This window comes from Myodes glareolus, chromosome 20, assembly GCF_982192425.1.
Source record: "Myodes glareolus chromosome 20, mMyoGla1.1, whole genome shotgun sequence".
Classification (NCBI taxonomy): domain Eukaryota; kingdom Metazoa; phylum Chordata; class Mammalia; order Rodentia; family Cricetidae; genus Myodes; species Myodes glareolus.
The window spans coordinates 41,384,938-41,457,026 of record NC_142045.1 but is presented as its reverse complement, the minus strand read 5'-3'; the positions used below and the strand labels follow the sequence as shown (position 1 = coordinate 41,457,026).

General features: G+C 42.8%; 1 long non-coding RNA gene across 1 annotated transcript; it reads left to right on the top strand.

The window, feature by feature from the left end:
- Positions 1–12,289: 12,289 nt before the first annotated feature.
- On the top strand, positions 12,290–54,891 carry LOC125394012 (uncharacterized). Its single transcript, XR_007230051.3, has 3 exons — positions 12,290–12,469; positions 52,709–52,956; positions 54,016–54,891. It is a non-coding gene; the product is annotated as an uncharacterized LOC125394012 (long non-coding RNA).
- The last annotated feature ends 17,198 nt before the right edge of the window (positions 54,892–72,089 follow it).

The window sequence follows — 72,089 nt, the reverse complement described above, 5'->3', positions numbered from 1 at the left end:
GTTCAGCCCCTTGCAAGCATCTTAAAGGCGGCCGCACATCTCCCATGCTGTGTTAAAGGAGGTCTCATCTTCCCGGTCACAATTACGTCACCTTGGGCTGCTCTATCTGCAAGCTATGCTAGTCTGGCTGGAAAACTTGGTGCACACTGTTACTTGGGAGGTAGTTTCCTTGGGCGTGATTCCGTCTCACAGCCAAATGCAGTTTTCTGTCAGACATAGGCTTATCAGAAGCAGTCTAGGATAGCATTATCAGTCTGAGATGGGGTTGTTAATTAAGCTATGATGGCAGTGTGATTATGGCTCTTCTTACTAGAAGAAGTTCCAGGACACTGCTCATGCCTTCCTGTGCTCTACCTTCTAGTACGGGAATCTTGGTATCTCCATCACCTGACCCATTGAGATTGGGTAAGTTGAGGACAAAGTGACAAATGAGTCTCTAAGGCGTGGATTAGGTGCAGGGTAGGCAGCAGGGAGCATGTGATTCTCTTGTGGCTGCCGGTGATGGAGAGTACTGATTGTCCTCTTCAGAGGAATTAGAATCATTTATGAGGCAAACCCCTTGGCATGTCTGAGGGAGTCTCTAGATTGGTTTAACTGAAGTTGGTAGACCCACCCTAGGCACAGGCAGTACCACTCCATGGGCCAAACTCAGGCTGAATGAAAAAGAAGACAGCCATCAGCCTAAATACCAGCATTCCTGTCTCTGCATGAGGATGGAGTGTTGCCAGCCGCCTCATACTTCTCCTGTCAGGCCTTCCAGCCATGCCACAGTAAATTCTCCCTCTGTTAAGTTGTTCTTGTTAGGTATCTTGTCATAGCACAGAAAAAGTAGCTAACACACCATTCCTAGTCATAGTCATGAAGAAAGCAGAGTAGAGAGGCTGGACCTTAGCGAGACATATTGTGAGTACTGGTCATGAGGTGATCCAGCAGGCAGAGGATTAGGATTTGAATAATTATGGGAAGTTTGGGTTGTCGAAGGTCCAGAGCCTAATGACAACTTATCTTGAGCTATCTTTAGCTCCCTAAATAGCCATTTCTTGCCTACTTGTGTCAGACCTAACATTCTGTGACTAAGAGATTACAAACCTTTGGGAATGTATTAACAAAACTATGATTTCTACCAAATCAAAATGGCTCGAGTCATCAGACAGCATCTGAAGCACATAGCTGAGATTTCAAGCTGTGGTTGTCTCAGTCAGGCCCAGGGCGCTCTCAGCTTTGCTGTAGCTGCCTACTTAATATTTCCATCCGGATGTTTAAAAAGTGTCTCGATTTGTGATATTTTTTGTTACGATAAAAACTTCATGAAATTGCTTCTGCTTTGGAACAAGGGCTTTGGAGTAATGCTTACGTCTAAGATGAGATGCTGAGTAGGCTGGGTGTAGGACATTTATTTATTTTTTATTTTTGTGGTATATACATATAAAATTACATTTACTTAATATTTTGCAATGTGTCCACCTGGGCTCACAGGTGCACAGGCTTGTGCATGGAGGTCAGAGGTTAAATCTTGGGAGTCAGTTCTCTTCTTCCACCATGTAGGTTCTTGTACTGGCTGATTTTGTGTGTCAATTTGACATAAGCTACAGTCATCAGAAAGGAAGGAGCCTCGGTTGAGAAAATGCCTCCATGAGATCCAGCTGTAAGACATTTTCTCAATTAGTGATCACTGGGGGAGGGACCAGCCCATGGTGGGTGGTGCCATCCCTGAACTGGCGGTCCTTGGTTCTATAAGAAGGTGGACTGAGCAAACCAGTAAGTAGCATCTCTCCATGGCTTCTGCATCGACCTTCAGTATGCTGCCCTGTTTGAGTGTCTGTGCTGATTACCTTCAGTGATGTGGATTTTCTTCAGCAGCAATGTGGAAGCCAAATGAATCCTTGCCTCCCCAACTTGCTTTCTCGTCATGGTGTTTCATCGCAGCAAGAGAAACCCTAACTCTTAAGATAGTCCTGGGGATAAAACTCAGGTCATCTTGCTTGGGAGCAAATGCTTTTCTTTTGCCCACTGAACCACCAAGCTGAACAAACTCACGATATTTACAACTTACAGTGAATTGATGAGGCTGTAATCCAGAGTAAGTTGAAGAAGATGGGTACTTAAAACTCATTCTTCCCTTATCCAGATCGCTGTGGGTCCTCACCAGTTACAAACTTAAATAAAAACCAGATAAGTCTTCAATGTAAGCACTATCTCAGGGGTAGGGAGAGAAAGGAGAAAGGGGGGAGAGAGCAGAGAGAGGGAAGAGAGATGAGAGAGAGAGAAAGGGAGGGAGGGAAGGAGAGAGTAGAGAAAGGAGAGAGAGAGAAAAAGAAGAGAAAAAGAAGAGAGAGAGAAAGAGAGAGAGAGGAAGAGAGAGAGAGAGAGAGAGAGAGAGAGAGAGAGAGAGAGAGAGAGAGATATGGAGAGAGAGAGAGAGGAGCCGGTGGCGAATAGCCCTAGGGGCACTCAGAGACTCTCAAACCTACCTCAGAAGTTTCCTTTTCTTAGTCACCTCCCTCAGCTCCCATCCATCTTTCAAGCTTCCACACTTAAGCATGGCTGATTGTATCATCTCTTTACTGTCTCACCTTTAATGGCTCATGCCATAGAGCATGAATTCCAAGTTCTTTATCATGAAATTCAAGGTCATACAAATCTTCTTTCCAATTAACTTCAGAGACTTTTCCGACCACTTCCCTTACACCCCAATCTATTTCCTTAACCTGATAGCGTCCCAGCTTTTCTTCCTCCTCTCCTGTGTGTCCACTTTCTCCTCCTTATCTCAATTGCTCTCAGCATTGTTCCCGATAAACCCTTCCTTCTGTAAGGTTGCTCTCGAATATCACATTCCCATGAAGTACCTTGTGTTGTCCTACTTGGAAATAATACTCTGCAATAAATGCTCTAACACAGTCTGTCCTATGATTGATTGAGACATGTCTCCTGATAGATTACGGACTGTGTAAAACTCCATGGCTCTGGGTTTGATTAGAAAGAACCACTGTTCCTATAGATTTATTACTAAATCAGGAAGAGCATTTAGGTTGAGACATGACAGGAGCTGGGGATTCATACGTGCATTCAGAACTTGTCTGAGTAGTGTTATAGAAAGAAGGCCAAGGGATGCTGGTTTGTCTGAGAAATGGATAAATGAAAGTCCAGGGGGTAGGGGATAGAAAAGAGTTGGAAAAAGAAAGCCAGGAATAAATAGTTCTGCAAGTAGTTAGAACGATGTGGATAGGTGCCAAGGTTGTGTAGGAGTTCTGGTCATCCACAGCACTGTCATTTTGACTGAGCTGTTCTAGAAAGAACTGGGTCAGGTCAAGAACATAGTTCCTTCAAGGGTTGGAACCACTCTCAGTCGTCTTTGTGATTATATATCTCCCTTCCCTCCACGCCTCCTTAACATAGTGCTTGAATTTAACAGGTCCACTGAATATGTTTGTTGAAATGATTCAAAGTCAACAGATTTTATTTACATAAAAATACTGTATGAGATGTGAACAGATATGTGTGTGCATGATGATATTTTGAGAAAGTTAAAAGATAGTCTGTTTCAGCAGTTTTCAAAAATGAATCTTTTGTGTTTTCTGTGTAGACTCCACTCCAGGTAAACTTGTATTCAATAGTGTCTGTGTAGTTTGGGGGGGGGTCTTGGATATTTGATGTTAAGCCTATCAAGTATTTGTATGAAGTCTGAGTCACTGGTGTCGGAAAAATCAGGAAGAGCACTTAGCCACTGTAGTCTTTAGCATGCTGGTAATATAGAGAATTTTCACTTACCTTTCAGATTCTTTGACTCCATTACACTTTAGAAGGGCACAAGACACTAAGAATCCCATAATTTAATGTTCTGAAGTTCAAAATTTTCAGGGTGAGTTCTGATGACAGTGTTGGATTTTGGATCCCAAGATTGTTCCTAAGTCATATTTAAGATGATTTCTATGAGCTTGAAAACATGGACTTCTTTATTGCGAACCACTAGAAACATAGGGTCACTTGCAGGGTTGGGAAACATGTTGATATTTACATATCTCCGTTCTTTCTGGCATAAATATAATTTAAAGTCACTGGGTAGAATCTGTATTTCCAAGGGAAGCAAGGGAATAGGGTGGTAGCAGAACACCAGAGTCACCCACTATGGGGAAGGACCAGTTCATGTAGTAATTTAGAAAGTCTACAACAGTAGGCTTCTGTGTGCCTCTGTTTCCCTCTCAGGAGTAAAATAATATGTATTTCAGGGTGTTCAGGTAAGTTCCTATTAATAATATTAAGAAAGTACTTGACCATAGCCTGTTCTTTGTAGGGGGTCATGAACTGATTACCCTTGTCTTCACCATCAGTTAGAGAAGAACCACAATTTCCAGGTGTGGTGGGGAGACTCTGACATCACCAAAGCCTGTTCAAGCTGTCTGTGTGGTAGATAGAAATGGGAATAATGGGTAGTACTGTGGAGATTTTGATGAGATAAACCATGCAGAAGAACGTTTAGCAGATTGATCCCTTTAAAAACTATTTAATAAATAAATGCCCATCTAAAGCAGTGACTTCTCAGTCTCTGGATGGATTATAGAGCAAGCTGGTGTCCTGATTACTTGGAAGTAGAGGTAGAGGATGTAAAGGATGGTAGTGACTGGCCTATGAATACAACTGGTAAACTCTGAAAATGTTTTGTTCTACTCTAAAAAGAGCAAAGTCCAACTACCTATTGTTAGTACCATTAATATTTCTAAGATGTAGAGTCCACAACCTTGTGGTTTTAAACCAAATATTAAATCTAGTCTTGTGGGCTTTATCTAAGGAAATAATATTGGCGACCTGTATCTCAATCCTGTTGGAAGCAGCAAAATTCATTAAAGAAAGAGAGGAATCAGTGGCTGCAAACTTACCAATAACTGTGAAATCTAACCATAACTGGTTTTGTGGAGATTAGAAAGCATATCATAAGACATGGGATAAAGGCTGTTCATAAATTTTATCTCATGGAGACTAAATTCTTTGTTTAATAATATATTTTATATTGTATAATTTATTTTTTTGAAAAAGAAAAGAAACTATCTTTTAATTTTACATACCAATCCTAGTTCCCACTCCCTCCCCTCCTCCCATCCCCTCCACCTCCCCCGCTACTCCTCAGAAAGGGTAAGGCACATTGCTTTGAGGAAGGACCAAGGCCCCCCCTACTATATCTAGGCTGAGCAAGGTATACATCCAAAAAGAATTTTCAGGATTGAGATTTTGCCTTGATGGATTGTTCCTGTGATGAGTATAATGTGTCTTTCTCCATCTCTTCTGATCAAGTCTTCATGTTGTATGACCAACTTTGTTCTGATGTTACCATGTTGCTTTTTAGGTTGTTGAATGAATTTTTGCCTTGGTGCCTACCTGTCTCTTCCTCCAATTGGTGCTGTCAATGTCTTTGCCTTTTTGTCCAGTCCTTGCAGTGGCTACATGTGTCTTTGGGAACTGTTTTTGGTCTGCTTTGTACTGTCACTGTCTGTGTCTCAGGGAGTCACTGAGGTCTCTTTTGGTCTACTTTTGGTCGGCTCTCTTGGTTCTCTCTTTTGGTTCACTCTGTGCAGTCACAGCCTATGCTTCAGAGTTCCTCTCTTGTCCCCTTTGTGTAGTCACAACTAAGCTTCAGAGTTCTCTCTTGGATGTCTCTGTGTGGTTATAGCTTCTTGGTCGTTTCTGTGTAGTTGTAGCCTGTGTTTCAGAGTTCCTCTGGGGTTGTGGGGGTATAGGAGGGTTTGGGGGCAGAGTGGGACTTGTAGCTTACAGGGTCCGATCCTATTTTTAAGAATCTCAACAATGTATTTTTATTTTGATCATGTTCATCTCTGCTCCCCCAGATTCATCCCCACCTCTCTACTCATCCAACTTTATATTCTCTCACCCCATCTCTGCCCTCCCTCCCTGTCTTTCTCTCAAGACCATCCAGTCTCATTTTGTTGAACTCCCAAGTCTCTTATTCTCCACATAGTTCCCAGTTGTGGTTCCCTCTGTTAACTGCCATCTACTGCAATGACACGTGTCTCTGATGAGGGCCAAGAGATGCACTGATCTATTGGCCCAGCAGTAAGTCATCAATACTCACTTACTTGAGTCATAATAATTGAGAAATCAAATGTTATTGACACAGAAACTTCATCCCTCCTGGCTTTCACAGTGATAGAAGGTGATACGAGTAGTTCAGAAGAAAAAAAGTATCATCAGTTTCACCTAGCCATGACCTTTTCAGCCACAATAGCTATGGAACTGGCACTGGGGCAATACTGGCAAGAGTGTTACGGAAGAAACTCTTTAGTTTCTGATCGGATTTAAGTTCTGCTTTGAGAGCTGGAACCCATATCTGAAACTGCTAACAAGGCCAAGAACAAGTGGTTAAGGTCATGGGTCTTAGGGGAAAGCCTACTATTATTCTGCTAAATGAACATAGCATAAGGTTAAGTTATTTTTAATGTAATGCTATACTACTTAGAATATAATGCTGTATTATCCTTTGTAGATGTACTTTCAGTATGAAATTCAAAGAACAAAATTTACTTATGGCCAAAAGCCACTTTCTAAGTAATGTCTTTAACGTAACTCCCTTGAGGTACCATTGTTAGACACGGTTATAGTTATGCACCACAGTCTGTCTCAAATAGTAAGAACGAACAGAACATTGTTTGATCTCTGTTATATTTTGGTTTAAAAGAATGACTAGAGTAATATTAAAATTAAAAGGGAATGGAAATATGTGCATACAAATCTTTTTGAATGTATTATTATCTGGTTTGTAGATTGCACCACGGTTTATATTCATTTAAGAACTGTAAGTTAGCAGAACTTGCAGTCATGATCTTCACAGACTGAGGTGGGAGAATTGCAAGTTCAAGGCTCTTGTAGGCAGAATAGTGAACTCAAGGCCAACCTGGATAACTTGAGGAGACCTTCTCTCAAGATAATAATACCAAGAGTATAGGTCAGTAGTAGAATGCTTGCCTAGCAAACGTAATGCAAACAAAGGTTCAATCCACGGTGTCAGACAAAATAAAACAAAGCAAAGAAAAACAAAGCAAACCGAGACAAAGAAAACTCAGACTAAAACTAGAAATCAATCATAAGCAGCAGACATACTGCTGAAGGACTTAGCTACAGTGCTTTCTCTCTGCAAAGAAGGGTTCTCTAGGAAACCCAGAAGGTCAGAACTCTGTGATGCTAGGAGGATCTGGGTCTCTTTGGTCAACTAGCCTGGCCGACTTGGTACTCTCCAGGCCACTGAATGACCCTGGAAGAAAACAATCCCAAGGTGAGTGTCCTTCTCAAGAAAAGATAACCAAGGCTATCCTCTGACCTCCATATGTGTGTGTCTGTGTGTGACTGTGTGTGTGTGTGTGTGTGTACATCATATAAGTATAGTTGCATATACATGTGCACACAAGTAAGCAAAACCAAACATTTGGGCTCTCACTGTGCCTCTGTAGACTCAGTTCTTTCTTTTCATATTCCCATAGTAACTTTTTACTTTTGCTTAAGGTGCTTGCCTGCTATATTTTTATATTTGCTCATCTTTTCTATTTTCCAAGTTGGGCCGTGGAGACAGTTTTCTTGTAGTTCTAAGTCCCAACATGGTACCTGGCTTCTTCCTTGCTCACTTAAATATTTGCTGAATGGCGGATAAATTATTGAAATGGCGCAGCGAAAATTTTGCAAAGCATAAAATAAGAGATCAATAATACAGTGCAATTGAATCGACCCTAGAGCCAGAATCAGTTATGAGGCTTGAGAAATTGTAGGACGAAAAAGAAGGCCCAGGAAAGCGTTAAATGGGTTTAGCAATTTTCATGGTACAGAATACTCTCTGAGGGAGGGAGGGAGAGTCATTCATAAATTAAATAACCATCCTGATGAGCCAGGCAGTGGTGCCAACAAGATGAAAAGGACATCATAAAATAATGCTCCAGACTGGTAAGTGATTACAAGTTACAGAAAACCATATTTGAAGTGTAACTTTATCATGCTGAGACAGATTGGCATGAGATACACAGGTAAAATATAACAGCGAACTTGTAGATATTTGATATGCCCATTTGTTGTTGTTGTGTGTGTATGTGTGTCTTTCTCTATGTTTGTGCCACTGAAAAGACACACAGGAGATGATTATCGACAACCACACTGGTTTAGTCCATTAAAAGTTTTAGGTTCTTTTCACTGATGCTCATACCAAGAGTGAGCTTCTGGCTCTGAACTGTCTCTTTACACCCAAGCTGGTTCACACAGAGTTTTAATAACCCACAAAGACATATCAGAGTCAGATGAGAGTTAGAACAACCTTGAATTATCCATTCCTGCCAGGACATAGTAATTATTTTAGACTTAACTTGCCAGTTATTCTGGTTAGTATGTTCGACCCACAGTTAGGGAATCTCAAGTGTGTTGCCAAAGCAGACAAGACTGCTCTGGAGTGGGGCAGAGGGCAGACCCAAAGTGGAGTCAGAACAGGAAGGAAGGCATTGCCTTAGGCAGTTGTATCACAGGTGGGTAGGCAGGGAGGCCTGAGGAGGGTGCTGGAGTTAGAAGTGATTGTGAGCCACTGAGCCTGGCTCTTAACTGCTGACCTATCTTTCCAGCTCCAAGACACGCAGTTTTTAAAATGAGATTCCCATTTTTTTTTAATTTTTAAAATTTTTTGTATGTTTCATATCTGAGGACAGAGTGATAGTCTGAAATAAAGGTCCTGTAATGGAGACTCTAGCAGGCGCTGGTTTTGCCACCACCAATTAGTTTTATGTAGAGTTGCAGCCACCATTGGGATCCCAAAGGCAACCAGTGGTCTGGAGTCTTTATTTCTATCAAAAAGGTTTGGTCTCCTGTGTGACCGCTTCTCTTTGCCTGTGCTTTCTGTATCACAACCCGCACCAAGGCAGTTTGCTCGCTTCTTTTTACTGCTCCCCTTCCCTACCGTCACCGTGGAGATAAAAATCAAAGTTTAAAAAAGACGTAGGACTCGTAGCTCCTGGAAAACCAGCCTATGAAACCCTGGGAACCGAAGCTTTCATCGGGCCTGTCAGGAAAATACCCCAATTTCTAATGTGAATTAGGCCAGAGCTACGGAGAATCATTTGGGTAGCTGTTGGCTAATGAGCTGTGGTTTACAGGTTGGGCCACAGCTTGCCTCCCCTGGAGTACGTGGCAGGCTAAGTAATCCACTCTCATTATAACCTCGGCTCAAGAAGCTGCCCGTTTGGAGGCGGCGTAATGATGTGATGTTATGATGTTATATATCACAGAAATTAGAGTCCAGGAACAAGCGCTGGTAGGTCATCTTGTCTCTCCCCTGCCAGGGCAGACTTGCCCCCCACAACGTTTTCTTGAAAGCTTTTGTCCGGTCTGGTTTTAAATGGCCCAGGCAATGGAGCCCAAACATCTTCCCATGAGAGGCCATTTGGCAGTCTAATAGGCTCGCCGTTAGCAAACGCTTCCTCGTTGTGCGACCCAAGCTTTCCTTTGCTCAATTTCATCTCATCACTGCTGTTATTCCGCTTTTAAGCACCCCAAACAATCCCTCTCTCTCCTTCCTGTGTGCTCCTCCCCAGTTCCACAAATGTTTTCCGTTCGCTTTAGTCGTTGCCACCCCGTTTTCGAAGTTTTTTTTTTTTTCTCCTTCCTCCATCCACACTCTCCGCTCTGCTCTGGGTTCTTCCCCTTTGATAGGACTTTCCTGATTTGTTAGGGCCAGAGGAACACGCTGTATTTCACGCTAGATGATGCCTCCTAAGGGCAACATTGAGGCGTTCTTCCCTGGCGGTGACGGATGTGCATGTGTACACAGCCTCAGATTGCATTGCTCCTCTTCGCAGTCAAGCCACAGGAAGGAAGTTGAGGCCTGATGTACTATCGGGGCTCACAATCTGTTGAGCAAGCAAGTGGAGTTACTCACCTAGCAACTATGATTGTGTCTTTGAATTTGGCCATTTTTCTTTGGAAAACTCTGCTCTGGGCTCACAGTTTGATTAAAGTTTGATTAAGGACTGAAGAGGAAAACAAATTGCCCAAATAACAACATTAAAAATAATAACACCTTGTTCTCTGAAAGCAGAAATGCGTTTCTTTCCCCTGTAATTGCAGCGTGATGGTGGTTAAAGGGAATGAGCTCTGGTTTCCCCCGCTCTCCTAAAGGGTAGGAGGGAAGCACAGGGAATCAGGAACAATGGTCTTTTAAAATATGGCACAGTTTCCAAGCTTGCAGGGATTGGCAAATGAAAGAAAAGCAAAAGGAGAAATCATTGAAACTTACCTGCCTCATGCTCCCTTCTGATAAGTACCTGCGTGTGTTTACAGGAGGCTACTGTCTTAGGGGTTGTCTAAAATACTTTGCCAAACTTTAATTATGTTCTTTGGATTATAAATACGCCTTCAATGAAATAGTTATTGCATCATAATTTGACATTGTGTGGGTCTGTTAGTTATCTGTGCTCCTTTCTCCAGTTGATGGGGAAGCTCAGCCAATCACATTCTGTTTAGGGTGTGTCCCCCTGGGGCCAAAGAAAACAGATAAAACATCCTGGTCTGCTAGCCATAATTAAAGGTCTTGGAGCCTATAATTTGTGATCCTAGAGAAGCTAAACAGGAAGGTGAACCTGAAGAAAATCATTTAGTTATCCTCCTGGATATTGAAAGTAGACAAGATTGCCAGGCAAACTTGGGTACACTGGGGGTGGGGGGTGGAAGTAAGGGGAGATGGTTAGAGAGAAGGGAGAAGGGGAGGATTGGGGATAGCTTGGGGGAATGAGATGGGGGGGAGGGAGGAAGGATGGATATGGGAGCAGGGAAATATATATCTCAAATAAGGGAGCCATTTTAGGGTTTGCAAGAGACTTGATTCTAGAGGGGTTCCCAGGTCCAAGGAGAGGTCCCCAGATTGTTCCCTGGGCAGCAGAGGAGAGGGTGCCTGGACTGGCCTTGGCCCATAACCATACTGATGAAGATTTTGCATATCACCATAGAACCTTTCTCTGGCGATGGATGGAGATAGAGTCAGAGACCCACATTGGAACACTGGACTTAACTCCCTAGGTCCAAATGAGAAGCAGAAGGAGGGAGAACGTGAGCAAGAAAGGCAGGACCAGAGGGAACCTTCATCCGACGATGGTTGGAGATAGAGACAGAGACCCACATTGGAGCACTGGACTGAGCCCCCAAGGTCCAAATGAGGAGCAGAAGGAGGGAGAGCATGAACAAGGAAGTCAGGATTGCGAGGGGTGCGTTCACCTACTGATACAAGGGGACTGATCTAATGAGAGCTCACCAAGGCTAGCTGGACTGGGACTGAACGAGCATGTGATCAAACCGGATTCTCTGAATGTGGCTGACACGGGGGCTGACTGAGAAGCCATTGATAATGGCACTGGGACTTGTTTCGTCTGCATGTACTGGCTTTCTGGGATCCTAGTCTGTTTGGATGCTCACCTTCCTAGACCTGGAGGGAGGGGGGAGGAACTTGAACTTCCCACAGGGCAGGAAACCCTGACTGCTCTTAGGCCTGGAGAGGGAGGAGGAGAGGGAGTGGGGGGGAGTGGGGGGCATTGGGAGGAGGGGAGGAAGTGGAAATTTTTATAAATAAATAAATAAATAAATAAATAAAATAAAAAGAATTGATTGAGAAACAGATTATGTAGTGTTTAGACATCGACACTACAGTATGATTCTGAGTTCTGCTGCTATGTGACATTTTAGCCAATCGTATAACTGTGCTGTTCACTGGTGCTATGTTGTCACTCCTGGAGGTCAGGGGAGAAGGGTAAAATATAAAGAAGATAAGGTTTGTTGCTAGAGCCAAAACTAATATAAACAATCCAGATACTTCTGACACTAGTAAACTATTCTTCAAATCCATGGTTTTGTGTTTTAAGTGTTATAAGAAAGACCCAAAGTTTAAGCACAAGTGAGAAAAGGGAGAAATATTGGGACCTACATTTAAAAGCTGTGATTATTAGTAATTACTGTCTGCCAAGAATAGTGTTAAAGTCTGCATGTGGTTTATCTCTCTTGATATTCACTCAATACCCCTCCCCATTTCATACATGATTGCTCATAAAAGTTAACACATGTGATTAAACACACACAGATAATGAATGGTGCAGTTAAGATGTGGTGTTCACTACAGGGCTTATTCTGTTAAGTACCTGGAAGAAAGGCTCCAATAGAGGACTGAAGATGGATACGATTGGTCGTGTGAGCAGCGCAATTGTGACATCACTTGGCAGCTGACCAAGAATACTAGAGATTCTTGACTTCCCTGCTCACAGCTGCTCCTCCTTCCTGAGATCCCCAGGGAGAAATAAGCATCGGAAACAACAGCCCAGGGTGAGCAGGACCCTATGCTCTCGACAGTGCACAGGACCCAGCACCAATGAGGCTCTTCCTCCATTTCTCTCACGTCTTTCCTTACGCCACCTGACCGGATTCCTGGCAACAGTTGTGATGGAAAAGAGACAAGGTAGCTATAGGTCCTGACTCAACCTAATATTTGACAAATTTGTAGGACTCAAGAAGATTAGAGAGAGGGAAGCCATGCCTATGTGAATTATTTGTTCCATGTTATCCTATCTCAAGAGACATTTGTGGCCCAGTTATAGCTATGGAAGGTTCCATTCAGATTAATGTACAAAAGAAAGGAGTGGATACGGACATTTGCTTCCATTATATGCATGATAACAAAGTTGGGAAGGAATTCAGAATTTCGTGACCTGTCGGACTGAGTGGAGATGCTGTTCCAATGGCTGGCTCTCTGTAGATGAGGGATGAGGGATGGAGGAAGAGAATGTGTATGTCATTTTCATAGTGTTGTCAATTAAGAGCAGGGGGCTAAGAAACTGAGTCTGCAAGAGAGTCCACCGAGCCATTGTTAGCAAGACAGTCCACGAAGGGACTCCAAGGAAACGGGCATTGGATGGTGGGAGGTGAGAGAGGAAGGGACAGTAATTTTAAGAAAATCCCAGTTATTCAAAACCACATTGGAAACTACCATGAGGGCGGCCTACTCCCGCAGGACTGTAAGAATGACTATTGAGAGAACAGTCTTGGTAGAATGGAAATAATACAATTGAAATTTAGGGACTTGGAAGGAATGTTGATAAAAAACAAAGGATTGTTTATGAAGTACATACATCTCAAATGAGGCAGAGAAGTGGATAGCTTCCAGCTTGTTTTAACTGAGTGGGAGAGAGGTAGGGTAATCAAAGTGGTGGACAGATAACGAATTCAGTAGCACGTAGTAATAGTGTTATTTTTTTCTCATTTGTTTGCTAATTGCTTGAGAAATTTGTCATTGGTCACTTCCAACTAGAAAGGAAGGTAGAGTGGAAAGGGGCCTTGTCTACAATGCTCAAAGGGAAATCCTTCTTTAATGTGGCTTTCATGAAACCTTGTGTCTTTGGTTTTTGGGTGGATCCCCAATGGTCAAAACAGTGCCTGTCATACTACAAGTGATCAATTAATATTTCTGGGATAACTGAATTAGCGGATCTGCAATGGGTCTTAGTAAGTAGTGGGCGCTCGATCACATTCTCTATCTAATTAAATGGTGATTATCATGGTTAAATCAGACCACTGGAATATAAAAGGGTGAAGGAAATTAAATAAAGATTGAGAGTTAGTGGTGACACAGAGTTGGAGAGTACTCTTTATGAAGAATTAGTGTATAAATGTGGTTAATAGTGGTAGTGATAATGACGCATAATAATAAAAATAACAATGCAGTGGTATTTGGAGTTTTATTAAGTGCCTACTGTTCTGAGAAGTCCTTATATTTTAAACTTATCGAATATTTGCAAAGACTGTGTGATCTCTCCCATTACATTCTGACTTCAAAAGGAAAAAAAAACCTGAGTTAAATCAAAGGCGCTAGAATAGAAAAGGGGGTTCAGATCGATTAGAACTGGGGATTAACTGTTATTCTTAGGATGGAGCAGTGCTGTGGTTGCTTGCATGCATTTGGCCCCCATAGACTCATAGGGATTAGCTCTATTAGGAAGTGTGACCTTGCTGGAGTAGGTACGGTCTTGTTGGAGGAAATAATGTCACTGTGCTGACAAGGTTTGAGGTCTCCTAGGCTCAAGCTATGTCTAGTTCATTCACATGTCGTGGTCTGTTGGATTAAGATGTAGGACTCTCAGCTCCTTCTCCAGGACCATATCTGCCTGCAAACTGCCGTGTCCTGACATGACTTTAATAAACTGGACCTCTGAACTATAAGTCACCCCAATTAAATGTTTTCCTTTAGAATTGCCACGGTGGTCACGGTGTCTCTTCACAGCAATAGAAACCTAACTAGGAGAAGTGTCACTTGCCAATATTATTGGGGGGGGGCAGGGAATTGCTAACCAAGAACTTACAGGTAGCTCCTTTCAGCTCTGTTATTTTCTGTGGAATAAAGAATAATAAATTGACCATGGTGACTCGTGTCTATAACCTTAGCACTTTAGAAACCAAGGCAAGGAGATTATTATGAGTTTGGACCCAGCCTGGGAAACAGAGAGAGTTTCAGGCAATTTAGGACTAAAGATCTTGGAAGAAAGAAAGGTAAAAAAGAAGAAAGGAAGGAAGGAAGGAAGGAAAGAAAGAAGGAAGAAAACATTTGGAGAACAATATGACATTGCACAAAATGACTACCCTGTGTGGATGTGTGCTTCTTGGCAACGTAGATTGGTAAGTCTCCAAGAAAGAGGTATACAGAGGTAAGAGGTGGGCAAAAGTTTGTTACTTTTCCTTCAGGTGCCTGCCATTGACTGCTTCTATGTGTGAGATATGGATGTCTTTTGGATGACATTCCTGCATTATTATGACATAATAGAACAGCCCTCTAAACAGAATGCTAATAAAACACCAATGCAATACACCATCTTTGCTTCCAGAGATTTTTATTGTGTATCCTGCTAAGAGTGAACTTTGTTTGAACTGCAGTGAGGAAAGTATTTGGACATTTTCCTTTCTGGGTATTTTTTCTTCTGTTTCTAGTTTTTTATATATAATGCATAAGAATAAATTTTTCTTTCTGCAACTCGGAGTACCACATAAACCTAAGGAGAAGTTGTCTCATGGCTGGGGAAATCACGTGAAACCTCTGGACAGACAGCGGTCAAAAGAGAAAGGTGCATTCCGTAGATCCTGAGTACACAGGCTTGGCTAACCTCGGAAATATGAGACGTCTCAGATTTTTAGAGGATAAATACCTGTGTGTTATTTCTGCGAATGTGAACATTTTACAGTAGTTTTTTTCCTTATCTAACAAATTCGCAAACCAATAAGCAGACATATGCTCCAAGTCAGATGCTGATGTTTTTGTGTCTTATTCTGTATTAAGAAAGAAAATTTACTTAGTAAAACAGTAAAAACCAGAAATAGTACTTTTTATATTTTACCTTTGCTTTCCAATGAGGTTTGTAGAAATGAGGAAAATAGAAATGAATGTTGGAGAGTAAGAAGCATGGACAATGAATCAAATTAACGTCACCTTGGTCAGAAGTGCCTTGTAAATTCTTGTTGTTCATTCCTTTATTTTGACGCAGTGAACGCAAACAGTGTGAGTTGTGTACAGTGTCCCTAAACATTATGTGACAACTTTGAAACTGCCCGGCGACTTCCATATGTGTGTGTGTGTGTGTGTGTGTGTGCGTGTGCGCATGTGCATGGCCCTTCTTTCCTTCAAATACCATACAATGCAGTATTTTTTTCCCATTAGATAATTTGGATAAATTAAAATACCACCTGGGCTACAGTAAGGCATATTTTCCATGTTTATTTCTTATTAGATGAATATTTGACTCTCCTATCCATGAATCTTTCCATTATGTTTATGTATGTCAAATAACTTAAAGGTATATAAAAAGAGTATTTTCTGCTCTTTGTAATTTTTTTTTGGATGTCAGACTCTGCGAGAGTCCTGATGTAATAACGCCCCTGACTTTTCCCGTGTTTATCACAAATGTAAAGGAACAGTTTGTGGCGTAGCCTGTTTTCAGGGTTGATATGATGCTATGTTGCTATGGTAATGCTGGAGCAAACAGGTTCATGAGATGGTATTAGTAAGACGGCGGCTTGAAACTTAATCAGCACGCCGAGACTTCTTTCCTATATTTCAATATCACTTTGGCAAATTGAATTCCAGGCAGTTGTCAGTCCAATGTATTCCCTGTGGTTTCTCCTTTGCGAAATTGCCTCTTTATTCTATGCACTGATGAACATGGGGTAATTGAAATGTGAAGCTGTTTGTCACGCTATTTATACAACCCTGTCTGGTAGCCAGCAATCTTTGTGTGGTGTGCACTGCAGGTAACAATTAGATCTCGAAACCTTTTCTTGGTTGAACAAGTGAATGATTGTTTTCCCAAAATACTCCTGATTTTGTGGGTACTTTATGTGATACCATGTTTTGTGGGGGGAAAGTTCAGCCAAGGTTTAATCACAGCCGATTTTGCCGGCGCCGTGGGGTTTGCATTCTTTGCTCAGAGGACTGTGAGCCAGCCAGAGCCCTGAAAGAGCGCCACTCCTCAGGGCAGGTGCCCCCAGCTCTCCACCAACCGGCTCTCCAGCTGAGTCAGAAACTGGACTCTCTGGCTTCTGGTGGCCCCAGCCATTCGCAACAATAGATGTGAAAACACAGTTCTGCGTGGAACAGAAAGCACTGATTGGGGCGTGGGGCAAGGCCTGGGGGAGGGATAATGCTTTCCCTGTAGGCCGCTTTGTATGTAGAGGATTTAAGCCCCTTTGCTGTCTCCAAGTGAACTGATCAATTATGAAGCCTCCCTGTATCCCTTTTCGGGTTGTTTTGAGGGTCACTACATGTTTTCTCTCTCTCTCTCTTTTTTTTTCCTTCTGAAAGTCAGCTCTAAGGGAACATAAACCGAGCTTTATTTGAAGCCCAGCAGGCAGTAATGTCCTCCTCCCTCCTCTTCCCTGCACACATTTACTGAAATGAAAGGGAATTTCTACCCACCCCACTCCTATTGAAGGGAATGATTGCACTCTGTGTTTCTCCCGCTAAAACAGCTGAAATAGTGGCATGAGATTCGAACGGAGGGTATCCTGTTTTATAAGGTACAATTATGAAATCACTGGAGAAGAGCGGATCTCCAGAGCTCGGTGGGGAGGGGGGACGGACGGGACAGGGATGCAGTCTGCTCCTCTATCCTGGACCCTTCAGTACTTGTTTCCGCCATAGTCTGCTCTTTTCCCAGCATCCACTGCAAGGACCGGCTTGCCCTTAAGTCCTTCCTGCAGGGGGTGTCTCTTCTCTTTACTTCTGCCTCCCACACTCTCTCCTGGGCCTTCCTGTTGTGCTGTTCAGGCATTGACATCGTCTAGGGTTACTTTGTACACTGAAAGAGCTTAGAGGTGAAAATGTGACGAATCTCGTGGATGATATCATGGGATACCAGCTATTTTGTGGCAGCTGGAGAGACGGCAATGGAACGAACCGTGCAGCAAGACTCGTGTCTCTAGCACACTGCACAGCCGATGCGAATGTGAAAGAGACTGTATCAGTGTGAAGTGTTCAGGGTTCAGCTTTAACTTACAGAGAAAGTTGTCCAGGAACTTGTCAGGGCTCTTCTATAGCGGGTTAATGCTTTCTGGGCAGCTTGAGAGCATAGTGATCCTGACCTGTCTACCAGATGACTGTATATATTCACAGAGGAGCTAATGATACAGCTGAAACTAAATGGACCTTAGTGGACCGGTGGTAGCTGATGATACCACGAAGAGCTCTTCAGCTTGACGAAGATTTATTATTTATTTCCTGCAGGGCTTTATCCATCCCTTTCAGGGGTACTTTAGTTGAAATGCCCGTGAAGCCTCTTCCAAGGGCAGAGCTCTTACTAGTGCAGAGGGTAAGGGACTTTAGAGGCTACCCAAATTCAAAATAATGTTTTAAAAAGATTGCTACATTTACATGTTTACGGCAGATGCACGCCTCCCGCTTCTAGAAACAACTGATCTTAATACCTACTTAGCAGGAATGATTGGCTAAAACAGGAGGCGACCAGATGGCTCAGCATGGTTAATAACGCCCATCTGAGAGCTGCATCGTGAATTACAAAGTCGAGGGCAAAATTTAAGGCTCCAGGTGGCAAAATTAAAACAAAAGATGGTGTAATTTTTTATTTAAGAAGAAAAGGAACGAATGCCAAATTGCAAGGTGGAACTACTCTTTTATTACATGTGGAGAGTTTACTAAGTTGAACAGAATTGACTGTAACTTGACATACTCTTAAAAAGCTGACTTGTTTTAAAAAAGTGTAGCCTGAGCCAGGCTGTGGTGGTATACACCTTTAATCCCAGTACTTGGGAGGCAGAGGAAGGCCGGTTTCTCTGAGTTCCAGGCCAGCCTGGTCTACAGAGCAAGTTCCAGGACAGTCAGGGTTGCAAGGGAAAACCCTGTATCAAAAAAAAACAAAAAACTAAAAACAAAAAAAAAACCCCACAAAAAACAGACAAACAAACAAAAAAACCAAACCAACCAATCAACCAACAAGTGGCCTGGGTCATAGATAAGCTTTCTTTAGCTTTTCTTTTCTCTTTCTGGTGGGGGATGAGCTGTTAGAACCCAAACTGTAAACTGGTGACTAGGAAGTCTGTAAGGTTATCTTGGATGTGACGGGAGGGTAGGGGTCTGGTTTTGATAATCCTGGGTAAGTTTTGACCTCAGAAAAAGGCAATGTTAAACTTAATTGCAAGGAGTTTCTAGTTCAGGAACTTTCTAGGTTGCAGTCTGAGGAGAGTTGAGGATTTCCTTCTTTCTTAATCCTCGGGACACCTGGGAACCCACACAAACCACCTCTTGGAATTCTTAGAGGAGGGTCCAACATTCTTCCCCTTTCAGAGTTGACTAGACCAGGAGCCAATCAATCAACTGATTTCCGGCTCCTCCTGGATCCTGGACTGTCTGACTTGGATGAGGCCTGTCCCCGTATTTCTCAGGGTTGCTCTCAGGTTCCCTTTTGGGTTTACAGGAAAAGGTCGCCAGACTGCAGCTGCGCTTGGGTTTTAATTTACACATGTGCCCACATCGCCTTTCTCTGAGTTCTTGCTCATGCCGCATCCAAGGAACTTGCCTTCCTAAGTTTGGGAACCCATTTCAGGAGTCCCCAAACAGCCGTGCACAAATAAATCCAATCCAGTCTGTGTGCAAGATATAGGACCTTGGAGTTTCCATTGCAGCCACTACTATGAACACTCACATATTCAAGAGTTCTGGCCATGAATGGTCCCAGAGCTCTAGTCACCAAACTCTGGGACATAAACTACAACCTTGGAGCACCTTCCAAATCTTTCTATTACTGTTCCGTTGGGCAGGACTCCTTAGTCTCCACCCAGGTCCTCATGAAATTGCACTCTTGGTCATGGACTTCACGTCACAGGTCTCAGGGGACTCTTCTGTGTTCAGTCTGTCTCGGAAACAGACGATGTCTCTTGGTGTAAGGTACCTTGTTCCCCAAATGAACCAACTTTGTTTTCAAAATCTCTCTTCTCTGCTAACTTAGTATTTTCATTTTTGCTTGATGTTTTATACAATTAAAAGCATTGTAGGATCGGTTTTCCTACTTTTTTCTCCTCGAAAAGTGAATTTAAAGTGCTTTTTGGTTTTCAGTGTTGAGTTCGACCTTCCTTACCCGAGTCACAAACACCTTACATCTAAGTCATAACTTGATCTCTTGGCTCATGTGCTTTCTCATCTGTGAATGATGTCTGAAAGAATAGAGTGAGATCTTCATCTCTACGTGTAGGAAGACTGGAGTCTCCCTCTGATTTTTGATGCTTGACTTTCCAATCCTCTGTACCTGGAATGTGCATGACTTGCATTACCTGGATCTAAACTCCTCACGTTTGTTTGAGTCTCTTTCAAGGCCAAGAAGGAAGAAAAACTGTCACCACGGCTGGTTTTAGGACAGGCTAAGCCCCTGTGTTATGCATAGGTCTTTTAGTTTCCTAGGCTGCCATAACAAGGTAGTGCTAGCTATGATGGTTTATAGTAACAGAGATGCATTATATTATAGCCCTAAAAACCAGAAGACCAAAGTTGAAGCATTGTCAGAGTGGAATGCCCTCCTAGATGCTGCACAGAACCCTCTACTGATGTGGGACTCCCCTCTGTATGCTGTGAATACCATTGATTAATAAAGAAACTGGCTTGGCCTAAGCAAGGTAGAACTTAGTTAGGTGGGGAAACACTGAACTAAATGCTGGGAGAAAGGAGGCAGAGTCAGAGAGAAGCCATTTAGCCCCAGTGGACACAGATGCCAGAACTTTACCTGGTAAGCCATAGCCTCATGGCAATACACAGATAACTAGAAATGGGTTAAGATATAAGAGTTAGCCTATAAGAAGCTAGAGCTAATGGGCCAAGCAGTGATTTAATAATCCAGTTTCTGTGTGATTATTCCGGGCTGAGCAGCTGGGAACAAAACAAGCGGCCTCCTCCAACACTCTACTGTCCTTTCTAGCTAGTGGTGAGGGTCAGCAGCATTCCTCCTGTCTTGCTCTCTGAGAGCACAGAGCCTTCTCCCCACTTTTCCTGGCTCTTATCAAGGCTCCAGTCATTAGCAAATTCAGGCCTGAGTTCCCAGAATGTGTATAATCTTAAGTAACCACATTTGCTGTAAACTATTTTAAAATGTTCTTAGATTCTAAAGTCCTGCGGATCAGAACTCCAGTATAGGTTACTGGGGCCCTAACACAACTCAACACTGAGTGACTGAGAAGGCCAGGAGGGCGCAGGAAAGTATGCCCCGCAGAGGAGGACTGAGGGCTCCAATGGTTGGGTTGTTCTTGGCAGGATCTAGCTACCGTTGTTGTGAGGCGAGGCAGACAGAGTGTTGCAGATGTTGTTAATGAAGTCACAGGAAATAAATAAGAGGACCTTAAAGAACTTCCCTTCACAACCTACACAGTGTTTATTTCTACCATGTTATGAAGTGCACCTTCCTCTTCGGAGTGTCCAGCGTCTTGGTTGAGTCAAAAGCAGAGGGTAACATCCATGGAGAATCAGACAGAGGGCAAGGAGTGTTATGCAACACCCGGGTTGGTGGGCGGTGGCTGAGGAAGGGGGTGAGTAGAATTCAGCTCAGCTCACTGCTTCTGGCAATGGGCAGGAGGCTTGGAGGGACTGAGAGCAGGGGGGAGCCAGGAAGGAAATTGCTTTTCTACTAACCTTCTCTGCGAGCTCATCTCAGGGAAGATGTGTCTCTTGCATTTATAAATAATCATAAGCACCGTGCGCTTGTACATCTGTCCTGTAGATGCTGGGTTTGTCTTTCTCTCACAATAAACCTTGTGACAGACCCATAGGTATTATATAGTTAATGTGGAGGAATAAGGGGCCTGGCTTTTGTTCCTCATTGGTTTCTAAGAGACACTATTTTTATGTAAAAGAATCCAGACTTAAAGTCAGAGGAATAGTACATGTTTATGCTACATTGTTATTTTTAGATAAGCCTTTAAAGTGTTGAAAATGCTCACAGAAAAAAAGAAAGCAGAAATATATATATATACAATCTTATATATGTATATATTTGTATATATGTAGACATATGAAAACATACACAATTTATATGTATATGTGTTTGTGTGTATGTGTGCTTGTGTGCATATAGCAATCTTTCCTTCATTCTGGCTGTACATTTTCATTCTTATTTTGTCTCAGATGGTATTTCACGAATCATCTTATAAGTTTAAGACGTTTACTTAGGAAGTCTAAGACGTTCTTGCCTTTACTTAGGAAGTCGCCATGCTCCGTTACTGGTCATTATGATCGGGGTGATGGTGTTTTACAGGAATAAAATGATAGCATCACCAGTCTGACAATCCAGATCAAGAGCTGACAGAGCTGATCAGGTTTAGGAGCAGAATCTGAGCCACACGGAGGGGGAACCACTGGCTGGGATCCAATCACCAGGCAGGCTGCATGTTCCTCCACACTTGGAAAAAAAGATGCAAACATTGAAACTGGAATGGGAGCATCATCTGGCATATGAATTTTGTTTTCTTATCAGAAAAAAAGGGAAGAACTGGCCTGCAAGGTCGTCCTGGTTGATGGGGGCACACATAGTCCAGGATATAGATGGTCCTTATTAAAATGTTACCCTCGTGCCTCGGTCCGCCCAAGAACACTAACGCTGGAGGAGGGACAGGTCGGCTTCAGAAATCCCGAGCCACACGATGATTCCTCTCAGCCCTATAATCTAGTTTTTAAACCGGAGAAACTTCCCGATGGTTTCTGCTCCCGCCGTGCGGACCCCGGTGAAAAGGTGCCGTGAAAGGTTATTGTAGCCTGATCTGCGAGGAGCCCATCGAGCGAGAGGGGAGAAAACGCAAGCAGATGCTATAAAATGTGCCCGGTGCTGCTAATGATCAACTTTTGCTCTCAGTGTTCCTGAATGTTCAAGGGAAGAAAGAGAGCTCACAGGAAAGGGATTTGTCGCAAAGGAATAATTGCCCAGTACATTACACGGCGCAGTGGGGTTATAATGAGCACGTGGAAGGGCCCTATCTAACCAACCCTTAGAATTACTGGAACAGTCTGATCCAGCTCTCTCAGACAAAATGCTGAACAGCCAGATCATTTCGCCCAAAGGATTGGACTGCGATTGTTTGGAAAGTTTCTTGGGAGAAATGCAATTAGTGACAAGATTTAATAAAGCCAAAACAAGTGAATGCAATCAGACGAGCCTCTATTCTTTTCTGTTCTTTCTGTATAACGTAAGAAAATAGCAAGGAAACGATTACATTACTAAATGAATTAAACAAAGCTCCCAAACATAAATTAGAATTTAACTACACCATTAAAAGCTAATTTAATTTGCAAGCCATCATTACTAGATAATAAAGACCCATTGCAAAATGTACAAAACCTTGTGATCATGACAAAAAAAACAAGCAATAAATCTCATTGAGGAGATGAGTTTTGTTACATTAGCAGATGAAATGCTGAATGGGTGTTTAGCATGGAGTGGGAACTAGCTAGTAATGTAACAATCGGTTTGCTTTACTGTTTTGCCATAAATGGTTTTATAGTTTTATAAGGAAAGCACCGGGGGGAACCTAGTGAAACACACAAGGGTTTTCAGTGCAGGACAACCTGCTTCTAAGCCAGAGCAAAGAAAGCACACAGATCATTTCTTGTCAAAAGCACTCCTCCATTCAAGTGTAAATAAAGTCCTGTTTTATGTAATTGAGAATCTGATGGCAAATCCAACCTTTCTCCTGTTGCCTTTCTTATTAAATTGTGCTGGAAATCACAAGACATGCATTTAAAAAAATCAAGATGTGAATGAAAACGTTTAGTTCTGGGATATTTTAAAGCTTAATAAAATGTTAAAAAAACATTTCGATATCTGATTCGAATAAAATGTACTGTATTAGAAATGAACTTTAAATGTATGGTTACCCCCCCCCCCCACACACACACAACGTTGTTTTCCTTTACCTGACCTATTGGATGAGCCAAGAGTGAAGTGTGGGCTGCCAGCAGATGGCAGTATAACCCCACTTTTTTTTTCTTGTCACCCCGTGAACACAGGCATCTGAAAATATCGGCCCCCCTCCCACGGTATTAATGTAAGGCGGAGCTGAAAACCACTATATCTCACGGGGTTTGTCATTCTTCTCCATGGCATGCAACAGCTCCACGAAGTGATGGGGCTTCATCGTATCAACACAGCGGCTCTCCCATACAGATGTTCGCTAACAGCACAGGAACTCTTAGGAGAAGGCTTTCTGTGAAATCGCTTGCCTATCCGACACAGTTGAGCATACGCGTTTCTGTTTTATCCCTTGTCTTGAAATGCTAATGTCTGAAAGAGTTAACACTTAAAGTGTCATTTCATCTGCGCACCGTTCCCTGAACTCCCTCTGGAATTCGGTGTGCAAGTGTTTGTGTGCATGCCTAGGCTGGAGGACAAGCTTGGGGGTTCCTCCTCAGGAAGCCTTAGCAAGTTTCGAGATAGGATCTCTCGTTGGATTGGAATTAACTAAGTTCATTAGGCTGGTTGGTCAGCAAGGCCCCTGGGCCTGTTTCTGCCCCACCGATGCTGAGTTTACAAGTGGATACCACACATCTGTCCTATTTTCATTGTGGGTCTAGAGATCAAATTCAGACAAGCCCTTGACTGGCTGAGCCATCCTCCAAGCCTACTGGCAGATCTGTTCTCTTAACCTTCATATGGCGATGGATGGAGATAGAGACAGAGACACATATTGGAACACTGGACTTAACTCCCTAGGTCCAAATGAGAAGCAGAGGGAGGGAGATCGTGAGCAAGGAAAGCAAAATCAGAGGGGGCCTTCATCCGACGATGGATGGAGATACAGACGGAGACCCACATTGGAGCACTGGAAGTCAGGACCGCGAAGGGTGCGTTCACCCACTGATACAAGGGGACTGATCGAATGAGAGCTCACCAAGGCCAGCTGTACTGGGACTGAACTAGCACGTGATCAAACCGGATTCTCTGAATGTGGCTGACATGGGGGCTGACTGAGCCCCCAAGGTCCAAATGAAGACTGAGAAGCCATTGACAATGGCACTGGGTCTTGTTTTGTCTGCATGGACTGGCTTTTTGGGATCCTGGCCTGTTTGGATGCTCACCTTCCTGGACCTGGAAGAAGGGGGAAGGAACTTGAACTTCCCACAGGGCAGGAAACCCTGATTGCTCTTGGGATTGGAGAGGGAGGAGGAGACGGAGTCGGGGGGAGTGGGGGGAGCAGGAGGGTATTGGGAGGAGGGGAGGAAGTGGAAAGAGTGTTTTCGGATACTTGAATAAACAAGTCTAACGGAAAAAAAAAGAACGAAAGAAAAAAAGAACTAGATAATAACACTTCCTATTTTATGTTGAGATTTTCTCTTTGTCCATCTAGTGTCTCGCTAGGCTGCTAGCTCTGCAAAGGATGTGTAGCGCCAGGTTGCCTGATCCTGGATCCAGAGCACCCATCTAGCTCCTCGTCTGTCGTTTTCAGATGTAGTTACTTTTAGTTATGTGTATGTGTGTGTGCCTGTGTAAATTTATGCACACCACAAACATAGAAGTGCCTGTGGGGGGTCTGATGGCCTGGAACTGGAGGTGTTTGTGAGCCACCTGACTGATGTGGGTGCTGGGAAGTGAACCTCATTAGGTCCCCCCAAAAGAGCCGTGAGCACCTTTAATAGCTGAGCCGCCTCTCGAGTTCCTGTGATGTAGGTGGGTCTTGTTTCTATGTGTTGCTTTCATTAGTTAATTAATAAAGAAACTGCTTGGCCTGATAGGTCAGAACATAGGTGGGTGGAGTAGACAGAACAGAATGCTGGGAAGAAGGCAATGAGGCTGACGCTATGGCTCTCTTCTCCAAGATGGACGCAGGTTAAGATCCTTCCTGGTAAGCCACCACCTCATGGTGCTACACACGTTAATAGAAATGGGTTTATCAAGATGTGAGAGTTAGCCAATAAGAGGGTGGAATTAATGGGCCAAGCAGTGTTTAAAAGTATACAATTTATGTGTTGTTGTTTCGGGTGTAAAGCTAGCCGGGTGGTGGGAAGCGGCCCACTTGCTCCTCTTACTACATCCCTGCAGTTGCATTTAAGGATTTGTTGAACTAACTTATCAGAAGAATACTTTAGCATATGGCTCCATTTTACAGAGCAGCTAAGTGGTCCATTTGAGAAGAATCTTGGAATTATTGCCCTGGAAAATAAAGCCAAGAACTTTCAACTTTAATTTTGCTGAGTATATAAATCAGAAACTTCCCTGCCTTGTAATTAATAGAAAGTAATCTGCTGAGAGCTGCATCGCTTCCTTTGGGGCCACTTTCAAACACAGCAACCTTCTTACAGTTCATTACCAAGAATGAAAAATTTTAAATCTAATGAAGTAGCAGGAAAGACAGGATGTCAATACGAAGGTGAAATGAACCTTTAAATGGAGAATTATCAATAAATGTATTATTGATTTCAGGAGAGTAGTCATAGATACAGTCATTTATTTGTGCAGCTACTTACTTTGTGTCAATGATTGATTGCAGAAGGAAGCAAAGAACATATTTCACTTTAGGATTTTGGATGCAAAGAGAAGCAATGACTATTCAAATGACCTTCTGTGGACTAGGTTTCTGTGCTTGTATTACTTTTAACATCTTGGCATTTGTATAGCATTATACTAAATGACACACTAAAATTTCCACATTGAAAGGCTCTATCTATAAATTCTTTTTGATATGAAAACCTTTGCTCAGCCAGGGACTTTGAGTTGGAGAGCATCTGTCCACATCTCCAGTTTATTTGTCTTTATCTCTGAATTTACTGGTTCATGTCAGCTCTAAGTTTCTTCTGTTCCTAGCGGTGTCAGCATCCACCAAGCATATTAGTTCTCAACCTGTGGGTCACAATCCTCTGAGGGTGGAACGATCCTTTCACAGGGGTTGCCAAACACCATGGTAAAACACAGATATTTGCATTACAATTCATAATAGTAGCAAAGTTGCAGTTATGAAATAGCAGCGAAAATAATTTTATATTGAGGGAAGGTCACCACAACTTGAAGGGTATTTAAAGGGTTGCCGTGTTAGGAAGGTTGAAAACCACTGATCTAGCACCAAATCCATGACTCTCACATCTTCAGAGGAGGTGGATTCTTTCTGGCAGTCAGTGTTTTGGGCGGTGGTGTGGATTACAAGGCCCTGGGTGCCTGGTGCCCTGTTGGATTGCTTGTCACTAAGGCCGTGTGTTCATCGCCTTGGTTAATGGCATTTAGTATAATTCATGAAAGGAGAGAGGCTGCTGAAGACAAAGTAGAAGCAGATGGAGCTCCTGCATCTGAAAACACTGTACAAGCAATTCCTAGGGATTTGTACTAATGCAAGCCTGTGACTAGGTCACAATTTACAAAATACTGTTCTCCAGAGAGGACATAGGAAGTACCAAAAAGAGTTTTTCATTGTGTGTGAACAGGATGCTCTAGAAATGAAGATACTTATTCTGTCTGTTTTGGAAGGATCAAATGAGAAATGGAAATTAAAAATATTTTACATATGATGGAAGGTGTCAGAACATGAATCTTATTATAAGCAATTAAGAGTTCAGGTTTTTGGAATAAGCTGAAAAAACCCTATTTCCCGTTGCTGGTGGGGATGCAAACTGGTACAGCCATTGTGGAAATCAACACAACAGTTCCTCAGAAAATTAAGACCCAATCTACCTCAAGACCCAGACATACCACTCTTGGGCATATACTTGAAGGACCACAAGGAGCTTGCTCACTTATGTTCCTTGTGGCTTTATTCATAATAGTCAGAAACAACCTAGATGTTCCTCAAGTGAAGAATGGATAAAGAAAACGTGGTCAGCTGTTAAAAAAGTGACATCATGAAGTTTGTAGGCAAATGGATGGAACTAGAAAAAAATCATCCTGAGTGAGGTAACTCAGACCCAGAAATCAAATCTGATATGCATTCACTTATAAGTGGATATTAGCTATTAAGTAAATAATAATCAAGCTACAATTCACGGACCCAGATAGGTTAGGGCTCTAGGGGGGACAGCTGGACCTCATGGGGACGGGGATAGATTTTATGGGCACACTGGGTACAGGTGTGGATGGAAGCAGCAGCTGGGGTAGGATGGGGGGATCGTGAGTGGGAGGAGGGATGTGAGAGAGACTGGAAGAGATAGTTGAAACTGGGGAGCACTTGGGGGTGGGGGAGTGGAAACCTAGTTCAGAGGAATCTTCCTGGAATGTATGAACGTGAGCCTAGTGAGGACTCCTGGTCATGAAGATTCAGAGTCTGAACTGGCCATCTCTTGTAGCTAAGCAAAGCTTCCAGTAGTGGGACTGGGTTGCACTTGGTTGAGGTGTTGGTCAAGGGTGGTCCTATGGAAATCCCCAAACATCCCAGGCTGATGATAGAGCAGAAGGTTGTCCTCTGCAAGCTTATAGGGGGTCAGGGGACATTGCTGAAGGCAATATTCATACATATTGAATATTGACATAGAGAAGTGGAGCCTTCACCCCTATGTCCTAGTTTCTTTGCCATGGGAAGGCACTCTACAGGCTGCTGAAAGAGAAACGTGATACCAATCCAACCACAAAACCTTTGACTTGCCTACAGTCTGTCCTGACTTCAAGGTGTGCTAAGGCAATGGTAGCGCAGAACTTGCTGTGTGTGTGTGGGGGGAGTGGCCAATCAATATCTGATTTAACTTGATGCCAACTCCACAAGAGAGAGCCCCTGGATGGCCAGGAACCAGAGACTGGGTAACCCAGAAACCTAGGGTAGAACCAAATAGATCTGGGGGAAAATAGAAAGGAAAGAAAAAAGAAAGAAAGAGAAGATATTCTGCTATACTTATAGTTCATTGTCTTGTCCATTTGTCATCAAAGAGTATTCCTCTGGCAGCAGATGGGAGCAGATGTAGAAACTTACAGCCAGACATTATGGAGAGAGAGAGAGAGAGAGAGAGAGAGAGAGAGAGAGAGAGAGAGAGAGGAGAGAGAGAGGAAATTGGAGGTCTCCATTGAGTCTTTTCCCTTGTACCTCAGGAAAGAAATCCCATGGAAGAGGGGTTGGAAAGATTGGAGGACACTGGGAAAACATGGCCCACTGAGTCAGCTAAGCAGTGCACATATGGGCACATACAGAGACTGAAACAGCAAGCATAGCGCCTGCATGGATCTGCACCAGGTGCTCTGTGTATGTTGTGTCTGTTAGCTTGACACTTTTGTGGACTCCCACAGCAGGTGTGGGTGTGTCTGACTCATTTGCCTGCTCTTGAAACTCTTTTGCTCCTGTTAGTTTTGGTGTGAGGGCTTTTGCCTTGTCTAATTGTGTTTTGTTTGGTTGTGTTTGGTTGCTGTCTCTTAGAGGCCTGCTGTCTCCTGAAGGGAGGTGGAAGGGGAGTAGATCGGGGGAGAGGGGAGATGGGAGATGGGAGATGGGAGATTGGAGAAAGTTGTGAGGAGTGGAGGGAGGGGAAACTGTGTTCAGTGTAGGTACATATTATATGAGAGAAGAATCTATTTTTTTTAGAGAAAGGATTCCAGGAACTATGATTCTGATAGAGAATTGAAGGTCATGTCTAATGGCAACATTAGAACAATATTTTCCAAGGCTTCAGCCTTTTGGGGTGCATCCACCCACTGAGATGGTAGGACTGATCTAGTGGGAGCTCACCAAGGCCAGCTGGACTGGGAGTGATGAAGCATGTAATCAAACTGGACACTCTGAATGTGGCTGGCAATGAAGGCTGACTGAGAAGCCAAGGACAATGGCACTGGGTTTTGATTCTACTGCATGGACTGACTTTGTGGGAACCTGGTTTGTTTGGATGCTCACCTTTATAGACCTGGATGGAGGGGGGAGGACCTTGGACTTCCCACGGGGCAGGGAACTCTGACTGCTCTTAGGACTAGAAATGGAGGGGGAGATGTGGAGGGGGAGGAAAAAGGGAGGTGGGGAGGAGGTGGAAATTTTTAATAAATAAATAAATAAATAAATAATAAAAAAGAAAGCCAATCAGGTTATACGACGATGAAACCAATGCGATGGGACTGTATTTATTGATCCCTTTGTATGATTGCCTATAGGAAGACGGTGGGTGGCTTGTGGGAGGGTCAGGTATATTTGGTTGAACATAACATAGTTTTTTGTCTGGGTCTTCATGGTGCAAAGGTCATCATTGGCATGCCTGTTCATCCAGAGGTTCCTGCTTACTTTCTTTCTCTAGCACTAACTCACACTAAAGAGCTTGTGTTGGTATCCATCTATGCCTAGCAGGGCGTTCTGCATCCAGGCTGCAGTATCTAGCAGAAGCCCTACTCTTGGTTCATCCTGGTGCTGTGTTACTATTGCTCTTCACGGCGTTCAACGGCAGCAGGGACGCACACAAAGAAAACTCAAAGATGCTGCTTGTGTGGGACATAATACATGCTTTCAACAAACTGAGCTTGATAAAATACCAGCAGCGGGGAGCACAGTTAGTCATTGCTTCAAGGGAAAATCAAGTAAAATAGCTACAAATTGTTTAAAGTACATCCCTCTCGTCTTTCCTGGGTTTCGCTCCTTTTTTACTTTGAAATAGAAAAGACCTTAGTTATTTCCCAAGTCAAGATTAGCCTTCCTTGGTGTGCAGTGCCTGCTCTGGCTTCATGTGAAGGAATGAACTTAATTCAAACCCGGGGAGCAATTACCTTAGAACCACCATAGAATACAAGTAGAAAGGCCAGAGTGTGCCACCTGGTGCCTGCACCCCAGGGGGCTGAGGCTTGAGAACTGATCTTTACAACACTCTCTCATAGGTTTTCCTGTTGAGCCTCAGGCATCTGAGCCAAGGTGCTGGATACTGTGTTCTCATCTCGTGAGTTATATAGTATGGAGTTAAACGAGTTAAAGATCGAGGGGACGAACCTTTGGAAGCTCTGAGTCAAGTAGAGAAAGTGCATGCCCTTGCATTTAAAACCATGACATCCATCCAACACTGCAGCATTCTACCCTTATCCCGACACGGGTAGGCTTGTACACAGGAGCAACTGCTTGGCAGAGAGCAAGAGTCCTATGGATCTTCCAAAACTACTCAGTGTCTCACGGATCTGGCAGGCTTCAAAGACTTCTAGGACCATGGGGAGTGTGGTCCCTGTAAGGTTGAAGGTTTGGCATGTTGTCCATGTAAATTCCTATTCTTGGTGTGGGCAGGATACAACCATAGCTTATCCTTGAAGCAATATGTGCTGTGTTCTACAGCCTTAACTCGGTTCTCCTCAAAAGAATCTGGGGTCAGTTGGAGCATTATTTCCAAAAGTAGAGAACAGAAGTAAACCTAACCAAGTGCTTAAGAGTGGCAATATTTGGAGATTAATACAATATTTGAGCATGAAATACATATCTGTTAAGTGCTGTGATATTAATAAAAAATCCATGCTGCAGACTCTACTACACATTTCCAATTAGTCCTCAAATAAACTTAAGGAGTAGAAAATAAAGATCAGAAAATACTTCCCTAAGCCTGATCTTGAGATCAGCTGTTATAAAATACACAGGGTTAGAAACCTCAGACACAGAGTGTGGGCCAAGTCGGACAGACTGGTGGTGCTGCTTAACAAGGTCACCGTCACAAAAATACTGGTTTAAATTTTCAAATAGAAACAGGAGAAAACATTTCTGCAGAAGTTAATGTGTTGACATCTTTACCAAGACACTGAGGGTGACCACCTAAAATACCATAGCCAATCTATGGCCAGCATGAAGGCTAATGAAAATGCTCAGATAAAAGTCAGTTTGGATGATTCTGAACAAATTGTCTTACATGAGTGGACTGAATATCTTGTCAATTTGGATACCTCTTCAGGGGCTTTATATACAATAATTCCAGATTATCAATGCACATTTGGTTAACAAAGGCTAGAATTTAGCCCCAAATTATTTGATTAATTATTCTATTAATTCTGTAAATAGAGGTTGAGCATGTACTTGATACTGTTGAGCTTACTAAAAGTGATTAGGAGTTGGTCCTTGTTCTTAAAGAGCTCCTAGGCTAGCCAAGGAATGCTTGTAGGTAACTATTCAAAATGGTGAGTGCTCACTGCAGACAAGGTAGATCCAGGCTTTGCTTAGCTCTTCTTAAAACTACAAGGTCATATGCTTATAGCTTGATCCTGGTTGACCACTTTTTCTTTTCTCAGATACATTTCATAGTTTAGCATGTCTTCTATAATATTTTTATGTATGTTAAAATTTATCAGATATTAAAAATGCTTTGTCATATACTTTGAAAAACTCTGGAGTATAATTAAGATTCAGGTGAAGGTGCAATTACATTGGATAGAGAAACTAAGGGAAGAGAGAGTATTTACTCAGAAGTTCTGAATGGAAAGGACAAAATAGTTGCTGTATAAGCATGAGGACATGAGGTTAGGTCCCTATACTCATGTGAAATCAGAGGCCATACATGCCTGTAACTTACCTTACTGTGAGGGAATGGAGACAGGTGAGCCCAGGAGTGAATGGCTAGCCAGGCCAGCCAAAACACTCAGCTTGAGGGTCACTGAGAGGATCTGCCTCAAAAAATAATGTTGAGAATGATGGAAGACTCTTGCTTACTCTGCATGTTTGTGTGTGTGTATACATTTGTATACGCACACACAGAGAGACACACACACATACAGAGACACACATACAGACACACTCACAGACACACACAGACACACACAGACACAGACACACTCACAGACACACAGACACAGACACACATAGACACTCAGACACACAGACAGACAGACAGACAGACACACACACACACACACACACACACACACACACACACACACACACACGTCCAGAGTAGGAACTTGATTTGTCAAAGCGAGAGAGGGAATGAGGACACTCAGTTTAAAGGAGCAAAGATAACACATATTAATGGTATAAAATTGTGTGGTTCATTTGGCATTTCCTTTCATATATATAAGACACTCTAATTATCCTGTTATCCACACTTGTCCCCTCCCTTTCTCACTGCTCAAGCCATGGAATCAGTTGAACGACTGTTGAACCATTTTAAAGTGCACATTAAGGAAAATATCGTTGTTATATAACTGCCACTACCACAAATATCTACCAATATTTTTAATATTGTAAAATTAAAATTAAGCAGCAATCACACACTTTCCTTACCTTCCAAGCTGGAAATCACCTTTCACTTTTTATTTCTATGAAGTTGACTTCTAGATACCTCAAGTAAATGAAATGAAAATAGTTTTTCCTTTTGTGATCGGATTATCTCTCTTGGCACAGTGTCTTAAAGTTTTATCTATGCTTGAGCAATCATCAGAGTTTCCTTCCCTTTAGATTTTGAATAGTATTTTTTTCTATGTCCCTGATGGTTTTTGTGTATATGTTCACTGCACACAGTCTTGGTGTGTTTCTAAATTTTGGCTCCCATGAATTATGTTGATATTAACATAGTTATACAATTATGTGCTTAGGTTCCTATTTACAATTATCTAGGATATGTAGCCAGAAGTATATTTTACTGGGTCACATAGTAATTGCATTAAATTTAGAGGAGTCTACAGTTGTCACAGGTGCCCCATCTGTCATCAAACTTCTAAATACTCTTCATCCTTGCAAGTACTTCTTATTTCCTTTCTTTGTTACTTCCTCTCTTCTGTATCTCCCTCCATCCATCCTTCCCTCCCTCTCTCCCTCCTTCCCTCTCTCTTTTATTTCCCTCTCTCCCTCTCTCTCTCCCTCTCTCTACCCTCCCTTCCTCCCCCACTCCCCCTCTTTCTTGTCATCCTCATCATATCTCACTATGATTTGTATCTCTCTGATGATTCACAATGCTGAGTGTTTTTTTACATGATTATTGGGTATTTTTCATCTTTGTTGAAATGTCTATTCAAGTCTTTTAACTTTCTATTAGTTGACTTATTTTGTTGTTTAATATAACAGCTCATTATAATCTGAATATATTACCTCATCAGATTTGATCTATAAATGTGTTCTCTCATTCTGTAGGTTGCCTTTTCATTGTGTTTTGAGCATTTGATAAAAAATGTTTAATTTTAATATGGTTCAATTCAACTTTTTTATTGTTTGTGTTTTTGGTATTATATCTAATATGCCTTGCTAACTCTTACGTCATGGTGCCTTTTGTCTGCGTTTTACAGTTGTATCTCCTATATGTAGATCTCTGATACATTTTGAATTAACACTTCGTATGATGTAACATTAGAAACAATTTGCTTGCTATTCAGTTTTCCCCAAACTGTGGGGACAACTGTTCTTTTCTCTGGAAAATGAGCAAAGTTTTGAGTACTGCAACGTGAACAGAGTAGTTTGTTCATTTTGGTCATATCTGAAGCTGCATGCTGAGCTCTGAGTGTGGGCTTAATTTAGCTGGAAAAAAGGTATTATTAGCAGAAAGGGGAAAGTGCAGCTGTGTGTCTTCCTTCATTAACAACTACTATATCAGGCATCGCAACTCAGAGTCTTTTCTACTAATGGATACTTTCACATTTTATGATCAATAAAACACTGGCAATGAATTTTACTCTTTGAATTATTTTCTCATAAAAATGTGGTTGCTCATAATTTAGATCTTGAAAAATACAGTGGCATAAAATAAACCCCAAATGTTATCATTTGTCCCACAATCTTGATGCTACCGCTGCTAATCCTGCCTCTTTCTAAGCCCAATTTTATAAACATACTTATTTTTCATAAGTAGGAATAACGCTGAATTGTGAGGTTTTTCTGCCCTGGTATTTGCTGTGTTTCACTTGGGATAGTGCTCTGAACCCATTTTCTTGCCATTTTAATGAGGCTTCAAGGATGCTTGAGGGTATGGCAAAGGCAGGCAGAAGGACTGATAACAGCCGATCACAGGACCACTTTCGCTGCCTGAAGACTTGAATGATACTTGCTACCCAGGTAATGGGGTCCAAGTGAAGAGTACCAAGGTGCCATCTTACACATCCCTTCTTTCCCCCTTTAGAAAGGGGCTATGCTCATGAGGATTAGATGCTAGAATGGACTCTTGTTGTAAGTCAAAAGTAGATGATGTCAGAATGGCTTTCTCTTCCATTCCATCACCATCCTGCATCCTGCATCAGAGGGCTTATTGGCTTGCTTTCTCCACAAGCTCTTACCCACAAACCACAGCAGCGTTGTGTCTCCCCAATCAATGAGCTGATGGCATAGAAGGCAGTTGTTCTAAATAATTTGATTAGTAAGCTATGAACACAAACAGCATGATGGCCAGGCAGTCGCATCTCTACGGCAGCATCTATTCCTCTAGCTGCATTCATCATGGTTGTTTAAGTCTGACAAGGCCACTGCTGCTCTTGGTACAGAGTTTCTAACGTGTGAGTCATTGTGGCTGTGTACTGCACACCCTCACTAACCACAGTGTGTCTCTTCTTTAGAGTCTTGGCCTCTGTTTGTCATCTGCCTTTGGCCACATAAAGCAATGGACAAGGTGTTTGTTTCAGTCTTCTGACTACGGAGCTGCAGTGTTATCTCGTGGCTTAGCACACTATGTCTCTAGTGATACAGTTCAGAGTTTATTTCTGGAGTAATTTCTTTGGGAGATGTTGTTTACTTTACATTACTGAGTTTGAGAAGCCAGGTTTATTTATTTATTTGTTTGTTTGTTTTGGTTTCACTGTTGTTGTGGTTTGGAGATGAGGTGTCTTCCCAAAAGGCAGGGTTGGACTCCAGGGCCCGGTACTCTTGAGGTCTCTACTTTTGTGCATAGTCTAGATCCCCGAGAAACCATGTGAAAGGATTATTGAAGAGTGATAGAAGGGAGGAAGAGCTGGAAGCAAGTCTGGGCCTGTCCTGTAGCATCTTCCATGATTCCTGACTTTCCTCTTGCTTTCCAGACTGTTATGAGGTTGGCAGGTCCTCCACATCTTTCCATGATTCCCCTCTGTATGCTGTGAATATCATTGGTTAATAAAGGAACTGCTTTGGGCCTATAACAGAGCTATAGGGTAACAGAGCTAAGTGGGAAAAACTAAACTGAATGCTGGGAGAAAGAAGGAGGAGTTGAGAGAAGTCATGTAGCCCTGATGGAGCTGGATGAAACTTTACCCGGTAAGCCACAACCATGTGGTGATACACAGATTAATAGAAATGGGTTAAATTAATATGCTAAGAGTTAGCCAATAAAAAGCTAGAGCTAATGGGCTGAGTAGTGGTTTAAATAATATGGTTTCTGTGTGATTATTTCGGGGCTGAGCGGCTGGGGACCAATATGCGGCCCTCCCTCCGACATTTCCACTTAAATGTTCTGCCTCATCACTGGACCCAGAAACCATGGTCCAGTTTGATGGTGGACAGAAACTCCCCCAACCATAGAAAATAAATTGTATGCTCGTTAACTTGTTTATCTCAGGTCTTTGTTGCAGTGACTCAAAGCCCAAGGGCAACTGTAAGCTTCCAACTGCCCGAATCAGTGTGCTGCTGCATTCTCCAGTCAGTACCAGAATAATTTCTCTGTGAATCTTCATCTGACTTAGGAGGCAGAAGGCTTTCTTCTGACAACCCTGACATCTAGTGAAGTTTGTAGTATTTGGTTTTTTAGAATTAAGAAATCGTTTTCATTGTGCCTATGCATTGGCACTGTGTGAATATTTTCGCAGAAATACGCAATGTGTTCCAAGCGCACCCCAGTAACCCTGTTATTACTTCCACATCACTCTCCTTCCTGTTAGTCTCCTTCATTTCCTTAGACAGTTTCACTTTGTGTCATGTGACTTTATGTATCTGTAAGATCTGAGAATTACAATGAAAGAAAGCATATGGCATAAGTCTTTCTGAGACTGTCTTAATATGACTGTCTCCAGTTAGATCTATTTTTCCTCAAACATCATAGCTTCTTTTCTTCCATGGCTAAAAATCTTCCATTTTGCACATCTGTCTCTTTTTCTTATCCATTCCCCCTTTTGTTAGATATACCATTTGGCTTCATAACTTACCTGCTGGGAATAGGGCTGCGCCTATTTTCAGAGTCTTTACATATTTTTGTAATATTTTAAACAACCTGGAGTACAGGGATTATTGAGTTTAGTTAAAATATGAGAGCATACAGTCTTTGGAGCGCCTAAACTGTGCCTATCAGACCCAAAGCTAGATGCCGAAGAACTGTCTACTCCACGTGGTTAGCAAATGACTCCGCGGAGGGAAGGAAAAGGCAGAGACCAGAGTACAGCCAAAAAATGGTGTGTGTTAGCTTCACACTTCATCTTCTTTGAGCATCTGTGATGCCGTCTGTAGACTCTTGCCTTTCCAGTTTCTGTGTGTGCTGTAGCTGAAACTGCACCCTGGGTGGTCAGCAAGGGTTTGAGGTCTCACACTGCTCTTCAGATCAAACAGCGAATTGTTTGCTTCTGCCACAAAGGCTGGGAAAAGTCCCACTCCTGGGGCTGGGCCTTGAGCACCTAGAGAAATCTGCCCGAATATCAAGAATCTTTGCAAGAGAATTTCTGAGTAGATGTCTCTGCTTTTTATTTTTACTGTATTTCATCTGTGCGTTTTGAAAGTGCCTTTCCCTGCCTGGTTTTATTAATCCCTCACCTCTCCTGTGAGGACAGGAGTGAGCTGTTTATCTCCATTTTACAGATGTGCAGACTGAGTGACAGGTGGTGCCCAGGGCAGCTTTTAGACGTCTGGCTGGCAGCATCTAATCACCAGCGCGCTTCCTCTCCTGCCCTTCCGCACGATGTTATTTTCAATTTGCTTTCTCATCTGGAGAGGGCATTTTCATCTTTTATGATAGTTTCGAGTTGCATTTGCACCAGCAGACCTCTAAATTCTCTTTGTTCTGCTGAAAGTATGGTCAGGATGACACCGTCTCCTTCTCAGGGTGGGGGCGTGATTTAATAGATAAAAATCGCTGCCTCCAAAAGGAATAATTTTCTTTGCTTTTAACCCTCCTGAGCTCAGCCTAGACTTAGAATTAGATTAAAATGGCCGATAATATCTTTGAGAGCACCGTTTAAAATTATAATCCCACACCCAACTCATTTTACCTGCCAGTGCTGCTTTCAAACGCATAAGCATAGATGAACACGTGCTCGAAGCCCGGCTGGAAATTAGGAGCTCGTCCACTGAACTCGCTGTCACTGCTGTTGACCTGTGCTCAGGGAGACCCAAAATGAGTCTCTCCTCCTTATGTGCCCAGTTACAGGTCCTTAGTTTTATCAACTTGCCCTTTGTGTTGCCTGATGTTTTCACTTTTGTTGACACTTATGTTTCTTATTTAAAGAATCAAGCCTAATTGTAGCTTAGCAGACAAGTGCAACACGCGGCTCAAAGAGAACCTGTAGTCGCGTCTGTGCCTTGTTGACTTGTGTGTGCTGCACACACAAAGGAGAGAATGGGCAATTTGTCTGGTAAAGGAAGCCAGTGACAGCGAACACGGCGTTAAAGAGGAATTCCTGTGATACTTACTGTTCAGGAGCAAAAGGGAGAGCCCCTGAGACCTCACTAACTGATAGTCATGGTGGGGGAGCTCTCAGTTGGAATTAATGTTTTAGAGCACCTTCCTAAGAGGAAATAATCATCTAGATACATAAGCAAAGGAATCAGGTCAACCAGGACAGGAACAATTCTCACTGATTCATTTAATTAATGAACAAATACAGAATCATAATTTTTGTCAGCATGGTGCTAGGTATTGGGACTCCAGGTCCAGCTCAGTCTCAGCGACCATCCTTAACCTCATTTCAAACAGCAGATAAGTGGTTTAGTACAAATATCTGTAAGATGTCTCAAAACACACAGAGAAGATGGCCGGGGTAGTAGTGCACACCTAAGATCCCAGCACTCGGGAGGCAGAGGCACGTGAATCTCTGTGAGTTCCAGGTCAGCCTGGTCTACATAGTGAGTTCCAGCATAGTCAGAGAGAGCTACGTAATGATGATGATGACGATGATGATAAAACACACACACACATGCACACACACACACACACACACACACACACACACACACACACAGAGAGAGAGAGAGAGAGAGAGAGAGAGAGAGAGTTTAAGATGATTTTACAGAGAAAGCAAAGTGTTTTCTATTTTAGTTTTGTTTTCCTTAGTTCGGTAATTCTTTAATCAAATTTAAGACAATATTGTATAGTGCTGACCAGTCTTAAACTCCTGGTCTTTTGGTCTCTACTTTCTCAGAACTGAGACTGCAGACAGGTGTGCTACACCATGACAGGTTTGCGTTTTCCATTCTCCATTTGCAAGCACCAGTCAAGAAGAGCCCTGGGAGCATCTCTATGTGTGTCTTGTTATCTCTGTGCTATAAATCAGACAATTGAGGCCCCAGCGGCCAAATAACATGCCTGAGACTGCCCTTCCAATGACTGCATCATCCCTAGGTCTATGTGGCTAGAAAGTCTTGCTCCTGATACTGTTTTCCAGGGAGGTCTCAGGGTAACAGAAGTTCATCAGGGAGACGAGGAGCAGAAGGTGGGGCTTCCAAGTGCTGGTAACAGCACCTGGCTGTGAAAGAGGCATTCTAAAGCATGGAATGTTGGGGAGATAAGTGAGATTCTTCTTTAGATGATCGGCCACAGGCTCTGTTGTGAGCCTGGCTGTCTTGAGAGTCTTTGTCACTAATAAAGGGAATTTAGTGTCCTGCCAGCATTGCAGTTTTATACTAGCTAGGAAATTATCACTGGCCTGAGGGATCTTACATCTTTCATTCATTCGCCAAATATTATCACACAGCTGCTCTTTGCCAAGTGTTAGGCTGGTGATGAGGTCAGCGGCAGAGAAGAACCCCCTCCCTGTGAAGCATCCACGTGGAGGAAAATAAATGCCGAACAGTGTGGAGTAGTGATGATGGTCTTAGTACCATGAGGCAAAGTCAGATGGATAAGACTTTAAAGTACGGTGTAGTTTGCAGGGGGAGGCCGGGAAGGACCTTGGCAAGAAGCTAATATCTGATCAGTAGTGTGTGGTAGAAGGACAAAGACTTGTGTGCAAGAAGCCATGGGATAGAGCAGAATGTGGCAGATATTCTGAGAGGCATTCAGAACTGCTCAAATGCTGGACAGGGCTCAAAATATTGCCCAGACTCGGTATCAATTTTACGGATGAGGAAAAACAGAGAAGTTGGCTTTTCTAATGATTCAAATTTATCTTTACCCGAATCCCCACCTGGGCTCTGTTTGCCCCAAATGTGCACACCACATTCTTCTGAAATGGAAGAAGTTTGGGTAAGATTTTTAAATGGGGCAATTAGAAAATCGAATGGGAATCAGAGCTGAAACAAAAGATGGCAGATGAGAATATGCAAAGTTCGCCAGAGAGGAAGTTGCTTAAGTTTGGCCTGGGAGCGCACTTGTCGCTGTTCTGTCAGGAGTGAAGAGAGACAGTGTGCTATAGCTCTTTGGCTAGCCGACTATTTGGCAATGATCTCCAAGACACTGATACTTACTTACACTGGAGTCCTTCACAGGGCAAAAGCTGAAGTCTGGTGCCAGACAGAGGAGGAATAAGAGATTTCTCACAGTCTGACAACTCATCAGACCATCTTTCAGGAGAGACCAGAACTCAGAGAACACTAGGTCAGGCAGGGTGCTTTCACCAGGATGACTTACACAAGCAACCTCTGCCTATATCCATCCTGAGCCTCATATCAGGAGCTTCTAGGTGGACTAGTGACTTCCGGAATCTTAGTAAGTTCTTCCAGTGTGGCCATTAGAATACAACTCCTTTCCCTACCTTTCACTATTACTGACCTCTTTAACTGACCTGTTGAGGACAGATGGGGGCAGAGGATTAGTTTCTTAGGGTTCCCAGGGTCCAGGATCCAACCATAACTACTGCAGTAACACACTCACAAGGAGAGGAACAATCAAGAATAGGCACATTCTGTCCAAGAACTGAAGAATTCTGCAGAGGAGCCCTTTGGCAGTGACTGGGGAGTCTCTAAAGATGTTTTGCAGGAAGGAGCAGCTTATCCAAAGGCTAGAATCCTTGTAAGGCATTCAGAACTCTTACTCTTCATTAGGTGGCTTTGTTAGCCTCAACAGACTGCGGTATTTTCTCTCAATCTTATCCACACTCACTCACTTTGAGTGGGTCTGACTTTGACCTGAGTGGCAGCCATGTCTAAGAAAAGGACAGTTCGGCTGTGCCAAGTCTCAACTGATTCCTCGGAAATGGTGTTGTCTTGGATGTCACAGTTCAGGGTGGGTGTAGTGTTTTGGATGAATTCCATCTGGTGGAACCAACCCCCCTACAAACTGACAAGATGCTGCCTGGGTGAGGGGGCGGAGGCTAGAAAGGTTGGCATTACAGCAAGCAGCCAGGGGGATGCTATTCACAGGAGAAGAAAGAGCACAACTAAATTCACCTTTGCTCTCGGTTGGAGAGCAGATTACATTCTTCCCAGCAAAGTGATGGCTAAAGCCACCCGCGGCGGGGAGAAAATAGTCCAGGAAGGCTCTTTAAGGAACAGCTCAATGGTGTCATGAGAAACCTATACATTCTACCATGAAGCCACAGAGGGTCAGATTCCTAGAGCGCCTTCAGGCATTCTTCTCGTGGCCTTTTGTGTAATCTGCCCTTTCTGGGTTTTCTGTCTCTATTTCTCCTCCTGTGCATTATAGATCCCAGTCCCTGTGTATCAAGTTGCTATATGCCAAAGGCTACTGTCAAAATAGGTTTGAAACTCATCTTTCAGTTCCTTTTCCCCCTGCTCAGCGACATTGTTTTACAATAAATTCCAACGCAGGAGTTCACTCTATGAATGGGCATGGGAAAGAAGTCTCCCAGCTTTAGGAATTGAAAACTCTTGTGTTAATGTGCATTTTCAGAGATGCAGTCGAGAAATTCTAAATGTGTTTAGTGCCCAGGGAAGATTGCGTACTTCTCTTGGAACCCATTTCCCTTCTCCCCATTGCCCTTCCCTTCTTTTCTTTTCCCTTCTTTTCAGCCCCTACTCCTCCCCTCTGTTCCCCCCACCTTCCTTCCATCCTCTTTTAACTCTTACTATTCCAGTAAAAACTGGATCTCCAAGTATTGGTTTAGAGCTCTAAAAGATGGAGAGCCTGTGTCTGCTTTGACCAGCAAGGGAAAATTGTCCTCCACCCCCCCCCCCCCATTATAGTCTACTTTTATGAGGTAAATTGTTCTCTCGTTAATCTATTGACGCTTGACTTTTCCTTAGCTGGATCCTCCAAGCACAGGTTAAAGCAGGTGTTAGATAATGGTTCTATGAAATCTACTTTGATCAGACTTAACATAAGGGGACATCATCTATTAAAGTGTATCTTGCAAAGTATTCTCACCAAAAGGAACGGTGAGGGGGACGAGCTCAAACTCTATCACGTTTGTATTTGTGAGCAAAGGCTGAAATAGGTACAAATGATCTCAAGAGCGAAGGAGCCTGAAAGTTCTTCTGATGTGATGCTCTCTCTCCAGATCGGGCTCTTTGTCCCTGTGGTAGACATCTGTGACTGCATATACTTCTGGCTCCATATGGAGAAATTAAAACTACTTTTCAAAAAAAGCTATATTTTTGCTTAAAGCTTTTTTTTTCTGTTTAAGTTTAAGTTTGGCTCCATGGGTACCACATTACGCTCCCCAAGCAGCTACTCTTCTGGATCATCTGGTTCACAACACAGGCTCCTTTACACACCCTCCAGTTCCTCCATGAATAGACAGAACTGGAAAATACACTATTAGTGGAGTATTCCAGGCTCAGACAGGTAGTTACCATATGTTCCCTCTTGTGGATATTCTACCTGTGTGGGTACAGAACCTGAAACCAGAACGAGGCAAACGAGGGAAGACAAATAGATTTTAAGGAAGGACGTGTGGAGGGCATGGAACACATGTGACTTGAAAGCAGGAAGTGTATACAGTGGTTGAGGATACAAGCAGAGAGGGCAGAGAGGGCGTCGTGGAGATGGGGGAGAAGGGCTGGACCTACCATAGCTAAGTCTATGAAATGCTGTCTGGGCACCTATTTCTTTCTGTGTCAGTTTAAAAGGACACATGCGTAGCATTGCACACATCCCAATCTCAGCTGTTCTTGTGTAAGCTACAGCCAGTGTTGTGAGTATTCTGTCCCTACGTATTCGGAAACGTGAGTTTCACATTGAACTTCCAGGGAAATTACTTGGGACCCACAGCTTCTCAAAGGTTTTTCTTTTGTGATCTTATACATTTTTTTTAAGACTAATTTATTCAGACTTTTCCAGAACCGAGAGGTGAAAATCTCCATCTGTTCACGAGTCTACTCTATCCATCATTATTAGCGTTAAAGTTATTTTCTCGCCTTGTATTGACCAGATTTCTTCATCTTATAGTGTAAACACTTTCTATCGCCTTACTGTATTTTCCTTTGAGGTCAGTGGGGCGGCCAAAATCAATACGAATGCCGAGCCATCGACTTACTAAAAGTCACTTCCTACCATGCCCTACGCTGCCACTCAGCAGCTGCCGATGGCTTCCCTCGCCTGTCCGGGTCATTATCCACTCGAGCAGCCCATTTCTTGGAGTTCAGAGTGTACCTTCTCACAGCGTGTTTCCCTCACGGGAGGATGCGTTCCTGTTCAAGAGACTCATGTCTAGAAGCAGAGAGCCTTAAAAAACGACATGCAATTGCCTTTAAAAAAAAAAAAGCAGCGGCCTCAGAATAGAATTTTACCTCTCAAGAGGAACAAAAAATACCTCAAAATGCACAGTCCCTTCACTTGTACTTTCACAGGAGCATGACACTGGACAGATTTAAATCTAGCCCAGCCTCTGATGTGCCTGTGTCGCTGGGGACCCCAGGGAAGCCCGTTACATGTTTGTTTTCCTTTACTCTGGAATCCCCATGGGTACCAGAGAATTTCCTAGATGGCTACAATGTGTCAAGGCAGAGACAATGCATTTGAGAGCTTGTAAAGAGGAGTTTAATGCTTGCTGCCAGAGAGTGAGAAAGAAGAGCCCCATTCCTGACTTAAAAACAAAGTTTCCACAGGCATTATCCAATATTAGAAGTCCTAAGATCCCAGGAAAGCCTGGGAGTCTCATTTCGGTGCAGCAGTCTTAAAATAGCAGTTCTGAAGCCGAGTCAGGAGGTCCGTCAGTTCTCTTGGAGGGCATAATTAATAAGGAAACAGAAGTTTGTGTTGCTTCTTCCTCCTTATTTAAAAGTTTCTAGAGAAAGGAATAAAAGACTAGAATTTTCAGGGTGTCACTGATGCTATTGTGGATTCTCAGATTAGACATTGCATCTGTTAGCATCCTGCCATTGTGACAAAAATATGCACAGCTATCCCCTTATAAGGATAAAAGTTCCATTTGGTTCACAGTTTCAGAGCTCATGCTTCCTGATTGGTTGGTTCTGTAGCTCGGGGCAGAGTATCGTGGTGGAGCGTGTGGAGAGAAAGCTGCTCACTTTATGGTAGCTCTTGCCTTTCTCTTTGTTCTTTCTTGACTGCCATGAAGAAAGGGGCAGGGTCTCAATGGCCTTTTCAAAAGCCACGCCCCTCCCCATGACCTCTCACTGAGCCCGAACTTTTAAAGTTTCCAGCACATACCAATACAACCAAAGCCTTTGCGAGAATTGAACATGGAGGCCATGAAGGGAATAAATACATCTGTGCTTTGTATTTCATGATTTTTAAATTCAGCTCATTTCTTGTAATTTTCTTTTCTGAGTGTGGCTTAGAATCTATGCCATCCAGCACACTCAATTGGCCCTAAAGAACAGTGCCCACTGTGCAAAATTGCATCACGTCTATCACCAGTCACTGTACTCTGACTTCATCAAAATCAAATGGTTGGATGTCTAACTACCTCTGTATTTAGAGAAATCACAATGAATGATAGAGGATGGTTTAAATAATTTAGCTGTGGGTAATTTTGGGACGACGGGTATGCTATCTGCAAAGTCAAATTCTTAAGTTAATTCCAATGGGAAAGGGAATGTCACATGAATTCCGGAGTTGGCGAATTAGAAGTCAAAACGGAAACCAGTGACGGTAGGCCCAGAGGTGACTGGGGGACCAGGGAGAACCAGGAGGGAGATCAGCAGCGTTCCCTTAGGCATGGGCCAGGCTAAGGTCTGCCTGCGGTTTTAATGAAAGCCAAATTATCATACTCTCTGGAGATGTCAGGTGCAAAGACCTTATAAAGAGTCTTCTGTTGTGTTTCCTTCCAGTGTGGCAAGGACTGCAAGGAAGGAATTAAAGCATTCTTCGTAGATAGTAGAGGCAGAATCCCCAAAGCTTTCGTGAGCTGGTACCTTCCTACAACAGGTCATCTGAGCTTCAGGTCTGTGTTACGTTTTGAGGGAGATGGTTGCTTTAGAATGAGAACGAGGTTCTGAAAGAAAATGATGTCCTTAAATGAGTGTAAGTCCATTGCCCTCCCCTTGGTAAACAGTTGGAGACAAAAGCAACCGAAATATTCAGCTGCAATGATGTCCTGCCCCCCCTCGCAATTACGGAAAAGCTGACGGGAAATTTCTTGTTATATGAAACGTTGCCTGGATGCTCGTGGTGTGTGAGCGGTAAATTCTGCACATGCAGCCAAACCAGGAAAGGGGCGGCCGTTTTTATAAATCCGGTAACGTGAATGGCAAACAGCTACGAACAGCTACTTATAGAACAGTATAACAAAAGCTGCGACAGGGGACGCGTCTGTGCAGATCCACGCGAGCGAAGAAGGCAAGGTGGGGTTGTCGAAGGCTTTCTGCTGGATGTGACACAGACACTTGAAATATGAGAAGGACTTGACGAATGCTCCAGCAAAGAACGTGCTCAAAGCTTGGGAACTGGTGGGACAGAAATGCTGTATAGCCCAGTAGGACCGAATGACAGTTGATGGTTGAGAAAGGGGTAGCTGCAGTGGAGGGCCGTACCCACACATTTAGGTCTGATTATTGTTAGAGAAGGCTGGAACAGCTCAACCACCAGGGAACGTGGTGCCTGCGTAGACTTATATAGAGAGCAAATGCAAATGGGCTTGTACCTTCATTATACTGTTTTATATGATAGACTTTCTGGCTCAAAACAACAGAAAATATTCCATTGAATAGCCATAGAAAATGGTACCAAAAGAGTAAGAAATTCCCAGAAGCCAAGACCATGTAAAAATCACGGTACTGAGGGATAAGTGGATCTGAGAATGGCTGGCTTTCAAGATGAGGCGTTCAGCCAATCCAGCTGCCCTGACCTTTAGTTGATACTTCTCTGTGAGGAAATGTCTAAGAACTGTAAGAGAGAATCTACATGAAATGGGACTCTAAGATCCCTGTACCCTTAGGATGAGCATAACAATGACTAGAAATAATAGTCATTGCTTTATGAAAGCCAAGAGAGCTGCTAGTTCCTTGTCCCTATCAGCGCGAAGGAGAAGTAGTCCCTTTAGGATTTATAGACACAGAGCAGGTTAATGAATAAAGAAGTGTGAGTTTGCTATGTTTTTGGAGAGGGAAATAAACCAATACAAACTCCGCTCTGGAGGAATCTGTCCTCAACTCTATTCTCAAAGAACTGCATGGATGTTATTGGGAATGAGAGGTCACAGCTCAAACCCCCAAGTACACAGGGAAGAAAACAAGATAGTGAGAACCGTCGGAAGTAAGAGATGATGTGTCAAGTTCAAAAGCCTTCAACTAGGGATAGTGCTAGTTACAGAACAGAGAACAGCATATTTACTGTGTTGGTGCTGGGGAGATGACTTGGTGATTAAGACTTTGTACTGTTCTTACAAATAATCTGACTGTGATTCCCAGCACCACATCTAGTAGCCCATAGCCATCAATAATTCCTCTCTCTGAGGAATCTGATGCCCTCTTCTGGCACCTACGGGTACCTACACTCACGTGCATTGATGGTTCCCCCTTATACATCTAGGTAAAACAGAAACAATATAATAAAACAGGATATTTAAAAATGAAACAGAAGTAGGGCAATAAACATGGCCCGGAAGATAGAAAAGCGACAGACTTTCTAAAATGAAAAAAAATTTAAATTTTAAAACGAAAAAGTAAACAGGCAGTTTTAACGGGATGTTGGGAACAGGTGGAAATCGTGTATGAAGAAATTAGCAAGTTGAAAGAGACAGCTTCAATAAATTACCCGAAATGCAATGCCGAGAGATAGAGATGACACACAAAAGGGAATTGGAGAGCGCGGAAGAGTGTGTGTGGGGAGCACACATCTGCTCAGGATTCTGCAAGTAAAAATACATTTCACGGAACAGCAACACTAAACCCACAGGAACCTAAGGAATTTACCTAACAACCCTAGATAACTCACTACCATAGAGCTCCAGGCAAAAGACAAAGTGGATATTTTATATTTAGACAGCAGTGTTGGCTATGATAAAATTTGTCCCCCTAATATCATAAACTTTTACTTACAGGTTTTCACCATTACCCTAGGTACTAGTTGTGACTGATTTAATCAGGAGCAACTTTAGGTCTACATCATTCATTCATTCATTCATTCATGCTTAACTATTTTACTTCCCCATGGTTACGAGGACTCTTTGACCTCTCTGCAGGCTCAGCTTGGATTCCCAGCACCCACACCTGTAATTTCAGTCCCCGGGAATACAGTGCCCCTCTTCTGACCTCTGCAGGCACCGAGGACGTGTGTAGTGTATAGATGCACATGCCTACCAAACACTCACCTAGAAAATAAAATGAATAGCTCTAGCAAGAAGAGACCGTTACAATTTCAAGGCATGATTTTGAGATAAGGAAAAAAGACGTGTTTTTTTTTCTTTTTTCCCCCTTACATCTCTTCCAAAGGGAAAGATGTTTTCAGCAGATACAGCTGTGACCTGTAGTCCTGGCATTCTCGAAACTGAGGTTGGAGGTTCAAGGCCGGTCTGATCTACATAATGTTCGAGTTCTCGGCCAGCCAGTGCTGCTAAGTGAAATCCTATCCCCCAAGTCAACAAGTGAGAAAAGAAAAATTAAGAGCAACACCTTATATCTCTACTCAGAATTAAACAGTTGTCTGCCCAGGCCAGTGTGCATGCATGCGCTGTGGTAAATTCTTCCTTCTACATCTGTCTTCATTAATTGTGGAAATATTAATATAATATTAATACGTTCATTTTCTCATCCCCCCAACCACCTTGCATTTTCTCAGAAGCCTAAAATTACCCTTTATTTATATCTTATGTGCTTTTTATATATTCAATATATAGTGTACATATTATGTATAATAAATATGCTTATTTTCAAAAATGTCTACAATGGTTTGATTTAGTATATTAAGTATCCTCATGGTTTCACTTAAGAAGGGAATGCTTTGATGTGGTGGGACAAGACACGAAGCACAGCAGGACATCAAAAAGCTCAGAGGGATCTGGAGACTGCGACTCTGTGCCAGGCAGCTAACGAGAACTCCCTATGTGGACCTGAATCAAAGAAAAGCCACTTTACACAATTAGCCCTGTCCTGGCACCTTCCTGCCCGACAGTGGCTGGGGGAAGCAGAGGATTGCTTTTCCTGAACTTTCACGCCCAAGTGTCCCCATCAACTCGGCCCTGCTAGAATAAAGAATAAAGTGACTTCTGCATCTAGTGGGTGAGAACCGCAGGCAAGGCTGGGTCAAGATGACATCCCTGCTGGCACGGCGTCAGGACGGAATCTGGCTGTTCCTGTTATGGCCTCTAGATGGCACTGCTGCTCTTTCAAACTATGGCTCTCTGCCGCTTTCTTTCACCTTTTAAATCTCACACTCTCCCGGACAGCGCTCAGCTCTGCTGTGCGAGGATTTAAACAACGCTTTGATGCTGTAGGATGTTGGCGTTCACAAGTCAGGTCTACCCTTTTCTCTTTTTTTCTAAAAAGATAATACAGTGCTTTTTTCAAAGTCAATTAACACTCAGGGCAAATGAAATGGGGAGAGCAAAGGTCACTGTCTAAAGGGTCGCCTTGAACCCCGTTAGTATTATTCAGGTGTCACCTAGGAATTGCAAATCACTAGGCAAAGAAAGGAAATAATAATTAGTTCATTTTGTTTCCTGATAACTCCCAGTAAGATGGCTTAATATGGCTTTTCTGTTGTATTTCCTCGTGATGTCTGTGGCGTGCTGTGCTCAGAGCTGGCTGCTAATTCTGTTTCTTGCAGTCTTGCAGGCAGTAGGGATGCTTTGGGGGCAAATTATGCATCAGAAAAAGGATGATGTAAAGAATCAGTGAAATATCTGGATTTCAGTGTAGCTGGATACATTTTATTAAGAGAAAGAATTGTTGAGATTTGTGGCGTAAGAGAAGGGGAAGTGACAGACAGAAGGATCAAAATTTCGGGTCTCTTTTATAATACTGTCAACACCGGTTCCGGTTCCATCTACCAGAAGATGCTCAGGGAGCCATAGCCAGGGGCTGGGAACATAAAGATTCCCATGTTGGACCTCCTCCTCAGCTTGGCCTCTGAAGCTCTTTGAAGCCTCTGCTCGGGAGTTGAGGTGACAGATGAATGCCTTAGAACATAACAGCACCAGGTTTTAATAACTTCCCTGAATTCCATTTAGAAAACAAGCCCGGACACCAAAACCACAATAAACAGATATTAAAAAAATAAGCAAACACGTTGCAAATAAGATTATTAACAAATTGACTTTTAGATTTATTTCTGGCTATGTGCTGGACCGGACGGGTCAAGTGAGAGCTTGGCACCCCCCACACACCTTCTACCTCGCCTTCGGGCGGCAGCCACAGCTCTATCTCTTTATTTTAATGTAGAAAGACCTTCACCGGCTTTAATAACCTTTTTCCTTCTTGAATAAAGAGTTGCTGTGTGCAATCACACTAGTAGAAAAAGGCTTGCTCCAGAAACTCGGGGAGATTATTGCATGCCTAGCTACAAATATAAGGTTCTGAAAGAGCAGAGGGGATGGAATAAATACATAATGAGAAAATTTCTTGTGAGGTGAATTATTATTCCAGATTTCTGAACTGGTCTTTTAAGAAAGCAAATAATAATAATTACATTCCAGCAAAGACGCTTTGCATCGCCTGATGGGAGACAACAGTGGTTTGGCTAGAAATGTGCTAGGGTGTCTGTGCTTTGCCCTGCTCCCGCACTGTAAGCATGGGAAGACCAGGAAAAGTGTCATAGGCTTCCAATGAGCAAATGCCTCCTTGCTAAGGTACGAGGCATGTTCCTAACCATGGGTGATGGCTGTGGTCACGTGTCCCTTTCCACCTCTGGGGGTCTGAGTGAAGGGTGAGGCTGCGGGTAGATTAGGGGCTGATGGAAGGGTTGATTCCAGCTCAGGCGCCTCATCATTAGGGGTGTTTCTGTCGAATGTGGGTGGCATCCCAACCTCCGCAGGTCACAGCTGGCAACGGAATAACTGGAATTAATGAGAAAGCGAAGGAGAGGTGAGTTCAAGCCAGTATTCACAGGTCGGCGTCTGGCACTCAGTTCAACTATTCCCATCAGGATCTTTGACTTCACAGAGCCTTGGCCTTTAGCCTTCTACACGGCTTCTTTTGCTATCTAATAGGACCAGCTTTAGTCCTGCCTCTAAACCATTAATAATGACAGATTTCTCTGGGTGCGTTCAGTTGAAGAATTTTGCTGTATTTTGAGAGCCAGGTTAAGAGTCTGAGTTGGTAAGAGTCCTTAGGAAGTTATAGCAGAAGGGGAGCGGGGAGGACAAGCATACTTCAACCATGACCAGTGGATCTGGGCCAGGAAGGAATGCCCCTGACATGGGAGGGAGGCTGTCTGTGTTCTTAACCCATTCCTGGCCTGACACTCTCTCTGCTGTCCAATACGGTGGGGTCTGTTCCCTTTTCTGTGCCCACAGCAGCGCATTGGCTATGTGTGATATAAGACTGTCACCAAATTAAACTTGGGTCTCCCCTTGTCAAAGACTCGATCAGAGTCTGAGCCCCTCTTCCTAGCAGCTGAGTCTCTCTCTGCAGGTGTCGCAAACTCAAAAGGAGTTCCGCAGTGGCTCCTAGAGTTGCAGAGACGCCTCTGTGCACCTGGCCTTGGGGGTCCTGGCCCACCTCTGGATAATTCAGAGACTTTCAGAGGAAAATTATTTTGTTTCACATAACAAAAAGGTTTTTTACCCTCTGTCTTGTTTACCCAGTGTTCACCGTTTAAAAATACTTCACCACGTTTATTAAGAAAGTCAGCTTCCAAAGCCTCACTCCTCTCTGCGTTCTCAGGAAGGAGCAAATGCACCTCAGCAGGGCAGGCTTCAGACAACACTCACCTAGCAACTGTTTTTTTTCTCATACACTAGGTGATTCCAAACTCACACGTTTCTCTCCATGAGAGTTGTATATTTTCCTGTTTCCCTCCCTCATTGAGACGTAAAGAAAGAGCAATCAAGAAAGACATTGCGTTCAGGTTAATCACAAAATATCAACTTTCAGCCCTGACTTTTCATGTCCAAATATTTTCTGGAATGGTTTTCTCGTCACTTTGTGGCTCTTGAGTGTTCTGATATTATTTGGGATTAGATTCCACCACAAAGGATAGACCCAACCAGACCTACTGTGTGTTAAAGCAGGAATGAAGGGGAAACACTGACAGTTAACGGCAGGACTGGGCTCATTGTTGGTCCGGAATCATCTGCCCTCCTTCATTGGTTGACCTCAGAATGTAGCATTTATCTTTTTTTTTCAGCTGTTGGAGGCCCAGATTCAGTACCTTCTGTTCAGGCATCAGAAAGAAGAAAAGAGATGTAAAAAGACATGCTTTCCCCCTTTTAGGATGACCTCCCAGGGGTCTCACAAGAGGCTTCCATCCCTTTTTCATCAGACAGAACTTAGTCACAGAACTGCTTTTAGCTTTAGTACAGGCTTTGAGTCCTTATATAATAGGTTCATCTACAGGGTTTCCATTACAGGGGAAGGAGAGGGGTATGGATGTTTGAAAACACTCAATCAAGGCTCCTGATGGCCATACATTAAAATTTATGTAAGCTTCGGGATTTATATTTCATCTTTTTTTCTTCCCAGGAGAAGAAATATTTTCTTTGAGAACAGCGGATTTAGATATGAAAATTCAAATATGATTCACACTGTAGTTGTGGGGAGGCCAGAAGATGACAGAGCGCCTCGGGGCACCTTTGCAATGTTTGGGCACAATTGCGATATCTGTCACCCTGGGGAAAGTGGAGTAAGGCCCAGCTTGGTGTCAATCCAAGGCATTTTCATTAGATGTTGCATTAAAAGAATATCTGAAAAGGTTCATGTAAGAGGTGGTGCCAGGTTGTAGAGTCTCAACCGTTGAAACAAAAGTTATCTAAATTGCGGGAATGTGTTTTGAAAACAGTTTAGGTGTTATGCAAATGTAGGTGACCTTTAATAGTTACACATGTTTAAGATGATGACAGTGTAAAGCTTCCCTATAGAATGTGATTTTCAAGGCCTTCATCCTCGGCCTGCTTTCTAGATCAATAGCTGATAAAAATTTCTGTAGTGAATCCACAGGTGATTGATTGGTTATCTAGGGTGTGTCTAGACATTGACTCAGGCTAGACAATTTCCCCAGACAATTTCAGCTTCCAGCTAGGTTGGCCTCCAGCTCGCTCTCATGTAAGGGCCCAGGTCACTGTCTCTGGGGCAGCAGTGTGAAGCTGACATTAGTGTGTACACAGCTGCCTAACATCTGAGGGCGACTCCTTCCACACATTCGCTATAAGCTTGTGTTTGTCTTTGAAGACCATAGTATGAACAAAGACTTGTAGTCACATGCATGTGTGCACAGAATTCTGTTCTACCAATTACTGAGAGTGTGATCGTTACTTAATCTTTTTTTTGTTTTATCATTTTCTTTCCTTACTTGAAACACAGGCTAAAATAATCTTTAGCTTTAGGTTTGATGGGATGACCAAATGGTGGTGATGTAGCAATCATGTGTGATATAATCAAAACCATAAGGTATTTTTTCATAATTATATTTTTATAGCACATTTTTACGATTAATGAGGCAGTTATTCTTGGTATACTTTGAAGAATTAAACAGTATGGGTAGTTAATGACTTTACTCTGGGTGCTTTGATTAATCGTATATGTGGAGTCTTTCCTGTGTGAGAAGCTGAGCTTCTGCGTCTACCCAGTAAGACATGAGCTATGTATGTAAAACCCAAGGTGGTTCAGATTCAGTTTGTGTGGAAGGCAGGGAGAAGAAGATTCATAAGGCAAGTCCTTTTTTTTTTTTTTTGCAAGAACTGAATAATGTCCATCAAATCTATTTCTCCACATCATATTCCAGAGCAGAGAAGGACAGTTCGGCAGTTACTCTGCTCAGGCCATGGCCACTGGAAAGGAAAAGGAAATGACACCTTGTACTCCCAGGCTTGTACGACTGCTGTGCCTAAACTCCTTCCTCCCTGGATGGAGCCTGCGTGGGCCAGAATCCCAGTGCCAACTCTTTGAAAATCAAATCCTAAGGAATGAGGGAGCCACAAAATGAAAGTTCCTGTTCCTGAATGAGGATTCTGAACTGTGCTGTCTGGGGTGGTAAGAGATTCATGAATCCTGTTTTTTTTTAAGTTGCCGAGTGGTTATGTTTCTCTGATAGCAACACATGGGCTTCCTCCTGATGGGTCCTGCTTGCTCAGTCCTAGGTCAGTGCATGTTTAGCAGTCAGAGGGTCCACAGGTCAGGGTGTCAAAGCAAGGAGAGAAGCTCTTGTGGATTTATTGGAAGTGCAAAGCCTCAGGCCCTATCCAAGACTTTCTGATTCAGAACTTGAGGTGGAGATCTGTGGTCATGTTTGAAGATGCTCTCCAGGTTATTCCAAAATAGATGCAAGATACAGTAAGCTTCAAGGATTCTTAGAGGAAGACAATGTATATCAGCTTTAAAGGGTTCTAAACATGGATTTTTTTTGACTGCTAACCCCACCTTAGACATCACTGTCTTGAACTGATCTAATATCCATAATTCTAGGCAATTTTCAGTCAATTTTAAAATGTGGTTCTCAATTATTCCCGTATACATCAGAAGACACACCAGGGGACCAGAGTTACAAAGCACAAAGGCATTTAACTGCTTGTCTATCTGATTTTAATGTTCTTTAAAAGCTATTTTTTTTATCAAAAAACCTGGGCTTTTACATCAAGTGATGATTTGACATTAATGCATATTCCTCTGCAGAAGTAATCAAAGAACTGAGGTTTTCTATCAAAGCACCTGATTGCATTTTAAACTTTATTTTTCTATGGCATTGCATGAGCCGAGAATTCATCTTATGATTTAGGGGTGGTTATGTGCTTTTCTGGGCCTCCCTGCTCTATGTATCGGTAGTAGTAAGCTCGGGCTTAAAGCTTGGCAAAGTAATCACAGGAGAGACCCAGGGGCTGGGATGGAGCACAGTTCATCATTGCAACCGGGAGTATGGATACTGCAATGGGTCGTGTTAGTTTATTTTAGACTAAAACATTGGCAAGTGTACAGACAGGATTTCATTTCCTGGACAGAATTTAGTCAAATATTAGAAACTTTGTTCTCATATTGCTTTTAGAGGCAAGAGGTACCATATTCCTGTGGGATTCACGCTTTTTTTTTTCTTATTAGGAACTCAACATCTGTTCCTTGGCAGCTGAAAGAAAATGTGGCTAAAGCATTGAAAAAAGAAGAAAGGACGTGCAGATCAACTCCAGCTTATATCTCGGCAATTAGAGTGCGTGCCTTGGTGACTAGGCATCCGTAGGGCTTATTGTCTGAAAAGCAACAATAGTAAGTAAGGATTTGGGTCGCATATAGCAACGTTCAGCAGGGCTGCAAGCATTGGAGGGGCCCCGAGTCTCCTGGATACACACTTGGCAAGAGACTAAGCCAAATAGAGAGCAAGACCCACCAGCCAATACTGCTGACACGTCAGAAAATGCACATCATGACCCATTTACGATTTCTTTCCATTTGATAAGAGAATTTCTCAGTTTTATACATACTTCGTGATTACACTCACTCCCTGAACCCCTTTTTTATTTCACATGATCTCCCAGTGGCTATACTGAGGAAATGACATCCCTTTATCAGCAACCATTAACAGTCATAGGCTCCTCAGGAAGGTGTGGGGTTTTGTAGGTGCTTCCTCTGAAATGAAAAGTGGGAAGGATTAATCATAGCACTTTTTATAAATATAAATATGTCTGTGAAAAATCTGAGTGCTTACCATAAACCCAAGCACTTACTCCAGCTCTTCTTTATGAGATTAAAAATGATGCATGAAAATCAGACATTTTTAATCCTTTTCTCTTTCTTCCTCTCTCTTTCTTCACCTGAACATGGTGAATATCGTAACGGAAGATGACATATGAAGACAACATGCTTGTCTTTGTGGGGAAGGAATTTCAGCTGCATATATCAAAGCCTTCTAGAAATAAGCCACTGTCATACAGGGTGAGAAATCAGTTCTTACGCTTTGTGTGAGCTGAAGCAGTCGGACCTGCTTAGCCATGGCTGATCTGACTTTCTGGCAGATGCAGACAACTGAAATCTTACTTTAAAAATTTTAAAGTTTTTTTTTTTTTCAAATAAAAGAGAAAAATTCAGGTGAGATTCATTAACATTTGATGGAAAGTCCAGCCTCTTCCAGGTGATCTGTGGCTTTGTGGAATAGCCATGCGAGCTCTTGGGTTAATGTAACCTTTGATTTTCACCAACGCAGGATTTAAGGCACAGCATAGTTCCCGCTCAATGTTACCAACCAAAACTGAAATCTCCTCTTGGTTCCCTTCTAATTCACCAAGTACAGAGTGTAGGGGATTAGGGTTAGTGCAGCTCTCTGTACAGCCCTTGCTGGGCTGGGCGTTCCTTACAACAGTGACCGTCCTAAAGAGCACCACCGTCACCCTCCTCTGCTTGCTACTGCTCAGGGCTTGGTGCCCATTAAGAAAGCAGTGTTCACCCATAGGTCAGGGGCTCAGCTTGGTCACTGCTTCTCCAAAAGATTTCTGAAGGCTGAAAGACATTTATCTTTCTCTCCCTCCTTCCCTCCCTTCTTTTCTTTCCTTAGAGCTTGGGAACAAGGAATTTCTGTGAAGGCCATTTTGTCTCACACTCACAGTGCCTCAGCTTCCAGAGTTCTACTACTTTAGATGTATGTCGACATGTGAAACTCTGCCTATTGAAATTCTAATTTTTTTTCTGATAGTTAATGTGAACTTGACTAAATTTGGAATGAAGTAGGAGAAAAACCTCTGGTGTACCTGTAAAGTTGATCCTAGAACAGTAAACTGAGGAAAGAAGATCCGGCCTCCGTATTGCTAGCACCATACCATGGTCTGAGATTCTTTTTTCCCCCCTTTTATTCCTTTTTTATCCATTACATCCCAACCACAGTTTCCCCTTCCTCCCCCCACCTCTCTCTCCCTAGGTCCACTCCTCATCTGCATCCCAAAAGAGCAGACAGCCCAGGGACATCAATGGACTATGGAATAAAAAGCTACCATAAGACTGGGCACTTACCCTCATAGTAAGACTGATGAGGCAACCAGTGAGATTCTTGACTAAATAGTAAAGAGAGAAGCAGGGCAGAGCTCTAAATTAACCCCTCCTTCTTCCTGACTGTGGCACACTGTGGCCAGCTGCCTCTAGTTCCTATGACTATGCCTTCCCCACTGTGGTGGATGGTACTATCGAACTATGAGCCAAAGAATTACTTCCTTCCTTTCCCAAGTTGCTTTCGTTGAAAGATTTCTTATAGCAACAATAGACAATTCTACCCTTTCTATGGGTGATTCCAAAAACCACCTTTAGTAAGTTACCTGTCTCCCGTGATGATTTGTTGTTTGTATCTTCATTTCTATAACCATCTTCCTTTTGCAGGCACTTGAGTCTCTCATTTTCCTTCAGGGGATGACACTTGAGGGGGAAATCCGGTCTTGTCCTTATTTCCTGTGGTCTATGATGCAGTGCTAGCATCTGGGGATGCTCACATCACCAGGAACACAGGCTTTGCATATGCCCTGGGTAGGTAAAACTATTCTTGGAGGAACAATTGAATATTAGTATGAAAATAGTAAATCCCACAGGTATTTACAGACTAGAAACATCTTTGTGAGTGACGGGCACGGTTTGGGATGCTGCTAGTGTTCTTGAGAACCTTCAGGAGCGGGGACAAGCTGGACCATCAAGGGTGGATAGGGATTCCAACCCCCATCCAATAATATCTCGGGAATGAAGTATCTGGCTGAGTGGGCAAGGCTTAGGGGTAAGCTTCGAAAAGTCCTATCTTGTCTGTTGGAAGCCCTTGCAAAAGAGCTTGCCAGGAAAAGTTCGCTGGTGTTTGTGTGTAGGATATGGGGCTGGATGGGAGGAGGTGAGGGAGGCTTGATGAGGCTGGTCCTGCCACTGTGACTGTGTACCACAGCTCTGCCCAACACACACAGGACAGTTTTCTGTGCCAAGAATAACAATTGTTTGCATTTACACACAAGGAAAGCTTACAAAGGAGCCACCGTTTTGCCTACCGAAACTTTCCTTTAAGGGTAGTGCGTGCTAGTAAGTACCGAATCTTTTTCAACATTTTCACACTTATTCAGAGACATACCCAGAGCGCAGTGTACAGCACATCAGCTTCGAGTGACATTAGGAAACCAGCAAGCTTCGGGTTTGTTAGGGAGAGTCCTGGACTTCAGCTTTTGTACTGTTTCATTTGGATTTTGAGACTTCTTCAGAGTTTTAACCTTCAGTGATCCCCAAAATGAATATTTTAAGCTTCCTGGAGGTCTTCAGGGCAGTCTGTAAATTTAGAAAGGAACTTACAACTCTTTCGTGAGAAGCAATGACTTCTAAGCTTCGTGTAATAGATGAGATTCACAAGGCCTACTCAGCCATCTGTTTTGCTTGATTTCAGGCCATTTCCATTTGTTTCCCAGGACACAGAGGCATATAGAATGTGCATATGGGCACAGGTGTTTGAGTGAATAATGAGCGCATATCACACACACACACACACACACACACACACACACACACACACACACACTTTAGGTCATCTTTCCATCAACACTTGATCTTCTTCTGCTGGAATTTTTAAATCTATTTTTTCATTTTTTTAACAGAAAAAAAAGCAGCTTTGGGTGAGCAGAGTAGGGTTCCAAAGCCTGAGCCTCTTTATGCCTGTTCCCGGAGAAGGGCTAGTTCTCAGTTCCACGGGGCACATAGGTGCTTTCATGGAAAGGTAATTTTATTAGTTCCTTTCCTTGTTGTGATTGTAGAGCTGACAAGAACTATTTAAAGAAGGGTTTGCTCTATTTCATGGTTTAAGAAGGGCTATTGTCTACCCTGAAGAAGGGAAGGTGTGGGGGTAGCCTTGAGGCAGCTGCTTACACTGTAATTGCACATGGAACACACACAGCAAGGAACGCTGGTGCTCAGCTCAATTTCTCCCTTTTACTCAGCCTAGGACTTCAACCCATGGATTGATGCTGCCCATGTTTCAAACTCCATCGCAGACACACCCAAAGATTGGTTGCTCGGTGATTTCCAATCCAGTTGACCATGATGAGTGGACACTATGGTTGCTAGAGCAGTTCCCATGGAAAATGATAAGATTTATGCCCTAGTACCGGAGGGTTGTAGTTGGAATTATGTCCTCCCCCAGCACCCAAAATATGATCTCATTTGAAAACAGAGTCCTGCGTCATTATGGTTAGATATGATTCAATGGCTGGTGGTGTCATTAAGAGAGAAGGCTCAATCAAGGGTACGTGGGAAGATAACAATCATGTAAAGACATGGAGAAAATGCCTTGGGAAGTCAGAGGCGGAGACAGGAAAAGACTCTTGTAAACCAAGAAACGCAAAGTCAACACTAACCCAGTCTTCCCCAGGTACTCGAGAGTGATTGTGTCCTTGCTGACCTCTTGATTTTGGATGTTGTACCTCCAGAATTTTGAGAATAAAAATTTGTTGTTTTAAACCATCTGCATTTGTGGGGCTTTGTTGATTTTTCCCTAGGAACTTTACACAGGAATGAATGGGGCCCATGCTTTGAAATTAGATGAACCCCAAATATCAAAACCATCAATGATTTTATCAACAGCAATTGTGAAGAGCACAGGTGACGTTTTCTCTCTAGGGAACATTCCCAATGCTGATTGGCTTTGCTACCATCTGGGGTCTAAAGGGGTCTCAGCAAATTAATCATGTCTGGCATTTACTGAGCACTTGATAAGTGTTCTGGGCCTTACGATGTGCATATTTTAATGTATTTTTTATTTTAATGTTTGTTCCTCACTGATGTGAGGTAGATACTGTCTATTTATCTTTTATAGATGAGAATTTTGAACCACAGAGAAGTTGAATAACATGTCTAATGTTACAGAGCGGAGAGAGTTGTGGCTTTATCTCAATTTGCTTTCAAAGCCTATATTACCACTAGTTTTTATTTTGTGTTTACACCTTCTAGAATTCTACCAGCTTTCTTTTCTATGGTCTAAAAATAAAAGTTATTGAGTGATGTTAAAGTCTCTCATAATGAGGGTATAGTGTGCATATATCCTATATCTTATTACTTAATCCCCACAACAGTTCTCCAAAGTAGTTTTGTGTAACTTATGAGCAAAGAAACCAGAGTCAAAGGAAGGAGTGTGACCTTTGTAAGTAGGTTTGTCATGGTTATCAAGATTTGGAATTTGACCCTAATCCTTACCATTTGTCCAGCACCTATTACAGGCTGGTTGCACATTCTCTTTGATCCGAACAGTGCTATTATAGAGAAGGTGTCTCTGGGAGTCATAAAAATGATGTGACAGAAAGGAAAATAAAATCTTGAGGGGTTACTGGGCCAATGCAAGACAGGCTGGTGAGGGGCTACTGCATACAGAAAAGGGAAGCAACATCAACAGTGTGAGCAGGATATGGACACGGCATTGTGCTGAAATGGCTTTGGTTCAGCAAGAGGTGTAATCTGAGAAGACTTGGTAGGGGATCATGTGTCTGCTTACGGATGTGGGAAACTGGCTGAAGACAGGAAGTAGGCATCGCTGGGAAGGAAGCATCATAGAGGAGACTGAGAAATTAGTTGACTATAAAGATGTTTCCATGACTACATCTGAGTGTTTGTTCTTAAAACCATTGGTTTTCATATAATTTTCCTTTGTGCAGGTGGTGCATTCTTTGTACAGGTTTCACAATGGTTGTAGGGTTTCCTAGTGTTCAGATTTGGGTTGATTTAAATGACTCGGAGATCTTCACATGTGCGCCTATTGAAAGAGGTATTGATGAAAGCATACTTCTTCTTTTCCAAGAGACCTGACACTTGGAGATGCTCAGGATTTTGTGTTGAATTAGGTGGCAAAAACACATCAGAGTTCAGATTTGAGGTCAGGTGAACTGGCATTGAAAACACACATTATACGGCAACATATTGTCTTGCATGTAGAACATGCTTTGGCAATGTTGACTTCAGCAGTTTCTTCCATTATTCAAACTTTATGGGGCAGTGTCTTAGGATGCTTGGTTGTTAGGTATTAAACATTGACAATTATAGGTGACAACTACTTTTGATAATTTTAGTACTTCACTTGATGTTAAAAGTCAAGTTTTCTTTTCCACTCCCATGCCACTAATCTTTAAACAGTTGGAGTTTCTCCTGAATGTTATTCAGGTCTCGAGTCTCAACGTTTTTTTTTTTTTTCCCTGAGCAGAAAAATTTTTGTGAAAAAAACTGTTAAAACATGTACCAGTTTGCAAAACCTGTGGCATGCTAGCAACAACTGTGTATGGCCTATGTCTGAGGCTGGAACTGCTTCCAGTACCCCTGTGCTCGTAGGCCACCATCAGCAGATAACTCTTAGTCTGGACACTGAACAGATAAAGTATGGGCAAGGACATAACTTTTAAAATTATAAATGATTGCACACAGACAATAATTTCACCACTGCCTCTTGCCTCGCTGAACTCCCTACCCTGCAATTCCCAAGTCCAAAGGACATGCATGAGCATCAAAAGTCCACATCCCAACATGAAATCCATGCCCTGGCCTGAGGAACAGTTTCTCAGCTGAAGCCATTGCCTCTTGCCAAGCTGTGCCCTCATGCTGGGTGGAGTATTTTACTCTGACTCCCAAGGAAGGCTACCAAGCACTGATTTGAGAATGAGGATCCGACCCATCGAGCTGACATCTGAGATGCCTTTAACGACATCCTTCTGTGGATCTGATACCCAAGGCATAGACATTTTCAGAATCTTGGTGCCTGTTCTCTTATTGTCACTTCAGATTGATGTGTCTCAAGCCTGTCCTATACCCATCACCACCATTATGACGCCATCCTTCATGGATCACTTCAAATACAGTTCCTCTACTCTCTCTCTCTCTCTCTCTCTCTCTCTCTCAACTACTTATTTTCATCTCAGTTTTCTTTGTCATTTTTTTCTCCATGCTTCCCGAGCACCGATTTTGTTGTATTTGAAAGGCCTCAATGACACAGCACACTGTACTCATTTAAGCTCACCAGAACCCAACTGCAGAGCTTCCAAATGTAGAGGGAGAGGGAGAGAGATGTTGTTCCCCCAGCTGGAATGGGCCCCCTGGAGTTTCTTGTGGCATTGGTCCTTGTGAGGCTTTTAAAGTACAGTCTGACGCTACTCAATTTTCACATTACTTGCTGACTTTAGAATCCATTCTCCCAGCAAGACACTAGTCTTGGTTAATTAGCTGTTTGCATGTGGCTGTGTGACCTGCATTGGGCTACTTGCACACAAAATGCCTTTTGAGCATCCTATTCCCTCAATTCTTTTTGGTTATTTGAGAAAGGAAATAACTACTAAGAATAACTTGTGTTTAAAGCTCTTGGATCCAAAACCAGTCTGCCAGTGTTTGGATCTTATTGGGTCCCTCCTTGTGTACAAACTAGAGCGACCCTCTGAAGCCCCCTATCCTAATCCTCAGGTCGGTTGTTTCTTTTCATTGTCAAAACTCTCCTTTTAGATAATCATCCATATAAATGATGATGTTTGGACGACTTGCTTAGTTTCTACAATACTGATGGTCCACTGGATAGGTTTTAGCGTCACCTAGGAAATGAGCCCCTGGGCATACCTCTGAGAAACGATCTAGATCAGATGAGCTGAGGAGGTGGGAAGACTCACACTGAATCACTGAATGTGACTGGCATAGTTTCATGGGGTGGGGTCCCAGAAAGAAAGGGTACAAAGAAAGGATAAAACTAGGGGAATATCAGCATTCTCCCCTCCCCCTTTCTCTCTCGCCTGAGTACAGATGTCATGTGTGAACAGCTGCCTCGTGTACCTGTTGCCATGTCTTCTTTATGACGGATGGAACACTGGACCTGTGGGCCGCAGTAAACCCTTCCTTCCTGACTAGCAGGAAATACTGTTGCCAGGTATTTTGTCTTTTGTCCCAGCAACATGAGAAGTATGCAGCAAAGGTTCCTAAACTTGTACTATGTGGGAACTATTTACTTGAAAGCTGTTTCTGAAGAGAGTAGAAAAGTAGTACAAAAGCACGTCGTTTGATTCCAGTAAGATTACCCACATTTATTCTTCCTTTGTTTGCATATAGTGCCATGTTCAAGTCATAGTCTAGACATTGCTTACTCACAGGTAGTACTGTCACTTACACAACAACAAACATCCTTCCCCATAGAAATTGCTTTCAAATCTTGATTTTTATTGGAGTAGTACATTACTGCCAGATGTCAAAGTTGTCATTATTTACACACATAGACACACACACATGCACATGCACACACACACACACACAGACTCACACACACAGACACACACACACACACGAGGGAGGGGGGAGAGAGAGAGAGAGAGAGAGAGAGAGTGGTATATCTCAATCTGTAGATTTATAGACACATGAACACACATGTTTATAAAAGTTTTAAAGGAAACATTCCTTGCTCCTTGTGCAAGAACGCTCATGTCCTACAAAACACATGCAAAGAGATACAACATTCAAGTCATTTTAAATATGGGCATAAGAAAATAACATCTTTTATGATTTTAGAGAGCTCAACTTTCAAAGGAGTTAAAACAATAGGACTGGGGAGAAGGCTCAGTCGGAAGTCTGTCACGAAAGTGCGAGGGGCTGCATTAGGACCTCTAGAATCCATGTTTTAAAAGAGTCGCTTTGGAGGGCATGTGTGTAAGCCCAGTGCTGGCAAGCGGCAGACTAGCAGCTCCCTGGGGCAAATGAAAAACAAGGTGAATGGTGAACATCATGAGTGACATATGATGTTGATCTCTGGCTTCCACGCACATACACATAAGGAAAATACAGCCTCTCTCACATATAAATCTTATACACAAATACACAGACACACACACACACAGAAACAAAGAGTTAAAAGGACAAAAAAACATCAAAATTTAAAATTTCTTATACTGCATGAAGTGCTAACTAGGGGGATTGGGGTTGAAGAGCACATTTTATTTTGAATAATCAGTAGATGATACAAGTAAGGGAAAGTGATTGATTAATTAGGGAACGGCTATAGATAACATGAGGTTTCATATAAAATGTATAGATTTTTAAGTTTTTAATTAGTCCTGGGTCAGTGACCCAGATCAAGGCAAACACTCCTTGCTTTACCAGCCCTTATTTGCATCCCTTCCGAGTGGAGGTCTGAGCCATTGAAAATGCAGCCCCATTTCTGAGCCTCTGAGAAACATGGCATTACTCTCTCCCCTCCCTCCTTGAGAGGAGACTCTGTCAATCAACAAGCTTATTTTGCAGGTCCTGGAGGGGAATTAAATTTCCCTCTCTCTTATTCTTGGTAATACTTTATCTCAAGTGCCCATTAGCCAACCCACTCAATAACTCGGTCTGAATAATGATGAAGGTATGTTCCCAGACGTCCACGGCATCTGCATCACTCAGGCACTGCAGTCTGTTGACAAGAATGTGTCTCTGATCATTGACTAACTAAACAAGCCACTGTCGAGGCTGCTGCTTATACACCCACAGAAAGCACATAGGCCCCTCATTTGGGCACTCGATTCCTTTTGGAGTGCTGTTTGGGAGGAAGTGAGTCACTGGCGGCTGTACCCACTTCCTATCAGCTCCCTGCTTTATGAATGGCTATGCTATATGGCCAACAGACACCTGATTCTGGACACAGTTCTTTATCCACCACAATGGACCGTGACCTTTTGAATTTCAGCCTGATAAGCTCTTTCTCCTTTTAAGTTGTTTCTTTCTAGGTTTGGTCACAGTGATGAGAACAAGAGTAGTATGTCCATCCCTAGGATGGATCAGCGGAAATTCCCTTGTCTTCTGGGTCTTGCCACGTCACCTACAGCACCTCAAGTCAGCCGGATATAAGTCGCTCCTTTTTTTCTCTGTAGTGATGCGTGTGACATTCACCCAGGGATTCAGATCTTAATTTTTCAGTTCCTTTTTCATGTCACGCTAAAAATTTCTGGGGAATGTATAGCGCCAGCCTCTTTTCAGATTCATCATTTCAATATTTTCATCTGCTACCACTGTTTAATTAGGAGCGGTTCCTTTGGTAGGCTCCTTTTGTATAACTTTAATGAAACTGAAGAGCATGAAATGCGGTTTCCCTGCTTTTAAATGAAGCTACTTTTATAGAAATAAGATGAGAAATGGAGAAATTGTTGAAGTCACAGTGCATGAAATTAAGGGAGCCCAAACTGTATTGGCAAGAGTGGTTTTTTTCCCCCCTGAAGTTGATGTTTTCTAGGACCCAGGTTGTAGCTGCTAACAAACTGGGCTGATGCTATTTCCATTTATTTATTTATTTATTTATTTATTTATTTATTTATTTATTTATTTAAGTTCATAGAATTCTGACAGACAAGCCCTTAAGGATTCAATTTCTTCTTGTTTAGGAAAATTGTGGGAAGCAAACTACAAGTGATAGAAAACTATTTCCAAATACAAGGGTAAATTAATGACAACACCTGACTATGAGGTAAAGCCTGGAATTGTGTCCATATATGTGAGATTCAAAGTGCAGAACTGAAATGAGACAATTACAGAAGAATTGAAACATCTTATTCTGTAATAATAAGCCAGGTGCTGAGGGTCCTTCTAAGCCAATAAGGCATTCTTAGGTGGGTGTTCTGCCCAGCATCAAACTTTCTCTCACAATATTCTGTTTATACAAATATTAAAAAGAGGGTGGGCACAGCATTTCTTTTTCTTCCATTTAACCCATGTATTAACAACTTTGGAAATTTAAGTCACAAATTCCTTAAATGATCAAATTTATTATGTCACCTTACAATTCTGACCAACTTGATAATTGGCAGAAATTTGTGGAGGTTGCCTTTTGGGATTGGTTTTGATTGATTGTTGTAAAGAATTATGAATATGATACGTGAAATTTTCTGCTGCCTTGGAGGAGGTGCTTAATATTCTTAGCCTGAAAGAAAGCAGCCGCAAGTTCAATACATTAAAAAATATATATAGTTTTAAATTTATTTATTCTTTTATTGCGTTTGTGGGAGGGCATGCCCTTTCTTTCCACGGTGCGGGTTCGTGGGAATGAACTCAGGTCAACAGTTAAGTGCTTTACCTGCTGTGCCATCTTGATGCATGGGCACTGCAGATCTAAAGATAGAATTTTTAAGACCCAGTAGTGTTGCTGCCAGAGAACTGGGTCAGATCGGGGGACGTTAGGACACGAACTCCAATCACACCAGCCCCTTCATGCCCTAGCCTGGACTCCAGAAAAGAAGAATGAGCAAGACAAGAGAGAGAAATCCCTTGGGCTTGTATTTCTGGCCTCTGGCTCTCTCCTCCTTCTGGATAGTAGAGCATCACCAGCCTCCACCTTATCTTTGTGGTTCAGGGGGAATCAGGAGCAGAAGATGAGGAGGTGTGAAGCCGAACTTGCTTTTTTTTAGAGGACTGAGATGTGGAAGACTCCAGGGAGGGAAACCTTGCAAGTTCTCAGAAATACGTCCTAAAAGTATACATGGCCAAGGTCATTCCAGACTAGTCACAATGAGGCCATCACCCCAATGGTTATTTGAGAACTTGACTTCTCGTTTCTATCATGCTTGGCTCCATTCCATCCCCAAACAGCCATGTCTCGAGAAGCACTTGTATGCATTAGTGTCCCAATCCCCTCTACTCACAGATACTGAGTAATGGTGGAAGAAGTGACCTGGCCTCTGCCTGTTGGTCAAGTGCCTGCAGTCACAGGGTCCTGGCTTTAAGTGTGGGCTGCTGATGGGGCTTAAGAGCAATATAAGAGCAATCTTACATTGGAAGCCATTTGAATAAGTTATGGTGAACCGAAAGGCAGGCAAAGTTAGTCTTCATTTCAAATCTTCAATTGTGTTTAATCTCTCTCTCTCTCTCTCTCTCTCGTATTTTTCTTCTGCATTTAGGGTAAGTCCATTGAAGAAACCCCTCTTAAAATCAAACAAATAAAACAAATGCTGACTCTTCTCCCCCATAACTGGAAAGCTGCTGGACTTCCTTATGTTAATAATACATTATAAATATTCCCAGGGCTCTGTGGCAGAGCACCTGTGGGGTGGTTGTTTAATATTCTGCATTGCAAGAAAATCAAAAAGCAAAAAATGAAGAAATAGTTTCTGGAAAAGGGGAAAAGCAGCAACCGAGTGGGGTTGGTGTCACAGAGACCTTTGTGGGTTTTTGTTTTTGCCCTTTTTAAAGTGATTTTTAGAGGTACAAAATAAAAGTTGTATTTAGTTAAACGTCTAGCATGATTGAGTTTTTGTTGTTTTTTATTGTTTTTATTGAGCTATACATTTTTCTCAGCTCCCCTCCCTGCCTCTCCCCTCCCCTTCAACCCTCTTCCATGGTCCCCATGCTCCCAGTTTACTCAGGAGATCTTGTCTTTTTCTACTTCCCATGTAGATTAGATCTATATGTGTCTCTCTTAGGGTCCTCGTTGTTGCCTAGGTTTTCTGGGATTGTGATTTGTAGGCTGGTTTTCTTTGCTTTATGTTTAAAAATCACTTATGAGTGAGTACATGTGATGATTGAAGTTTACTGTAGTCTGACTGGATGAATTTTCTATATTTACATTTCTAAACGTTCATGTAGTATATGTTGAGAATATTCCCCTTGCATCTCTTGCTTTTTCCCATCCCTCCCCTTCTCCTTGTCCCCAAGATATTTTCACTTCTTCTATGCCATACATACATACACATGCTTTTGTGACTCTGTATAAAATCTAGGAGTTAAAAATGAAAAAAAAAGTACTGTTTGTCCATGATGGGCTTAGTTCACTTAATACAATCATCTTTAGTTGTGTCCAGTTTCCTCAAAATGACATGGCATTCTTTTGTATAGATGAGACAATACCACTGTGTGTGTATCTTTTGCTCCTGCCCCAGCTCAGCTGTCCAAGAGGCAGGCATAAAAGCAGGGGTAGTGCTGGGGGCTCTGGTAAAGCTCTCTGGTTACCTGGGAAAAAGTGAGGAAGACAAGACTGTGAGGAAAGAAACACATGGTGTCTGGCAGTCCCTGCAATCAGGAGTGGCCTTGTAGAGTAGCTGCACTGCAGCCGGGCCAGCTTTGAATATAACTGAGAAAATACTGAAGAAAACAGTAATAACAAAACAGAATAACCCTAATCCACAGCACTCCCTGGCATTAAGTGCTCCCCTCTTGGCTGTCTTCAGACTACACCACTGAACAGTCATGAAGACATCCTTAGAGTGGGCTCTTATCTCTTGTGAGGGGTTGGTCCACGTTGACTAGGGGGTCTTAGTCATGTATATGGGACTTACCAAACTCTCTTTCATACAAAAAAAATCCTTTTTTTTGTATATATTCAGCTACATTGGATGTCCCATAACAAACAGTTGCGAGTTTCAACTCAGTGAAAGTAAATCACCCAGAGAGAGAAAGTCATTTACATTCCACGGTACCCTTGCAGCCTCCTCTGACTTGGCACTCTCAGCTCTGAACCAACAACAACATCTGCTGGCAATTTATTCTCTATTATCTCCTACCTGCGACGTAACCTACTGGATCAAACAATTCGATCTTCACAGCTCCCTCTCCACCTAGAAGTCAGAGTGCTCACTTGTCGAAATTTAAATGGAGCTTTGGAAATTTTTTTTCATTGAGATGTCTTTCTACGAGTTTCAGATAGATCATAGTATTGTTTATTCTAAACCACTCCTGCCTTCAGCCAATTTATAATTTTTTTTCACTGTGATTTTGGCTTGATTGACTTGCTGAAGGCTCAGGAAGGGCAGACGGAATGAAAGGAGTGTTGCAATGAGCAGAGGAGGAGTGCTGAGTGATGGTGTATACTGATGGCATTTTAATCTTCCAGGAACTCCTGGAGACTGCTGACCTCTGGGTGCCCTTTTCCTCTCCTCCACAAGCTAGGATTGTGCTGCTTTTTAGCCTGGGACTATCTCTTTACTTGTTCACGGAAGAACTGGGGGTAGAGGCATAGCCCCTTGGCATGGGACAATTGTCTATATTCTGTCAATTATATTTTAAATAAATGCTGATTGGCCAGTAGCCAGGCAGAAAGTATAGGTGGGACAACCAGACATGAAATAGAGGCGGATCAATGAGAAAAGGAGAATTCCAGGGGGAAGGAAGCTCATTTCTCTGCAGTCCTGGCCCAGCCACAGAAAAAGGAAGATGTGACTGCCTCGCTGAAAAATGTACTGGGCCATGTGGCTAACATAGACAAGAATAATGGGCTAATATGAATTATTGGAGTTAATAATAAGCCTGAGCTAATGGGCCAATCAGTTTACAACTAATGTAGGCCTCTATGTGATTTCCTTGGGACCTAACAATTGAGGGAACCTGGCCAGACAGAAACCCGGGCAACAGCCTCTCCTGTGTTTGTCTCTGAGATAGGAATAAACTGAATTCTTAGAATATGGGGGATGTACTGTGAACACACACTATTTATTACATGGGACTGTACAATGGTGGCAATTAAAGGGTCAGGACAGGGCTGGGACACCAGGAAGATGTGGGTGACATCGCATTCACACTCTTTGCAGGCAGAGTTTTCACCACGCTTCCTTGAGGTGTCAGTCAGCTCTCAGCCTGATTTTCACCTGTCGACTTCCTTAGCGTGTCACCTGTAAATTAGTTCCTTTATTTTGGGGAATGCCACCCTGGGACTGTCCTACATTAGATAAGTATATCTCAAACATCACTAAGACCAGGCGGAGAAAGAGAATGCATGTTAATTATGGCAAAGGCTAGACTGCTGCAGCAAAGAGAAGCAGAAATAAAAAGGATTGAGACAACTTGTTCTTCAGCTCCTGCGTGCCAGGGCGGTGTTTTTGTCTACAGTGACTATGACCAGTGGAATCCAAATTGGGACCTGGGACCTGGGACCCTAACAGGGTCATGTTTCACTACATGGGAGTAGAACATTCAGTTCAAAAGACTTCTTTATAGCAAAGTGACAGTGGCATCTTAAAATGTAAAAATTACTAACTCCTCCATGCTGGGTCTTGTCTGGTTTGAGCTTGTGGTTGACTTGTGTGTGCTGCGAAGTCATGGACTCTGTGAGTTAGTGTATCAGTCCCGATGGGTCCAGAAGGTACTGTGCCCTAACCCTAATCAGAAATATAAGTGTAATTGGTAGCTGATGGGAAAGGGGAAATCAGTTTTCTCCAATGGAGAGATATTGGGTATCTCAATCACACTGTAGGGCAGGCCCCAGGCACAGGAGTCGTTGACCACTGCAAAATTGACTCCGTGATTTTCCTGTGAGCTTTTTATTTTGTTTTATTTTGGTATTTATCTCTTATTGTTTTTGTTTGTTTGTCCTTTTTTGCTTGTTTTATCCTTGGTGTGTGTGTTTGTGTGTGTTTGTGTGTGTGTGTGTGTGTGTGTGAGAGAGAGAGAGAGAGAGAGAGAGAGAGAGAGAGAGAGAGAGAGAGAGAGGAATACACACAGAGAGATAACCTAAACTTGGTGGGCAGGGATGTGGGAAGGCTCAGGGAAAGAATATTTGTCGTGGGAGGCCACTCATTTGTTTCCTGGCCACCCAGTCTCCCGAAATAATCACACAGAAACTATATTAATTTCAATAATGTTTGGCCAATAGTGTAAGTGTCCTTTTAGCTAGCTCATACCTTAAATTAACCAATTTCTATTATTTTATACTTTACTACAAGGCTTGTGGTTTACCAGTAAGGTTCTGACACATCTGTCCCCAGTGGAGGCTACATGGCTTTTCTCTGACTCTGCCTACTTTCTCTCTATATTTCTCTTCCAGCCTGGCTATATCCTGTTAAGCCATTGGCTGAAAGTAGAGTCTTTATTAACCAATACAAGCAACACATATACAGAAGGACTTATCACACCAAATATTTATATAGAAGATTTCTAAAATAAGAATTAAAGTCAATTACTTCTTGTGGAGGGCCGCAACCACATTCTACATTACAAGATGGCGCTGGCATCCGGCCTCACCGCCAGGTGAACAAGATAACGCACATGTGCTTGATAACTTCCCACTGCTGTCCCTGCCTACTCCCGAGGCATCATCTGGGATAATGGGCAGCGGACCAATCCAAGAGTGATGCGTCCGAAGCGAGGACTGTTTCCTATATAAGGGATAGGTTCCCCTCATTCTGGGTCTCCGCTTTGTAAGCTTATGTTCTCTCTCTCAAGACGCATTAAAGCTTTTCTGCAGAAGGATCCTAAGTGTCCCGCGTTGTTCTTGCTGGCGAGACGGTAGTGCGGGACAACTTCTAACTTAGTTTTCACTGGAATCTAGGAAATAACATTCTGTGAATAACCATGTCACCTGGGAGGGCAGATGTTGGGGACAGTTGTCTACTGGATGCTCTGTCTAACTAGCCACACACGCCTCTTCCCTCCTCCCTTGCCTATTTCAAGGAAGATAACTCTGAGCCCTCACACCTTACTCCACGAACTCTGTCCATGAGGAGACTGGACAGTGGTTTTCTGTGGCATGTGTCCACAACTTAGGAGATTAGAAAAGAGTACATAAATTATTGGTATGCTTACAGACAACAGAAACAAGCAGACACTCCAAACAACAACTACATGAACAGCCACTCCCCTCCTAATACAAAACCCCCTTTCAGAAAAGAGAGAAAGTGGGCACAAGGGAGCTGGCAGTTGTTACCAAGACCATTGCAGTAGGAAATAGTGTGTACTTAGTCCAGCGGGATCTTTGTAAAAGCGTCAATTGTTGGGTTTTCTCGATCAGAATCAGGTTGTGGAAAGTACAGGTTTAGCAGTCTACTTCTGAGTCCACAGCTGTTTGAAGTAGGCCTGGGAACTACTTGAAATTGGCTGGACTTCTGATTTCATAGGTAATGCAATTTTCTGAGAAAGGATACTCAGTCTACCTCTCTGTTTACAAAGAGATTAAATACCAGTAAGTAGACTGCTATTAAAATAGTGTAAGTAAAACATGCGTCGAATCTGCATAAGCCATTGACCATACAGAGTTAGTGATGTGGTACCTTGAAGGTTTTATCCTATGATGACAGAGAGCTATGCTCTTCCCCGCCCACCCCCACTGCCTCTGCTCAACGTGAAGAGAGAAAATCAAGCTACCCTTCACTATATGGGTCTACACTCCAAGTCCGCTGCACTGTTTCTACAGAATATGGAATATTTCTGCACCTTGTACAACTGAAAAATTGTATGTCAAAACCATCATAAGTCAGAGACTTTTTCGTTTGTTTTCAGTTGTTTCTATTGACATTACATTCTTTTCAGACCGATTCTTATGCCTCCTGATCTCTTGAGTGGAATATAATTCTCTTTAACTGATTTCTGTTTGGGTACAGGTTGTACCAGGAAATCTTTATGAGACGTTTTTGAGTGAGGCTTCAGGTAACAGATCCATGTTTTGCTACTTTTGGGTGTTGAATCAATTTTTTTTTGTTCTGATTGTGTGAGACTTTAGATTTCTGGGATCTCAGGTGATTTAGGCTTTCTGACTACAGGCAAGCAGTGTCCCCTTCAGCTGGCTTGTGGCTCCCAGTCTGCTTTCAGACTGGCAGTTCCTGCCTGAGTTCCTTTCTGATGGATCTGCTTAGCAGTCGTAAGGAGCCATAACCCCCAAATGCAAGTTTCCCACCGTTTTATCCAGAACCACAATTCCTTGGTGAGAGCTCCATTAGACGCTCCACTGTAGCACAGCGAAGGGCCTTGAGGTTTAGCAGACATTCTCTATTTATTTCACGGGTACCACTTGGTTTCTGAAACCAGTCTGAAATACGTTTTAGGTTTAGTTGTATTATCTCACTTCCGGGCATTAATTTCTGTATTATTATTATGCTTTGATATTATTGTTGAAATTATTCCATATTCCACATCATGGTTAATTTCTTAGCCAAGCCAAGGTTAAGGTCACACTGCTAGAACAAATGCATCGCAAAACAAAACAATCCATGTGAAGTGTATTTGATTGGAAAGTAAGAGCCCTGAGTGGAGTTCTGCTCATTAAGGCTATCGATAGATTTAGATTCCTCCAATCTGGTCTTCTAAACTTCGTAAATTTCCCTTTCTCCTGGAAGAGAGGAAGAGTGTGTCAGGGGGTTAATAGTGGTCTATCTCAACTCCCCAGTGTAATGGATTATTAAAATTGCTGCAGAATCCCCGAGTAGCTTGTTGCCTGATCCCTGGTGGCGTCAGGCAGTGGGCAGGGGTTCCTGAGAGCAGTCACTCCTAGGCAGGGACTGCGC